We start from the raw sequence: 72089 nt of genomic DNA, 5'->3' as shown, positions 1-72089 counted from the left end.
CTCTCGCACACTAGATCGGTGTGTCATTAGGCATTTCACAGACGGGAGTAGAAAAAGGAATTGTCGAACACCTCTAGTGGAACAACTGAAAGTCTCCTTCTCGATGGGGCTTCAATTGTTCATCGCATTTTGATAAAGAAATTGTTTCCATCCATCCGAACGTTACAGACTGCTTTCACCTAAGTTTCCATGCATATTCATATAAATCGAGGACCCCCCCACCCCCCTCCCGCCAACCGCCGCCGCGCGAGAACTTTTAGTTAACTTTATAAGTGGATATAAATCTTTTGTTAGTTACGATATGAGAAACTTTCAAATCTAGAATCTTAAAAGTTTTATGGAAACTTCGTCGGGGTTTTCATCTCAACTAGTTCTGTGAAATATTCCTCGAACTTCATTATTTCGCCGCCGGTTTGTTTTACCGCCGACTCGCTTAAGTAAATATTGGATCTTGGTCTTGCGAAGAAGCTCAAGAACGATCATTATTTGAAGCAAATTCCGATAACATTCAATTCTCGGCGTACGCCCGAAAGTAATAATAACGATAAAGAAGAAGAGTTTACTGTGACGGAAAAGAGGCGTACTAGTGATATAAGAGTTAGATCACGTAAAGTGGACCCCCCATTTACCACGTGACCATAAAAAATTAATCTATATATATTTTTTATGACTACTTATGATGGAAAATTGATCCCTCAAACGATTTTTTTAAATTTTGATTTAAACAACGTTTTTTTTATAATGCAAATTTTAGGCGCTTTTAATTATAAGATGGATTAAAAATCAACCGTAGGAGATAAATTTATGAAAGTTTCAGAATCCATGGTCAAATGTCTATACTTTAAGAATATATTAACAACTTAAAATTATTTGTTAATTAATTTCAAGTTAACAAATGAAAATTAAACTGATTTCTTGGGAAAAAAAAATGTAGAACTGCATTGAAGGTTTTACCAGTGATAATTTAAAATAATAATACAAAATATTACTATAAAACAAATTTTATTATTTACGTTATTTTATTATAATTATTATTAATGAAATTTCATTTTTTTTAACAATATCAACAATCATAACATACTGAATAGAACAAAGAAACTCTAATAATTAAATTGTAAATAAAAATACTTTTTCATTCTCTGAAATGAGCCTGCATTCTACTGAAAAATTTTCCAATGGTTTGTAATAATGAAATTAGCGGGTATTTTTTATTGTAGTTAAGCGTTCGAACCGTGGTTGATAGTTTTTTTTAAAGTGGGGTTGTTATGTGGTTGTTTTTATCATGTTGGAGACTAGCACGATAAGCTTGTCTTTTTACACGCACGCTCCTTTGCCATGAGATGTAGCGAAAAAGTCCCATCAGCATCAACACCAAAATCATTTTTATGATTAACTAAATTAGCTAAATTATATTTAAATAATAATTTAAACTAATTTTTTAATCACATAATTTCACTCGGCCCATTTTAAATCACGGGAAATATTATTATTACAATTAAAAATTATAATACTAAAATATAAGTTAAAAAAACACAACTCAACAACACTTCAGCATTTATATTTAATAATTATTTCACGCTTTGCCGAGCCACTTCGGACATTTCCGAGATTTTACCGCACGGCTTTGGGAGCAATCCGATGTTTCGGCGATTTTACCGCACGCTTTGAATTTGTTTGTCAATTCTGACGGTCATGTCAGTGAATCTATTGGTGTTGTTTTGCAAAAATGTACCCAAAAACTAATAAACAAAAAAATATTATGCAATATATCAGACAATTTAAATCCTAGATGCTATAAAATCTAGTTAGCATGAACTCTAGCGGTTTTTACAGTTTTCACATCAGGATCTTGCCAAAACCAATTGTACCATTTTCCAATATCCATGTCTCATCAGTACAAACAAAACAAAATTGAAGGTTACGACCTACTTTTTCTTGTTTATACGATCTTAAAAATTTAATCCTCTTAAAAGCCTATCCGTGGATGATTTTTCTTCCAATTACAGTCTTTTTCTTTAAAGAAATCAACAAGATATCGTTTTAAAATTGTGTTTATTCCGTTGTTTATATGACATATCGAATAATACATCGCTCTCTGTCTAACGTACACAGTTAAAAAGAGACATTTTGTTTAATTGTGATTTTTTCGTGACGTTTGTATAAAAAGTATAGTATGCAACACGTTTGATAAACTCTTTATCCTGCTCTGTTTATTAAGCACTCGCTCCGCTGCGCTCCGCTGCGCTCCGCTGCACTCCGCTGCACTCCGCTGCGCTCCTCTGCACTCCGCTGCGCTCCGCTCGCGCCAAATAAATTCGTGAGTCAAATGCCGTTTACCGCGCTTGTTGCATAATACACTGTTGTTATCAGTAAAGATCCTTACTATCTGTTTAGTGCTTATCTATTGTTTTAAAATTTAAACGCATACATCTAAATTTACAATTGAAAATTCAATGACTGTCCCACTTTGAGAAATAAAAATGTGTACGACAGTAATTAAAATAAAAAATAATTACTAAAGCTCCATCTTAATTGTTTTTTACAGCGCTTAGGATAGAAATTTCAAATAAAGATGTTTATTTGTTTTTTAAGGACAAAATTTGCTGAGAAGGCCATATATTTGGACATTTTTGACTTGTTAGCAACTGAATAACCTTTCCCAATAGCGTTTTATTGTTTTTTTTTAAATAAGGATAATTTACTTACCTTTAGAGCATGTCTTATGTTCATAATAAAATTTCAAAAAAAATTTTTTTTTCAAATTTGCTTCAAATTGTTTGTTTTTTTTTTCAAACAGATATAATTTGCCTAACTATACGAACTTTTCTGAACTCTTAAGTTACTAAACACCTTTTTCTAATATTATTTTGTTATTCTTTGTTAAATAAGTTACTTTACCCTTGTCCCTTACTGCTGAATGCCGTTGTAATCATTAAACCAAGTTTTCTTTTTCTATTTCATCTGCAAATGAACTAATTTTCCGAGGTGGAAAACAATGCGTCACGGGTGGAAAGACGTCACGGTTTTCTCACGTCACGCCCGGCCGATTAAAGATACTGGCCCTTTAAATAGCTTTAAAGTGACACGTTACGCGGTTCAGTTGTTCCGAAGGCAATTTACTCTAGCCACATTATATCTTAATTTCGTCTAAAGTCTTGTCCGTTTCAAACGTTGCGAAAATTTATTATTTAGCCCGTAATTTATAAGTGCAACGCGGGGTGCGCGTTGCGGCACAGTGGCGTGCGACACGCTTCCGGTTTTTCCGTAACCAACACGAATTTAAAAGAGAAAGAAGCGCCAATGAGCCTTCAAAATTCGAAGTCCAGTTTTTTAATGCAACACAATCCAAATCGAAAAAGTATATGACTCTTTTATTATAATAATAATATTAATAAAAAATACGTTAAATAGTAACGATAAACTTTCATATACGTTGCCCTTCTCTTTCACCACCTTCCCTAATAAAAAGCCAACACAACATATAGACAAAATCAGTGAAATAAACAATAATTCTTCCAGTATTATCTCTTTTTCCATTTCACCTTCTTAAAATTAAATTTAATTATACTACATTAGGGATCGGAATTTCTAAAAATTAAACGAAACAAAAAAATAAAAAATTATAAACAACGAAGGTCTAAATAATAATAATAATAATAATAATGATAATAATAATAATAATATTAATAATAAAATGAAAGATCCTTAGTTGTTATTAACTCACCAAAGAATATAAAAACACGTGAATCTTCAAAACATTACAGGTTTTGACGGAAAAATTGAGAGGAAACCTTTTATGATAAGTTTTTGTTGTTTTTATTGTAGCTTATTTGTTTATATATTCCATTTCTCATAGCTGATAAGTACCTCAAAAATGTTAGCGAACTAAATGTAAAAATTGAAAATTAAACAGTTCATTTTAAGAAATGGATATATTTAAAAGGTTTAAAACATCTCATTGGTAATTTGAAAAAGAATATTCAAATATATATCAATCGAAAAAAGTCTACCATTTTCTTAGCCTTAAGAATGTTTCAAAATTTACACGACATCAAAGCCAAGCTTGCTCATGATGTAAACGATCAATTAACCGCTCTTAAAACTTTCCTGCATATCAGCATAGGCAATTTATCTAGTGGTTATGTGAAAATCTTGGGAAAATAAATGTTAGTTGATTTTTATAGTTACTTATGGGTTCCGATATATCATTCTTAAAAGCCGAAAATTAAGTCACAAATGTCGGCAAACTGACTGACAGACGTTCTTGCATTTTGACAATAATAAATTCAGTTAATCAAAAAAGTGCCCGAAGAACGCTTAAATATCTTATTGAAAAACAATTGCTTATTTCCCATGGAAAATTCAAATGCTAAATGTTGCATTTACTGATTCGTCTATTTTCTTCTAGACTTACCCACAGAAATAGTTCCATCAGAACACATGTCTCCCTTTTTGCTGATGACGATGTTAACGGTCCAACAATTAACAGGTGTCTTCTATAGAAGCTATTCTTGTATTCTGCTGATGGAAAATACAGATTCTTATTGTATTACCTCAGCTAGACAATCGGAAATAAATAACAACTGATGTCGTACTTTCTATTTTCCTTTTAAACTGATTTGCACGCTTATACATTTGGTAGTTTTAGAATAAAAATGAACAAAATAATACTCGCAAAATTGGCGCGTAACGTATCCCGCTACCGTCTTCACGCCACCACCATAGTTACCCATTTCGTCGTTCTCACTCCTCTTCTACTTCTTAATTTCTGACAGTACACATTAACATAAACACAACTGGGACAAGGTATTGAGCGCCTCACATTATGTGTAATATTCATTACCTCTCTTGGTCAGGCGGTATTGGTCTAATTGGATTTGAAATGACTTATCTTATTTTATGATGTTGGCTTCATAAGTGTTTGTATTTTCAACAGGAACAGGCTCCCCCCTATATGTCCAGATAGCTAAGTACTAAAAATAATGAGAAAAGTATTAGAATTCTTACAACATTTTTTAAAATTAAATAATTTTGATACAAAGTATTAATGAAAATTGGTTTATATCTATGTTCGATTTTATACATAGACAACCTAGAATTATAATAATGATCTTAATAATAAGAGCAGATCCTAATTCAGAGCGCTATAATAATTTCAATCTTGGAAAATGTATGAATGCATGAATATGCATGATATGTTATAATAATAATCAAAAGAAAGTTGATTTAGGTTTGGAGATGTTGCTGTTAGGTTGAGGCATGTTACTTAAATTTTGACATTTTTTTCTAGCACGTTCTAAACGAATCAACATCTATATCAAAATAAGTTCTTGATCAATGTCTCTAATTTCTATAGATTTTTTGTAATTGTGTCAAAGATGAGATTTAAACTTACTACTATATATATATTTTTCACCTTTTCATTCTCTATGATGATTAAAGAAAACATTCTACAAATCGAATATGAGCCTGTAGTCTGACATTCCCGATTCATAAAATTGTTTCTATCGATCACAGTTATGCACACAGAATGTTTAACAAAAATTTCTTGACCGTCGTCGATTGGAATTACTTCATTTACTATACTACATTCCCAATAAAAAAAGACACTAAATGTGCAACTAGCTTTGAATGTTTATTTATAAAATGTTCTAAGTAACTATTCCAAAGCGTATTTATTTTTGTCTCTGTTAATTTATAAAAATTGAACACAGTGCGCCGCCTCAGCGCTGCGGAGTAACACAAAATAAATTTGTTTTCTTTTAATCTTGACTAGATTATTTACGAACACTTTCCAAGACAAATGTAGGTAAAATGCTTCATTGCGTGTCGCTATTAACGAGCTTTCTTTGTTGTTCCCTACGGGGGCTATTTATTTGCTTGTAACATATAGGAAGTGCATTATTAAAATAAATGGCGCAGTCGGTAGGACCTGCCCCGAAACGCTAACGACCTAGAGAATATCGCTTGCACATTCAATTATCCACGAACTTACGTAAACTGTTTGAAACGAAAGTTTTTGTGGCAAGACGCGAAGAACGGATAGTCCGGATCAGTCAATATTCCAATCTTAAATAAGAAGGCCTGCACCATCAATCAATCGCTATCACCCTTTCGTGTAGATGAGGGGAGTCGGTTTGTTCGCCTTATCGTTAGTGACCCACACTTCGACGGTAAAACAGAAACGGCAGATATCACGATTTCGCTTTGGTTAGTACACAAAGCTAGACAGTTTTAGCTTAGATTAGTGTATTACCGTTAACTTTTTTTCATTCCATTCAACAGGCAGATGTTAAAAAGTAAGGCGATTTTAAGTTTTCTCAAGAATTATTTGTATTATTATATTAAAATTGATGTTGTCCCCTTCAAAGTAATCCTCCTCAGACATAATACACGTATGTCAACGTTTCTTACAACCCTAGAAGCACTTCTTTACCTCCTCAATCGTCACTTTCATTGGTTTTTTGAGTTTTGAGAACAGGAAAAAGTCGCAGGGCCCTATCCGCTGAATATGGTGGCTGAGAAGTGGTTTTGTTTTTGGTCAACATTTCTTTTTGCTTAAAGTAGATGCCGTTGTCAGCATTTCAAGTGTTCTGTCTGGCTCTGAAACTATGAACATATGTTAGGGAGATGCGTGCCAACATTACAAAAAACATTGTCGAAGATCGAATAGGCAAAGTCACCTTACTTTTTGAACACACCTCGTAGATGAAGATAGATATTGATGATGTATGGAGTGTTTCTCAGGAAACACAGTTATTTTCACCTAAATATGTTTCCGAAATTTTAGCATCTGTACTTCGAGATACAGAATTTGTAGGCCGTTTTGAATAAAGTGATTCATCAAAGTCGGCATCTCTATTGGCTCCTGCCATGCAGTTTTTCCGAAGTTTTGGGCATGAAACGTGTAGCAGCAAAAGTAGCAAGAGCTGTTAAACGACGTCAGTGATGATCCTGATATACTCAAAAAGTTGCCGATCCGTTTATGAAGATCCAAATATTTATAATTGAAATTTAAATATATTTATCTATACATAATAAGACCAAAGATACGCGATAACGTTGATGAATATTTTATTAACGAACGACCAATAAAAGAATTTATTTATTTACTTATTTCAACGGCTTAGCCAATTTACAAAGAAAAAGTAACAATATAAATATAATGTAAATAGCAATATGACAAAACAACAACTTAGATAACAAGCTTTTTAAATAACCATATAAAGCATATAAAAACACCAAAGCAGTAAGAAACAGTAAACAAATAGTATTACACTAATAATAATATTAACTATTAATAACAAATATTATTAATTATTAATATTAATATTAATATTAATAATTAATATAATAATATTAATTAATTTAATTAATAATTATTAATTAATTAATATTAATAATTTATAATATTAATATCAATTAATTAATTATTATTATTATTAGTTCAAGGAGACAAATAGCCATAGTTGGCGTGATGAAATGGAATACAAAACATTGGGGAGCTCTGACGTCTTTCAAAATTTTATAAAACGTCGAGATATCGGAGCAGGTTTTTCTAATTTCCAGACCATCTATCACAAAAGGCTCACATTCCAGAACATAATTAATGTGAAAGCTGTTGTGGATATTTATACCCGCTCTATATGCTAGGGACTAAAACAGTCGGATGAGAGCAGTGTATTATTACGGGTAATAAAACCCAGACCTCTCATGCCCTCCTGCCGATTCACAAAGATGACTTCAAGGTCCCTAACTTTGGAGACACGCTCTATCGTTATATTGTTAATAATATATCTACTTTGAAGGGTGTTAGTTAAGCCAGAAAAAGTAATACTAAAAGACTTGCAACATGTAGATCCAGACCATTGTCTCTGCACCAGTAATGGGTATTTTCCTGATTAAAGATCTTAGTTGAGGTTATGTGGCAAACATGATAAGCAGGCAAGCGAAATAAATAAATAATTCAATAATATGTCAAAAAATCATAGTGGCAGCACCTTAGCACCTGTTTGTGAAAAATTAAAAATATCAAAAACGATTAGATTTAGATACAAGACATTATGGACAAAATATGTTTAGAATTTTGTATAGAATTCAAATATGAAGTAATATACTAGGTGTTCCATTTAAAATTAGAAAGTTGACGTTCGCCACCGAAAAATGGTACACCCTGTATATACAACATTTACAGTTCCAACTTTAACTCCACTATAGTTTCTGAGCTAAACATTAGAGCCGCTGTATCTATTAAAACTGCACGTTGTTTTCCAAAAAAAAATAATTAAATATCAACTGGCAGACTTTGGGCCTTCCGCTTTTTCGAAAACAAAACGTCGACGAGACGCGAGCTTCAATCCGGCACGAGAGCGAGGCTTAATCAAATCAGGCATTTAGGTGAGACACTTTAGCAAACTAAACGCGTTTGCTGATTAACAAAGTTCCCGGGTAGGAAACTGCGCCATTATGTAAATACTTGCATTTTCATATGAAGTTTTAGCGGGGCATATGTTATTAAGCGGCGCATCTTGGCTATTTTATGTCGCTCCGGCAGCCTGCGAGCTTAAATTTGACAAATTAGGGATGCGCGGGAATTAACCCCGATTAATCCCTGAAGAGTGAGGGCGCACGTGTGCTGAAGAGTCGCCTCTGAATGTGAGATCGCGGCCCGTTTGAACTTGTCGATCGGAGGTAACGCGATTTCAATCGAAGATGAAATTATACAGGGTGTGAGCTTCACGTTGTGGTCGGTTGTCTCTTCGGCGATTGTTTTTCGCATGAGGAAGTGGCATAACCCCACCCCTGCCACCAATGCCGAAAAATGTTGTTTGACGTTGATTTGCTCTTATACATACGCTTAATATTCTTTGGACCATAGTAAGTTTCTAGTGAGTTCGAGATAACTATCTCACACGTACTCATACATACATATCTATCAAGAAATAAACAGATTACTAATAAACTGAAACTAAGTAGTATACCAAACCAAAGAATATTAAACACAGGTATGTATAAAATTATTTTCTATTACGGATCACAATTTTACCTGAACTACCCTGACTACCCTTGGATAATCCCATTCAAAAGCCATTGGTCACTTTATAATATCTACGAACAGACCATATGTCAAAGTGCTTGACTCTGAGTGTATATTTTATTTATAGTATTTTTATGTGTACAGGGTGTTCCGTTGTGCCAGGACCGTAACCAATTTTCTAATTATTCGCTTGATTCTGAATGCTTTCTGTCACTATATGGCGTACGAAATTTTGAATATATTTTGAGAAAAATGAACTTATCCAATTATTTGGCAGAAAAACCGGTCTTCTGATATTGGGAGTTTTTATTATAGATCCATATTTAATGCTTTGACCTATGAATGACGAACATTTATTATACAGGGAGGTCAAAAATGAGCATCAACATTTTTGTTATAATTAAGAAACTAAACTCATTTTTTTAAATGTAACTCAGGTGAAAGTGTTGAATAAGTGAAACAAATGGTGTTGAAAAATCTTTGAATCACCTTTGGAAAAGTGACTGAAGACTTCGGCATCTCTATTGCCTCGTGCCACGTAATTTTTTCTGAAGTTTTGTTTAGATTAATTTTCAACAAAAGGACCGCCGAAAAAGCGTCGCTGAAGAACTGTTAAACGACGTCAATGATGATCCTGATATAACTGGTGACTACGAACTGCGAGCTTAAATATAGTCCTGTGTGGGCCGGGTATGACTGCTGATCGATGGAGTGTTTGTTTTGAGTGCACAGTGCAAGTGTATCGCTAGATATCAGGATCGATTTAATCTTGTGATGGTAGGAGCCGCGTTGGAGCACTCCTAACATATGGCGTGCTGAGTGTTTTTGTCTCTTCCTGCTTGCTGGTTGTTTTCTTTTTAAAAGTGCTATTTCCAGTACCCTTCGTTGATCCGATCTTTCTCGATGCATTTGATTTCTTTCTGATAACCTTGTGTTGTGTCGCATAATCTCCAGACCCTTCCCAGAGGTGATCTAATGTTGTCTATTGTCGCTCTTTCTGTTATACTCTTGATGACAGTTGAGAAACAGGTCACCCGAAAACTAGATAACAAAGACAACGGAAGGAATTTTATGACTTAAACAGAGAGTGAGTTTTCAAAGCGGCTTCGGGGGTGTAGCTCAAAACAAATAACTAAAATTACTTTAAAAATACTCTATTGCATTGCAGTAAGGGCGGTGTAATTAGTTTATCAATGTGTTGAATACAATCTTATCTAGTGTTAATTACTTTATTATTAAAAATAAATATTGTGTAAAATTCATCAATTTCCGTGTGCAATGCAAGTTTTATTGAATTTTGAATTTATTGAAAATCTCTCCCATCTTTATTGTAGCGTTCGTGGTGAGTGTCCCAAAAAACAGTGGAAATCAAACTAACCAAAACTGCCTTTTGTCTCCGTAGAAAACCAAAACAAAAAATCCTGGGCGTCAACCTAATGGTAGAAACTTGTACGAGCACAAGACAACAAGAAAAATAAAGGAATCCGGGGAGAACATTTCTCTTGGAATTTTCGAATGTTTTTATCCCACGGATGCGACAATAACAATTCGGATTCGGGAAAAAGGGGACAAAAGGGCTAAAATAATTATTATTTGGATTCTCTTAATTTCGAGTTTGAGGCGATCGATTCCCGGCTCGTCTGTGCCATTTTCCGCGGGGATGGTTTTCCTTCTGCCGCTGATAAATTATTTAGTAAATCGAATCGAACCGGATTTAGCCAAATTGAAATTTATCGGGAGAGGATCGTTCAATTATCGAAACCGTGAGTGGAGGATTGTCTCCGTTTTTCTTTAAATTTGACGCGGTGAAGGGTATCCAATTCGGCGTGAACGCGATAAAGAACGGCTCTCGCGTCTTGTACAGGTCTTGTACTTGTCAGCGAGTCAATGCTAGTCAAGTTGTATAGGTTGTAGGGATACTTAATTTAAAAGTATTTTAAAGTTTACAGAGTGGCTCAAAAAAGCATACTTTTATTTTTAAATTTTGTTTTGAATTCCTTTTAAGCAACTCAGTAAATTAATGAATTTTTTGAATTTGAATTATGAATTTTCGCTGGGAAAATTTAACAAAAATAAATAGAACATATTAATAAAATTAATATAATTAATAAATTAGACTGAGATAAATGATTTTTTATCAATTTCATGATTATTCATGACCTAAGGATGAGGGTCTTAAAGTGATTTCTAGAACCTCCAAAGTCCAAGATGCATTTTGTTCTTTTTGGTAATAAAAAAAAAGGAAATTGTAAAAAATTTGGAGTCTTTCTTGATAGTAAGCAGTATTATGGTAAACTGAAAATACTTTGCATGTATAAAGAGTTCTTATTTAATGGCACTAAAGTTAAATTGTGTGACTTTCATTCTCTCTCGTTTTTTATATGCAGACGTTATATGGATATACAGCTATGGTTTGAATAAATTTGATTACATAACGCCGGCACTCAAGGATTCTTAGTGGTCGAATCTATCTCAAAGGTATTTTGTATTTGTATCTGTACAATACATAAAATTACTATAAAATTGCTTGGTATCTTTTTGATGATAGACTGGTTAGGATACATAACAAAGAAAACAGTAAACAGTAAAAAAGCTAGACATACAACACATACAAGAGTTAGCTTACTTTTTGAACGCACCTCGTATAACGCTATTAAAACTTACAACTCACTTCAATTTCTACATTCAAAAAGAAATTAAAAGATATGGAACTTTCTTTAAATTCTTTTTTTGTTTTTTTATTAGTCGCGTTTTTTTTGCCTTCTTCCGGTGTCTGCCTTTTTTGTTTTCCTTTTCCTCTTTTTGCAGGAAAATGTTATTTTTATATTCATTTCACTTTGAAGGATTTAAGGGCTGTGATTCAAATTTCTTAGTTTTTTTTTTATTTTCACTTCTATTGTGGACTATTATTTTAGTGTATTTTAATAATAATAATAATAATATCATATCTTTTATTTGTCAAAAAAAGAATATAATTTCATGAATTACTCCACAAATCAAATTTTGACAAAAAGGACCCATACAAAATTCTAAAAATAAATAAAAATAGTTTTTGAATATTTAAATTAATTAGTAGATAACTTTGTTCTCTAAGTAATTTAGATTTTTTTAAGTTTGTGTACGCAGATAGTCCTAATTCCCTCATTCGACTGGAAAGACTATTCCACATCTTTATTTTCACACGGTTTTCGTCGATTAACCATATTTCAAATATGTAAATTATTCAAAAAAGGAGATATATGAATATGGTAACGCATATTATAGGCAAAACGCATACAAGGGTTTTGCAATTTTTGTATTGACCTTTTAGTTTGCTAAGACAGACAATATTCATATGCCGCATCTGCGTAATTAAATAATGAGGGTCCAAGGCGTTGCGGAGAAAATATTTTTGTTACATACTTCATGCTTTGTAAAATATCACCAAAAATGAAACCGGGTGTTACCAGTGGTGCGCTCACGTTTTTTGCATGCGTTTTTCGGAAAACAATCTCCTTTTAGTTGTTTTCTGTCGAATTTGAACTTTCTTTTGTATATTTATGTATAAATTATATGTTACATCTTATTTGCCCCAAAGCATTGTTTAATGTTTTTTCCAAGTGGTTCGTTTACGCACCAGTATTTTTTTGTATGCATCGAGTTTTTTTTTTACGCATGTAATGTATTCTTAAGTGCAACAAAATTTTCCCTAGCTATTGCATGTTTTGTATAATTTTTTTTGTGTAATTTTTTTATAGTCCTCCTCTCTTTTTTCAGTAATCCATGGGTTCAAGGGTTTCTTTTCCATAGGTACATATTTGCTTAATATTTCCATTAGCAAGTTGTTAAAAATTTCTATCTATTTATTATTATAATTGTCATTATTATTATCATCAATAATAATATAATAATAAAAACAACCATTTCAGAAAATCGAAAATGGTTTCCAGTATTTGCCGATTTACCCAATAATGTTTTCCTTTTTTCAATTTTTAGTTTTCCTAATACTGTACCTCGTTGTCCTTTCTGGGACATCCGGTATGCTCTTGGCATAAATCACGTATTACCGGGCTCATATTATACAAAATCCTGTTGTTTAGATTCTTTTTGGACACGCAATACGACTCGATAAATAGAACTCTACGTGATAGACTGCGTGTCGACAAATCCCATTATGGAAATTGCAGAAAACCGACGAATTTTATGCGACACGCGTTCCCACTGCAGGCCCTTGCAATTTCGATCGAAGGAAATCACTTTTCCGAGCAAAACGCCTTTCTTGTAACGTCGCGGACCGAAGTCGGGCTTTCCTAATATCATTGGCCGCCTGCTGGGGGCTGCGAGATATTTCCCCAATTGAACAGTCCCTTGAGGTCTGATACCCAATACAATTTTGAATTGAATACGTTTGATATATGAATGTGTTGCGTTGGGGGACGAGTATTAACGCTTTACAACACTTAACGCGACGTTGGTGTATTTATTAAACCACATATTCGGTTTGCTCGATACCCAAGGACCCGGTTTAAACCTTCTAATACAGGGTGTCGCGAAATTAATAAAAAAACATTCTATTCTCAACTCAACTCATTCTATGGTGGTATGATGTATACGTGAATGATGTCTTTGCTTGCTTTGTTGGAACGGACAGACAATTGAATTCTTTTTTAAACTGCATTAACTCATTACAGAATCGCATAAAATTTACTATCGAGATTGAACAGGATAACTCTATTAGTTTTTTAGACTTAACTATTACGAAAACGCAAAACAAATTAGATTTTTCCATTTTTCATAAACCTTGACACACGGACACAGTCATACATAACAGCTCAAGTCACTCTTCTACACACAAAATGGCCGCATTTCACTCTTTTATGCGCAGAACAGAAAATTACAACAAAGAACTTAATATCGTTAAACAAATTGCACTGAACAACGGCTACAATCCGTCCATTATAGATAAAATTATAAATAAAAAACAAATCCAGACTACAATAAACTCTATTTATCCGAAACATAATACAAAACATGAACAATTTAAAACAATCACATACATAGGAGAACCTAGTGAAAAAGTTTTCAGAACTAACAACACAATAGGAAAGTTTTTAAAAAACAAAAAAATGAAATATTCAAAATCTCAAAAATCAGGTGTCTACAAGTTAAAATGTGGATCTTGTCCTAAAATTTATATTGAACAAACAGGTGACATAAAACATAGAAGAACTATTGGTTCACAAATCAAATTAGCCATGACATCTGTTGTCATGGAAACTGGCGTAGTAAACTATGTTAAAATGGTATTTATTTTTTTTATTATTTATTATTTTGCCGGTGTTTTTAAAATCTAACGAAAATCCGGCTACTCTCGTATTGAGTATAGGAGGGTGATTATAAGTAAAAACATATTTTATAACACTTATGACATGTCGAAAAATAGCGGCTTAGTGAAAAGAAGAACAAGGCAAGTTCCTTGTAATGTTAAGTAGTTGGCAAGTAATTTGTTGTTAACAAATGAAAGTATATTCAACTGCAAATGTCATAATATGCAACAACAAATAAACTATTTTGCTACATTGAATTGAATAGTTGTTCCTTGTATCTAATATTAGATTAAATTTGGCGGGCAAAATTTTTATTTAATATTTTTGATTGCAGAATTAGAAGCTTCAGGAAAAATGCTCCAACTTTGGTAATTTAAATCTCATCGTAGGAACAATATTAATAAAATTATTCATGTACTTATTAATAATGGGACATCCCACGCAGGGGTATAGGGGTATCGCTAGTTTTTTTATAGACTTTTTCATGAAACCAAAGATAGCCCTTTTTAAATATATGCAAGGCATTTTTGCTTGGAAAAATTTCATACACGATGAGTAAAGTGAAAAAAATAATAAAAAAGCATTGTTTTCTTTTGTCACAGTATGTATTTGAAATTAAAATAAGGTGCTATAAGTACATAATATTCTTGCTAACCTATAAAAAACAATGAATAGTTACAATGTTATAATACATGTTATATAATATATAATATATAATATAATTGAGAGGGACGGGTATTTAATAATATAGGGGTGGGTGCGTCAAGGCGGCCCCCCTGGGGTAAGGAGGCCCACCTCAAAAATGAACCATTTTTTTTTCCTTTTTTTCTTTTAATAATTATAAATTCAGGGTATTTGTACATTTTTAGTCCATTGCGTAATATCAGGGTTAAAAGCTATTCCGTATTATTGGGTTGTTCGGAAAGTCATTTCGTTTTTTTTGAGGAACATGAAAGACAGTTTTCGTATAATGAATAAATATTTTATTAAATTATATATTGGCCATTCTGGTCCAACACCTTTTGCCATCTTTCTGGCAGTAACATAATTCCCTTCTCATAAAAGTTTTGGTCCTTGCTGGCAAAAAACTGGTTCAGGTGTTTTTTGACATCTTCATTTGAGGTAAAGGTTTTGCCATCCAAAAAATTTTGCAGGGACCGGAAGAAATAGTAGTCGGAAGGCGCCAGATCTGGAGAATATGGTGGATGTTGCAGTACGTCCCATTCAAGCTGTAAAAGTTTTTGGCGAGTGACCAAACTTGCGTGAGATCTCGCATTATCCTGGTGGAACACTACACCCTTCCTGTTGATTAATTCGGGCCTCTTCTCTTTAAATGAATCATTCAATTTGTCCAGTTGATGACAATAGACTTCTGAATTAATCGTTGTATTGTCCGGCAAAAGCTCAAAAAAAAAAACGATTCCTTTGACATCCCACCAAATGGAGAGCATCAGCTTTTTTTGGTGAATGTTGGCTTTTGACACGCTTTGAGCCGGTTCACTTTTCTGCTCCATGACCTCTTGCGTTTAACATTGTTGTATACAACCCATTTTTCGTCCTCAGTAATAATCCGCTTCAAAAATGGATCATTTTCTGGACGTTTGAGGAGCGAATCACACACGTCAACGCGACGACACAAATTTCGCTCCGTAAGGACATGGGGCACCGACACATCGAGCTTCGAGGTTAAGCCCATGCCTTTCAAACGGCCATAAACAGTCGAATTCGACAAATTTAATCTCTCATCGATCTCTTTTGTGGTTATTCGCCGATTTGCATCAACTAATGCCTTTATCGCATCTTTGTCAGCTTCGACCGGCCTTCCAGACCGTGGTGCATCTTCGACATCAAAATTGCCGGATCGAAATTTTGCAAACCAGTTCTGGCACTGGCGTACTGTTAACACGCCTTCTCCATACACATCCGTCAATTTTTTTCTCGCTTGGACAGCATTTTTAACTTTTCTGAAGTAAAAAAGTAAAATATGACGAAAATGCTGCTCATTGCTCTCCATATTCAAAAGGGCACCAACCAAAAACTACTGCGTAGAATTAATAGAACTTTTTCACACACAAGCCTTGCAATATCAGCTCTCAAGACATATAATGGTTATGCGGCTTAAGTGTGAAGTTGGTTTCGAAAAAACGTAATTAAGTCCTCTGACGGGAAAAAACGAAATGACTTTCCGAACAACCTTATATTATAACCCAAATCGTAATTAATATAATGAAAGTGTTGTATTTTGGATAATTCTATGGATTTAGCCTAAAACTTTCGAAAATCTTATGAATACCAATAACAATTTTTTAATCAGTAACGTTTTTTTTATCAAATTATTTTTAAAAAATAATTGCAATTCTTTGGATAAATTTAGTTCAAGTCAGCCAAAAATAAATCTACTTGACGGTTAAAAGCCACTTTCTTAAATTCATAATTGCCCCGCCCGGCATGAAAAATGTATAGTCCATTCAATGTCAGGACGAGGACATAAGCTCGACAGAACAACAAGTTTCATATTCGGAAACTAGAATAACGGATTACGTTTTCTAACGGAAAATTGAACTGTCTCGGGTAAATTTTCCCTTTGTCGCCCGGTATATCGAGATTATTTATCGAGGAGATGGTCCGCAATTTATAATTTCGCCGCAATAACAATGGCGGGCGACAATTCATTAAATCCGGAGAACAATAGCGGGGGTAGACGCGAGCACTCGAAACCTCCCCTAGACAAAGGACGTCCTCGAACGAGGGGGCGCGATAAAAATCCCCGAGTGTCAATTTAATAACGCTTCCGCCCTTACGCACCCTCCGTCCAGAAATGCGCCCCCCCTCGCCCCGGCAGTCCACTATTATTTTTTTGTCAATTCCTGCCCCAAGTTGCCGCACCATTCAGATCTAATGGAATGAATCGAACTTTGTCGAATTTGATTAATTAGTTTATTTGTCCTAACCTAAAATATGAATAAATGCTGAAGAAAAGTTGGACTTTCAATTTACTGGTTGGTGTTATTTACCACTTATACACATATTTAATACAACGTTAATTTATTATTAAGGATGCCAAATTATATTTAAAATAAACATCAAATGTTATTGGTTACATTTATTACATTTCTCACAATACGTTCATTTTGGCCAAAATGTTTAAAAGACAGTTCACAGTGACAACAAAATGTAAGGGTATTACCAACTACGAAAGTTTAGATAACAAATGCATGCGATGTATGGTGATGGTGATAACCCAGTTTTTTTTGCAATGGAGATTACAAAGTCAGTTAAGGTTATGAAAATTTTTAGGAGAGACTGTGAAATATTTGTTTGTTTTAATTAGTAATAGATATAAACGTGACGCATTGTGTTTTTCATAAAAAAAAAGAGCGATAAGTCTGAGGTTAATGTAACGTACTTTTTTTTGCTATCAAGTGCAAACATCAGAGAAAAAAACAAGACTTTAGAAAGAAAAAATAAATATTATGTACATAAGTTGTACTGCATTGTACACTATTGTTGCACAAGGTTATGCCATCGTTGTACTCTCAAATTGTCGACCATAGCATAGCAGCTAGATGAAGCATTTCTACGAAAAACCAGTCTAGACTGGACACGCTCGCACACAATTCTTCCCTAATGCACATCTTACGAGGAAATAGGGATACGTAAAGACTCGGCCGGCGTCGCAATTATAGGGAAATTCCAGCAAATAGAGCGATCGTTTGAGAGCACTCGTAGCTTGCAGTGTAGCCGATAGACATCGAATGGTTCTCCCAAACGTGGGGGAAGGCGCGAAGAAACTTTCCTAGCAATTACCCCCGTAATTGCCTGCCGGCAGGACCGGACTACCAACAATACTGGATTGAACGAGACATCAGGTATTCTTAAAATGAATGAATTTTTTGATCCAAAAAAAATTCGGAAGAGATGCTGACAAACCTGGGTAAAGTAGGATTACCAGAATATACATCCATGGCATCCAACATGGCAACAGGACAAGGGGACAAACACATAAGAAAACACCAATAGAGGAAGGAAGGAATTCAGGAATCCAGTCTTCCTGCACTCAGAAAAAGCTTTTGAAAAGACTGTGGGACATATAGTCAAGGGAAGTTTGTTTGTTGAGGTAATACTAGCTTTAAACATTTAACGTCGAATTAAAAGTGTCAGAATTGAGCGTGTCGTCTAGCTTTCTGGAGCTTCAAAGTCCAGCTTTATTGGAAAGAAACAAGTTTCAATTAAAACAAAAATAATTATCTAGTCTTTTAGATGTAAAAGCTAACCAAAAAGTAAAATTTACCGAGGGTTCTGGCTATCGCAAGGAGAGACGCTAAAACATGCTAAAAGTGTTGAAACATATGGACAAATATCGTTGGTGCAGGCACGTGGAAAGAATGGATATTGACAGAACAACCCAGAAACCTTGGGAAGTGAGAAGAAGGAAGATCGCATCTACGATGGGACCAAAACATTGAAAATATTAAGAAGAAAGAATGGGAAACGGCAAGAATGGCGTTGGACAAAAATATACGGAGAAAATTTATATATACATATATATATATATATATATATATATATATATATATATATATATATATATATATATATATATATATATATATATATATATATATATATATATATATATATATATATATAAATAAATATCAATTAGATAGGAAACCAACTTTGGAAAAAAAAGTCGTCCGGCCCTGATTAATGGTCAGGCTTGCGTGGAAGGGGGCGGGGGATGCGCTAGCAAGTAAATTTAATTTTGTGTCCGAGCATTAGCCGAACTAATGAAGCTTACATGTGTACCGGGTAAATTGGTAGAGACCGCGGATATATTAATTGGCCGAAGTTACTCTTTGATTAGTTCATTGAGCTGCGATATTTTATAATATATTGTGCACTTCGGGTGGGACGTGCTAGAAATGGCGTCTTGATTCGAGGGATGGAAATCCTAAAGGTCGAATGCTCAAATTAAAGGCTTTGGACGAGTTGTAATAGACAACACACTGAAGCAATCCAAATATTTCAGGTAAATTTGAATAAGGTTTTTGGAATTTTCCCGAGACTCTCTCAAGAAAAATCCAAAAGATTTTAGTGCAACGGCTACTATAATAATGGACGTTTCACCCTTATATTTATAGTCTATTTGATTTTTTCAATTCTGGCTAATCAAATAACAATACCAAGGTGCTCCGAACCACAAAGTAATCATCAAAGACCAGATTATCTGATCTAATCTGCCGTTTTATCAAAGATGATTAGACAGTTAAAATGTATTTCTCTAATTTATTATCCATAGACGCTTTCGCCACCCCATCCGAAAAGTCCAACAAAATTTGTATGATTTGGGTTAAATATAAAGCTGACTTAAGAATCTAGTTGGTCTCTAATCCCAAGAAGGATGTTTCCAAACTTTAAAGATTACCCACCTTTTTTTTTATCTAGGAATGTATAGACCCCAGATACATATTTGTGCAAGTACTTTGCCGTGATGGGTTATTATTTATTATTTCTTAGGGGTGTATTTTTTATTATTACTTATTATTTATGAAAAGATAAGAAATATCAAAGTTTAGTCATCAAAAAATGGAAACTAATTTGCTGTTTTATAGTCTAACAATATTTGATTGATTTTTGTTAAATAAAGGATTGACAGAATATTATATAATCTAGTTCGTATTGTCTAACCCCAAGAAGGATATTTTTAAACTTGAGACCCGGGTAGCTATGATATGAACTAAATATAAAGTTTTACGTATTAAATTTTTTATTACCAGTTTGTTTTTATTTCCTTAACTAGTTTTTTCTATCCCTACTCGTATTACAAAATGTGTTTATGATGACATTTTGGCTTTGGGTATTTTGAGTTCTTTTTGCATAGCATCTTAGTATTTTTGATAATAAATTAAGTCTTTTCTGTTCTGTTCTGTTTCTGAATGAATAATATTTTTTTACTTAAAATGACAGTTACTTTTGTATTGTAAACATTTTATTTTGTCTTATGGTATTTGTACTACTTGTATATGAAGTAATTTATTTACCTTTTTTACCAAAACTAACTGTATTTATATAAGTAGATTATGAATTTTTCAAGTTTGTTGAAAGGTAGAATGTGACGTTGGTGCTTGTTGGTACATTCATCTTTTGGTGTTATATTTGTTATAAGGTGATGAAAAATAAGGAAATTTTTAAATTAAGGAGTTTAAAATACTCGGTAGAAAAAGCAGTTGAACTTCAACGCATCTCACGCATTTTATCCGAACCTTTCGTCTGACGTTTTGTTTTCATGGCGGCGAAAACAACAGAAAAATACGTAAAAGCTGATTAACTTCCAAAATACTGAGATCAGCTATTGTATGTAAAGTTGGTTGCCTATGTTCGACGTTTATTAATTCCCTTGCTCATAGTGACAAGCGTGCCAATTTGTGGTATTGAGTTTTTCCCCTAATTTGAAACGTCAGGGATTGGAAAAGATCGCCTTTTCGACAATCGGTAAATTCTTCAGTGGATTTTATTGGCGATGCGAAACCCTATTTTTTTATTTTATATTTTAGAAACCGTCGCAAAGAACAATAAGTTATATCTAAGAATTGACGGTTCCGTTCCGGGAAAGTGTCGCCGGCAACAAGTGAAATGCGATTTCGTCGTCATTACCGACGAAAAACGAAATAGACAATTTTCTCAATTTTTCGCTTGTTACGCCATAATTGCGAAAGCATCGGAACGTAGCGACGGAACACAAACGGACGACGTCTGCTAAAGGAGCGGAAATGACCTAAAACTCCTGCGCTGGCCAAGAATTCAAACAAAATTATAAAAGGGAGAGGACACTTTACGATACGGGATCGACTTTTATGGGTCAATAGTCGATCGGCGCGCATTGAGAGCACATCCGCCGCCTTTTATTGCCGTTGTTGAATATTATTGCGGCAGATGTTTGTGCACGTACGGGGGTATATTTTGATACCCAGCTACACGGTTAATTTTGAAATTTAGGAAAAAATGTGTAAATACAAAAGTTTCAATATTTTTTTTTATTTTTATTTATTAATTTTATTTTTTATTTATTTTCATTTTTAATGTACCCCACAGTTAAAAATCTCATAGAGTGAAATTAAAAAGTCGAAACCAATGCCACTGTTAAGGACTTGGTCTTAGATATCGATATCTGCATATTGTATGTTTCCACCACTGTTTTAAAGATCAGACTCTATAGGTCGTCTTCATTATCTGAGATCAAGATTGCATTGCATTTCGTTTGTTTTCTTCTCCATTATGTTGAACTGGTCTTCTGCTCTGGGTAGTTTTAATACGTTCTTCAATCTGACACAGTGAAAGGCTTTGGGTGAATTCCATAAAGCCAGATTCTTTTATTCAGTTGCTTTCTCGGCGATTCTTCTGACTATGAAAATAGCATCTCTTCTGTCGGTAGTCTTGTTGCTCTTCGCTAACTGTATTCGTCTTCGGATATATTATTGAAGGATACGTTAAGTAAAATGCTGATACGGTAATTGCTAATTTATTGTGATGCTTGTTTTCTAGTTCTAGCTTCTAGTTCTGCTTTCCTTATTCGTATGTTTCGTTCATTGTCGCTCTATTCTTCCTCTTCCTCTCTTCTTCTTCCTTCTCCGTTGCGCTCCATAAAGGTCATATTCCATCTCTTTGGTAAACCGTGTCCAATATTCTCATGTGAGACTGCTTATATTAGAATTGATATGGCTTCTTGTGTCTTTGTGTTGCTTATAGTTGTTAGAAGTCTTATTGTAGATACTCTTTTCCTTTTTCTTATGCTAGGTCTCTGATTTCGTTGTTAGGTCGTTTAAGTTCTTTTTTCTATATGGTATATTTTCTTTCGCGTCTTATATTGGATTCAGAGATTGGCCCAGAGTTCACTCACTTTTTCTGGATTTGTCTTGAAACTCTTTCCTAAGTTGATGCAAATGGTGTGCACTGCAGACGAATCGCCATATCTCAAACTTAATGTTGGAGATGAAAATGGGTTTGTTGTTGGTGCAAAGGCTTTATTTTTGTCCCGAAGTCAACGCAACGCCCTATCTTAATTACCCTCCCATCGAATACAAAAGCGAATCAAGATAGATACACCAAATGGCAAACTTTTACTGTCACGGAGAACAATAATCGTCTGGTGTTCGTATCATGGTTCGATTGTCCGCAGTCGCATTCGGCGAGGGCCGTGACATCGGTCCGGTATTCTGCTTGTCTCGACAAAACACCGGGCTTTAAACAGACTGTCCCAGAGGTCCTTCCGTGTCAGTCGATCACTTTCGCACACAAATGCACCCGGATTCCGTTTAATTCATGGGCGTGCGATAAGGACGTTTCAACGTTCGGACGGGTAATCTGTATTAATATCGGGTCATTTCCTTTAAGGAACATAAAGGGACGCGGTGGGGATCGGCAACAAGTTCGGAAAAGGGCCGACGTACACTGAGAAAAATAACGCATTTTACCATGCTCATCACCTTGTAACTCTTCTACAGTCTAACTAATCAAACATTTTATATACGTCTGAAAGATATGTTGATATTGTAGAGAACCACATCCAGTAGAGCACATGTGTGTTTAGTAAAGAGAAATTACATAATTTTGTAAAGGGTTTTTTAAGAGATCTACATTCATATTCATTAATTTCGCAGTTACTTTTACATTGGTTTCAGTGTTTTAACCTTAAATCGAAATCATAATCTCAATTCATGAATTGTTCATGAATATGAGAAACTGGTCAAGCGGTCAAAATTAGGAAACTTCTTGGGTGTCATACAGTTCATCTCATCCATCTGCTTTTCAGTTTCGTTATAAGAAATGATATAATGAGACGATGATACGATTATACAGTTTTGGACATAACATGTCGATGTAATTGGAAAAAAACGTCAATTGAACATAAAAACAGGATTAAATTCGTGGTGCTCACAGGAGAAGCAAATACATTCAGAGATTCTAGCTCCACCAGAAGTACCCACTCCCGTAACTAATCGTCGAAAGCAAGAGAAAAGGCCGAAGATGTCATGTCATTATAAAAAAAAGCCATTCCATATTATTATAAGCGAATCATAATTAATTTATTGAAAGTGTTATTTTTTGGATAGTTCTATGGAGTTAGCCTAAAGCCAGAGCTTTCGAAAATCTTATAAATACCAACAACAATTTTTTTAATATATAGAAAAATAGTTACCAATCAGTAACGTTTTTTTTTTTGTATTAAAAACTATTTAATAAATAATTATAATTATTTTATATAACATTATAAATAAGGGAGGGTGGAGCACGGCGGGCCCCTAATAATATATTTATAAATTCTGGTTATTTGGGCATTTTTAGCAGAGGTGAAATGGACTATTATTACAACCGAATCATAATTATTTTATTGAAACTGTAATTTTTTTGGAAAATTCTATGGATTAAGCCTAAAGACAGAGAATTTCAAAGTCTCATAAATACCAATAAGAAAAATTTTAATCTATAGACAAATAGTTACTAATCAGGAACGTTTTTTTTATTAAATACTTTTTAATAAATAATTACAATTATTATATATAACATTATACACAGTGGAACGACATTACGAGAACAGGGCGATATGATGTTTTTTACTTGAAACTTTTAATCTGTATAACCTAGAAATGACTTTTATACACAATTATATTGTACAAAGAGCAATGTCTTAAATTAAAAAAAAAATGGCTGCGTTTTACAAAAACCTGTTTTTTTATATGCATATAATTTTGTTTAAATATCATCTAAATTTTTCGTCTTGAATTTTTGGGAAAGAAGTAGCTTAAACACATTTTTTCAATAAAACAGTAAAAAACTAGACAGGGTGTTTAACAAATCTGAGTCTGTGACAATTGCCCTTTACTCAAATATTTTATTTTATTAAATATGTTTTCATCATTTTTGAGAAAGCCAGTATGTATTTCAACATTAAAAAATTTTCACTTCTTGCATTTCATAAACAATAAAGATAAGATATATTGATATTTTGTTAATTTTGTGGTGATTAGAATATTTCATGCTTCTTTTATACTAATACACGGTTGTTTGGGCTTCGCTAAGCTTTCAAAATATCATTTTATACTTTTTTTCCTATAAAGTCTACGACAAACTGATCTTCAGATTTTTGTTTTCCTGCAGCAAAACGTATATGTTCTTGTGGAAAATTCCGGAAATATTTCTTTTTCTTTGTATTTCTCCATTTCTGGAGTTCACTTGAAAAATATTTTTTTTTACTTGGAGTAAGGGACTCAACACCTAATAATATATCTTTTATTTAGAATTGTAGGGGATTTTTTTTTGGCTGAAACCAATTAACCCTCCCCACTCCCGATTTTTTTTATTTAAAGGCACTTACTTCAAAATCATATCAGTTGCACAGAAATACCCGTATGAAAAACAAAATTGCGAAAAGACACCCAACCCAATGAAACCTAACCAAACTAATGCAAATTAGTAAAAAGCCTTTCCACAGAAAAACTTCATTATTTTCATTATCATCATTATTTAATCAAGGCTTCAAAATTCTACTATAAAATAATAATAACGTATATATACATATTTTTTCAGTAAATGATGTCAGCTAAACGTAAGTTGAGCCTAATTATACAGGGTGTCAAAACTGTCATGGACCACTATGACTATCTTGGTAACTATAAGAACTACAAAGTTGGTCAAATTAAAAAATTTAAAAATACCAAATTGAAGAACATTAGAAATACAAAAAAAAATCTTCCTTACAAATTATTTATAAAAATTATGTTTACTGAGATTTTCAAAAACCCCCGTAGATCGGTACAAAATATTTTGAATATACCCCGAAAACTGTACATTTTATCTCATTTGACCAACCTTTCGAAAACAACGCCGTGTCGAGTGTGCGCGGTCTTTTTTGGAACTCTGTGGGTCGGAACCAAACCCTGTGATAGAAACTATTGTGACGGGAGATGAAACTATGGTTCTCTATAATGACCCTCTATCGAAAAAAAAAATCAATGGAGTGGCAGCGTAAGGGTGAAGCATCTCCAAGTCTGCCAGTCAACAAAAAAGGTGATGGCCATGATCTTTTGGGATTGTGAAGGAATTCTTTTGATAGATTTAAAAGAAACTAATGCCACTGTCAATGGTAAATATTACGCAACATTATTACATAAATTGTGTAAAACGTCGAGGAAAACTGACCAGAGGTGAGCGTCTTTTGCACAGGCTGCCATTTTAGAGTGTGGGTTCCAACAGATAGATCATCCTCCCTATAGTCCAGATATGGTCCCCAGCGACTATTATTTGTTTGGATATTTGAAAACGGACTTACGCGGACGGTGGTTTAACGACGAAGTTGAGTTAAAAGAGGCTGTTTTAGGTCATTTTGCAGAAAAAGCAAAACATTTTTTTTTTAATAAAGAGATGTAATAAGTGTATTGAAGTTGAGGGGGATTATATTGAAAAATAATAAAAAATTGTTACTATACTTTGTTTCTTTCATATTCGGGCCGGGAAATTTTGGCGCTGCCCTCGTAAATATTTTTTTCACAACTGATCTGAGCTAAACGAAAGTTGGGCCTAATTATACAAATTTTTAAAAATTCTAAAAATTATCTGAATGATCTGAACTATACCATCGTGATCCAGAAAACGGACGAATCAATTCGCAAAATGAAACTCTCCGAGGGAGAAACCCCGCGTGACCGCTAAAAGTCTCGCCTTCAGAAGTGGGATTCGCCGGGAAGCGAGCCGAATCGCTATTAGCTTCGGAGCGCCGTAAATTTCGACGGTGAAAAACCGGAGTCCAAGTTTCAATTTATAGTATTGCACCGAATCAATACGCCGGGCGTAATATATGCAAATGCTCCTACCAGGTAATCTCGCCGTGCCTTTTTATTATGCCCGGAACCTTTGTTAAGTATTCCGGAATACTCCGGGCGGTTAACGATTCACCTATTTTACGACGAAAATAATGGTAGACAAATGGAAAATGCAAATCGCGAGATTCGTTCGATCTTCTTTTTTTTTTTTTGTTTCGCTCCGGTGACTCGGTTTCCGGGATTCCAAACAATCGGAACACGGTTAGATTGTCCTTTCGGATCACTCGGAGGGTTGATTTTTAGGTCGCTTAGGTTATTAGTCCCATTTCGGGGGACTGAAGCGACTTTTATTAGTAAACCATTCCAATCTATTCTTGGCTAGCACCGATGAAAACCTACGTTTCACCATTAAATGGCGACAAACGACGACCTCCCAAAATTCAAAAGCAACTTCACCGTTGCCACTGTGGTCATTCAAAACACTGACCACAGTTCTTAAGAAACAAAATGTTACTACCATGACAAACACTAAAATCTAAAATCTTCTAGTGTTGTAAACACGAAAAAAATTTAATCGTTTTAAGTCACATGATCAAGGAGGGCATGCAATAAATCCACATCTACCGGTCCCATTTCTATGTATAATGATTATTTAACATGTCTCGAACCTCTCGATGATAATGCGGAGGAGCTCCATTTCCAAATTCGTTGGATCTCAATGTCATCAACATCACTTGGTTACTGCGAACAGAAGAGTCATCGGAAAACATTATTTTAGACAAAGAAGAAGCCAGCAAGAGGAATCCAGAAGTTTTTTAAATGTTGTAACTAGTATTTTTTTTTAGAAAGCATGAGCACTGTATAACTTTTGCTCTCTTTCCAGAACTCTGGAAATGTACAGCCGTGAAGGGAAACGTTGAAAATACGATACGATAACCTATCAATTTCATCGGTATTTTCCATGATGACAAAAATTAACACCGCTCTGACGCTGAAATGAAGCCAAGCCAGTCCTGGTAACTTCTAACTATTGGTATGCTTAGCCTTTAATGAGGCCAAGTTCTTGCAAGTCGCTTAAAAAACTGGGCCCCTTCGCTGAAGGTGTAAAGAAAACGAATCCAAATTAAATCTCCGTCCCCTTTAAAGTAACGAAATTTAATTTGCGCCAATGAAATGTTCCCTTTCTTGGTGACAGTGGCGTGGAGACGGGCGAGCACTGATTATATTTTTTTTTTGAAAATTAAAATGGTAATAATAAAGCAGAAAACCAGCCCGAAGTATATTAGCTGGCTTATAAAACCAAATGCCGTCTACTATTTGAAATCAAAAAACTGCACGTCACCAATTAAGTTAGAAAAATTTAAACATTGCTAGATTCCTTATTTGAAGAATAGAAGAAAAATTTAAATTTATTCCTAGGTTCTTGATATAGTCAACAGAAAGTATTTGGGCATTTTATTGTGTTGTGAATGAATTATTTGTATTCTGTGAGTAAGGGAAATGATTGGGATCCGTTATTGATTTATAAAATTTTATTTGATTTGATTTATTTAACATCGTAAAACTCATACTCAAGGGAAAGATAGAAGGCAATAGAGACTACAGGAGAGCTCATAAATACCACAACCGCCAGCTATTTCGTTATTCCAGTATTTAATTACAAAGGACGGGGCAACAAAAACCGTAGTCATTCTACACCACTGAGCCCTCATCGATCTGGAGGAATCCGGGATTATTTAACAGTAAAATTTTGTCTTTTGCATTCCGGGAGGCGAGTCGTCATTGTTTGTCGTTATCCGGTTTTATGTTTTCGTCGGGGGAGCTAGGTGCCGTCGCCGGGTTCAAAAAAAATAAATAATTTAATTAAAATTTTTGTTCCGAGGCTCGGTTAATTTTGTGCCCGTAGAAAATTATGATCGGCTGACCAAACAATAGGCAGAAACGGGGCCCACGAACGGACGGAATCAAAAAAAGATTTTCCCCCATTAAAACCGCGCCATTTGCGTAAGCTCGAGCACGGAATTATTTAAATTATAGTGCCTTAATTTTAATCGGATCGTTTACTAGCTCGCCTACCCACGAAAACGCCTAAAATTGCACCGAATTGCCATCAGGGACCGGAATAATAGCCGAAATTTGATGGCGTTCAAAAAATAAATGCAAAACCAGATTTTAATATTTCAGCTCAGATATTTATCTAAAAATTGCCCGCTTATATATAATCGTTCGAAGTGATAGTTAATTTGACTCTCTAATGGGATTAATTTCCTAGAAGGGAACGATTAGTTATAATGGCCCGTTGTTTAGAATCACGACTGACTCGCTGAGAAATTAGATTGGCCTGCCTTTATTCAGACGTACTCGGGTAATGACATAAATTTTATTATTTAACGTTTCTTTTATCGTTTTATGTAAGCAAAATGAAAACTTTACCATTATATTCAAAATTATATATCCAAAAAAACTAACGAAAATATACGCGTCCTAACAACTGTTACTTTGCAAATTCATTTTATTTTTTTTATTTTTACGAGTTTATTTATTTTATTTATTTATTACAAAGGTGCCCTAACATGAAGAACTAACTTCACAATTTACAAGGACACACTAACAATTATACCATTATTTAATTAACAAAGTAAAACTTATAAGTAAGTACCTACCTATATCTACGATAAGCAGAAGATAAAAAAAAATAACAATCAAACTTACCAAACTAAACCAAAACTAACACTGTATATTAAGTGCGTGAATTACAAAATAAACAAATGTGGAAAAATAAGGAAAACAAATCAAAAATTAAAATAAATTTATAGAAAAACCCTAATTGCCTGATTTCGAAACGAATTAAGTGATAACGCAAAGATGTCGATGTGCGAAAAATAATTATTGTAATGTCTATGTAAAAGAGATATTGGGGAATTGTTACCTAAGTTTGTATTAAATCTAGGCACGTAAAATAATGAAGGAGTTCTTGTTATAACGACTCTGGCATTGAAGGATAGTTTTTCCAACAGTAAAGGACAGTCAGTCCTACTATTAATAATATTATGCAAAAATATAGCACTGGAGATAATTCTTCTAACAGTTAACTTCAGTAGATGGTAGAAATTAAGACTAGCTTCATACGAATGAGTTAGTAAGTTACGGTTAAATCTAAAATTTAAATGGAAAACAAACTTTTTTTGTATTCTCTCGATTCTGTCTATATATTTATGATACTGAGGACTCCATATCACACCGCCATAGTCAAGGTGAGATCGAACGTAGGAATTGTATAGAATAATAAGCGATTTGTGATCCTGAAATTCCTTGCTAACTCTTAATATAAAACCTAAATTTTTATAAGCTTTTTTTACTATATTCTCAATGTGGATATCAAAACTTAATTTTACATCTATAGTTATTCCAAGATCCCTAATCTGCTCTACTTTTTTTATTTTTACACCATTGAATGTGTAGTCAAAGTTTATATCATTTATCCGCCTGCTGAACTTAAGACAGTAACATTTATCAATATTTAAAAATAGACGATTTTTCACACAGCATTCATAAAAACGATCAAGATCTTCTTGAAACTTATGACAGTCGTTAAGGCGTATGATTTCTGATCTTCTGCGTATGATGCTGATTTAGCAAAAAGAAAACATTTACTGACATCCGCGATAAACAGTGAAAATAACAATGGTCCCAAATGGGACCCTTGAGGAATTCCAGATGTGATGCGGGTCGTTTGGGATTTTGCAGAATTCAATTCTACAAACTGAGTCCGAGGACTGATGTAGATTGAAGAATTTTATAAAAACAACCGTGTACACCGAAATTTTTTAATTTGATCAACATTGTTGGGTGGTGAACCTTATCAAAAGCTTTTGAGAAGTCGGTGTACACGGCATCTATCTGCACCCTATTATCTAACGCCTCAGAAACATCCTGGACATATAGTGAGAGATTGGTAGCAACCGACCTACCCCTAAAAAACCATGTTGTGTATCTCCAAGAGCATGTTTTAATTTGAAAAATAACTCATTGGTAATTATAGCTTCCAGCATTTTCCCTGGAACGGAAAGAATAGATATAGGTCGGTAGTTTGTGACGTCAACCTTGCTGCCACTTTTGTGCACAGGTATTATTTTGGCACACTTCCAAATAGTTGGAAACTGCCCTTCAGATAAACTTTCATTTTAAATAATAAAAAGTGGCCGCACTAAAGATTCAGCACATGATTTGAATAATATCGGGGGTAGGTTATCAGGTCCAGGGCCTTTATTTATATCAAGCTTACTTAGCTGGATCCTGATTTGGTCCTCGGATATGAAATTTAAAACAACAGTGTCACATGGCGGTTCTAACAACGGAATTCTCGAAGGAGTTGTATCAGGTTCATAGACACTCGAAAAAAAATCAGAGAATGCTGCACAGATATCTACATTAGTATAAAAATTACGATTTTGATACGTTACTGATTTTGGTATGTTTTTTGATTTTTTTTTATTATTTACAAAGCTCCAGAATGATTTCACATTATCTTTCAGATTCAGTGTTTTTAACATAGTTTTTGTAGTCTGTGCTTATTGCAGCTCCGACCTTCCTTCTCAAATTAGAGAATATGCCATAATCAACAGGATTGTTGTACTTTTTCCGTCTTTGGTGTAGTTTAAATTTTTCTTTAATAAGCGCTCTCGTACTTGGAATGTACCAAGTAGGAAATTTATTATTTACTTTTTTCTTCGGAACACTATCCGTGACCACCCCGTAAACCCTTTCATAGAAAATATGTACACAGTCCTCAACTTTCAAGTCTTTAAAAAGATCCAACCACGGAATACGTGACAGCTCTACGTTTATTACGCCATAGTTTGCATACCTGTATTTCAATTTCTCAAAACTAGACTTTCCTTTAAGTGATTCCTGTATGTTTGTATCAATCAAAATATCAATACATTTATGTTGAGTAACTCTTTCCACTACAAAAGGGTCTACAGACCTCGTCACGAGTTGTACATTACACATTGAAACAATACTATATTGAAATGCTGTCGCGCCTAGGTTCTATAAAAATAATGATAACTATTCAAACTTCAAACCATTTCTTGCCATATTTCTCGATTGCAGGTTGTAGGTTAGGTTAGAGGACGCCCTCATTTGGTGCCATGAGAGTGGTTAGTAGTTCTAGACCTGGTACCTGCCCTGCATCTCTGTTCTATAAATGACCGAGCTATCTAAGGGCTCACACTTGTACTGTTTTTGATAACCTTTGGCTATTTGCAGGACACTTCTCCAGTGTGCACCTTTTACAGATAGATGAACTGCTTAACGATTTGACATTTGCAGCATTTTCAAAGACCGTCTTCCCTCCACCTTAGTCTTTGGTATTCCTCTGGATCTACTGCTTGCTGATATAACATTAAGATTCCTACTAATCTTATTGTCACTGTTTCCTGATGTTCTGTGTAAGTTGCAGAGCTTAGGTCTCTCTCAGAGAGCCTGGTGAATCTTTCTCAGTATATTTTTCTCGAGGATCCATATTAACGTCTTACCTGCTTTTGCTTTTCGGTTTCCGAGCCATAGATTAAAATTGGAGCAATGTACCAATCACAAGAACCCACCACATATACCTTAAAAAAACTCTCCATTCATAGCAGTTTTTCTATCGCATTTTGAATCTCAATATTCTCAAAAAAATAATACAATCAATTCAACAATAGAATGTAATTCGTAAATTTAGAAATTATTCTTTGCGGTTATAAATATAATTGATAGCTAAATGTTTTTCAAAGTTAGCCAAAAGAAAATTGTGTCTTTTATTTCTAAACATATGTTTCAAAACGGAAAAACTCAACATCTACAGAACTTACAGGCCAGTATTTTAGTTTTGCAATTAAGCGTGTTTCTAATTTTGTGCAAATCTATTTCCTTTTTGAATTTAGTGAAATTGACTGTAAAAACTTTTGAAATATTTTTTAGGTTACTTTTTACAAAACTTATGGATTCCTCCTGCGTCGGTTTTTGTTGAGTCGAATTTGGTTGGTTGGTTTCTTCGGGGCAGACGTATTATACCTGCTTATATATTGTTTGAGGAGGGCGGAGCGGATTCCCATATCGATGACAGGTAGAGACCTGAGTAGGTTGTTGTGTTGTTTGAGATGTGACGTATCCCTACTAAAACTCCGTACAACTTTTGAAACGAAATCCAATAGAGCATAATGCAAACAAACTAGTTAGGAAGATATACATCAATTTGCGAGCGTCACCCGGAGAGTTGGGCAACGGCCGGCCATCAATTCATTAAGGTTGACGTGTCATTCCGCGTCTCTTCAAAGTAATCCCCCGGATGAATCAGACATCTGGCTTGGGGTACGTGCGATATCCCGCTGTTTTATCCGTAAAATAAAAATCGGTCCCGTAGTTGTCCCGACCCATGTAATACGCTCGCCGCTTTTGATTGTTTGAATTGTGCCGATCGTTTCATAAAACTCACCCCAATTTTTTTTTTCGCATTTTTTTTTAACTGCTTCCCGAAACGTCTAGCAATCGAACATGGAAAAGAGACTTTAGCAATAATATACATAGGATATTAAAAGTGAGACGCACACTGCCTGAATATGAAAGAAACAAAGTATAGTAACAATTTTTTCTTATTTTTCAATATAATCCCTTCAATACACTTATTACATCTCTTTATTAACAACTCAATGCCTTTAAAAAAATATTCTTTTGGTTTGTCTGCAAAATGGGCTAAAACAGTCTCTTTTAACTCAATTTCGTCGTTAAACCGCCGTCCGCGTAAGTCCTTTCTCAAATATCCATACAAATAATAGTCGCTGGGGGCCATATCTGGGCTATAGGGATTATGATCTATCTGTTGGAACCCACACTCTAAAATGGCAGCTTGTGCTTGTGAGATAGTTTTGCGGCGTCTGTAAACAAGAGAATTGATAACTTATGATTTTTGGGCCGGATAGTGATGTGACCATGCCTTTAGGTATCGGTCTGTGTGCGTAGGTTTTCTGTAAACACAACGACCTAATGTTATATCTGATTTTCTATTGATAAGAATATCTATAAAGTGTGCAGTAATGGGGATTCACCCAAAAAATTTGCCTTGCTCTGTTTATAGATAAATTAAAACTCTACGACCTGGTGTCTGCACTAAGAATCTGTTACAAAAGCTTCAGAACGCTCGTAGGTTTATTTTTAGGCTTAGACAGAAATAAACTCCATTGATTGGCTCCGAAGCGAAAACTTTTACCAGTATCAATTGGCGGTGTTTACCCATAAATTATTTCTTACTTTGTCACTTCTACAGAACTTTAAAAATTTTGCTATTCCTCGTTATCGATTGAAGTTTTAATTCAGAATTAACGAAATTCTAACGCTAATTCCAGTTATTTTCTGCAATGTGTATATATATTATCATATCATATATTGTTAAGTGTGAGTAGTGGCAAGACTGGACTTTGTAAGCTCACAATAAAGAATTTAAATAAAAAAAATAAATAACTGAACAATAAAGAAGTGTCTCAAAATGCCTCGTGTTATGTTATTATGTTTTGTGACGAAAGACTTGCAAATTATGTAAACAACAATTATCGAAAAATATGCGATACTATTTTAATACAATTTTATATCAAAACTATACTTGGAATAACCATGTCAGCCGGAAATAAAAGTAAAATTGCCTGTTGCAGCTGCAGTTAATTCACAAATTGACTCGTAATATTATCGAATTCTGATTACAGAACGTAAAATGCGGAATTTGATCAGATTTCATTAATTTTGGACTCATGCATTTTAAAAAAATGATTTAAATCCGTATCGCAAATGTACGCAAAATTTTGTTAAATATATTTGCTGTCAGACGCCTTCAATTAATAAAACTGAGCTCGAGAATATCGCTTCCATACGTTCTGTTTTTGGGCCAAAATTATATTTTAAAAATATATTTGCGAAACCAATATTTTCAAAATTTGTTTTATTGTCAATTTTTTAATACCAATTACTCAGCCAACTCACCAGTCGCTCAAATGCAAAATAATTGCAATCACCACTAGTTTAGTCTACTGGAAAAATAATTATCAATGTTTTTCTATGATTACATATTGATTTAATATGATACTTTAATTTCCTGTTCTTTTGTTGTTCTTTTTTCATTTGATATTTAGTTTATTAATTCTTTATATACACCTTCTTCTATATATTATATACTAATATTAATAAAACAGAATGTTGACTAAATGAATTAAATTAAGAATAATTACAATCGCAAAGGAAATTATATTTATAAAATATTAAAAATATGAATATTATCAGCAGATAGACATATTATTAAATTTTTTTGGATTTTTTGAATGTCATCAAGGAAATTTGGTTGATAATAAAAATATTTCTCAAGTATATGAAAGCACTTTTAGTTTTGTCGAAGTTGATGCTCATCGTTCCCTGTTAAAGAATGGAAATTGATATAAAAGGTCAATGGAAAAGCCTTAACTTCAGGAAGGCACATAACATATATAACATAATATATGCTTTTTGGTGAGTCGTTTAACGTCTCTTTGAAAACAAACACAGTTCCTTTAGCACAGAAAGAAGAAAAAATCTGCCCACTTTTAGAAAAAGAAAGAGCTGCTGACCTATATTACTGATTTCTTTTGTGCAGCACAAAATATACACAAGGAAACATCGATTTTGAAATGAAAAATCTGCTTCTACATCTTTGTGAAATTACTATCGCTGAAGGATCGAACAAGGAAAGTCAAATTGATGTTATTTAAACAGATTTTGATGGGACGTTTGAAAACGGATGACATTAATATAAAATTAATTAAAATATAAAACATTAATATAAAAAAATTATATGCCAATCGTCTAAAACTTTATGCTATAATTAAAGATTACAATGACTATCTAAAATTGCAGCAAGCAACAGAGATAATATGATAGGATTATAAAAAATAAATTGCATTTTAATACTGATGAATGTTTTGTGCTTCCCTTTAGTAGAACAAAGAAACAAGTAAAATTTGTCAAAATTACGCTGAATAGTGTTCTCTTATATGGAGTCCTTGCTATAAAATCCATCAATAGACACACATTATGGAATCATAGATCCTTCATTCTTTATTCTTCACAAAATTATAGTAACAAATCTTTTATATATATAACATAATAGTAAAAATTTAAACTTGAGTGAATTGAACTAAACCTGACACCATTTTCTAGAGGAGATAACCGTCATAAAAACTGAGATTGATACAAATCTTTTCTTCTTTTTACACTTAGATAATTTAAATTTTGTAATTTCAATGTTGAAATTGTCAACACAACAAACAAATTTCAATTAATATTCCTTCTTTTCTTTGGGAAACTGTGTTTATTTTACGCTGCCATTTGCAACCTTGTCGAGGTGTCGTCGCTTGTTTTCCGTACAAATGTAGAAATGGCCAATGAATTTAATATCCAGCGGACAAATTAATTTCTTCTTTTTATACTTGGCGCTCCGGTTCGGAACTCGCAACAGCTTTCTTTCGACGCAACGCGAAGTCGGCGTTTATATTAAAAGTTAATTTAGCGAAAACTGTTTTCGATATTCGGATCCAAGTCGGCGTTGAAAATGGAACGACGCGGAAAACGTTTGAAATTCGGAACAACTGAAATATTGTGGAGCCGAGAACGCATCACGCAGATGTACTATCGTATTTTTCTAATATTTCTACAAGTGTATATAAACGTCGTAAATATGACACAACTGCTTCCTGTGTTGGAAAATAATATGGTGCCTGCGAAAAAGTGGTGCTACCATTTCTATTCTATATTGAATTAAACATAAACAATATTTCTCATATTTTCAATATTAATGAAATTAATGAATTAAGTTACAAACTTCTGAATAGGAGATACCTCTTTATATATATATATATATATATATATATATATATATATATATATATATATATATATATATATATATATATATATATATATATATATATATATATATATATATATATATATATATATATATATATATATATATATATATATAGGGCTTTTCACTTAAAACTCCGCACGCCAATAAGTCCAAAACGAAAAAAAATATTTAATTTATGTAAAAAGTAGTCAAAGTGTGGGGTCAAGTAGATATTTCCTAAAGTTTAAAAAATTCGACGCCTGCAAAGAGCTGGGCGTCGCGACGCGTCGAAAAATTATTCGATTGCAGAGACTTTGGAAATACGCCCATACAAAAGTACATATTATTTAAAAACTTTTTTGTTATTTACTCAAACTTATTTACTTTACCCGTTTCTAAGTTATACCGATTTAAAGTAAACATTTCTTGATTAATAAAAAATGTGATTAACGCTTATTTTTACAAGTATGCCATGAATGTTAGTTACTATGGCAACCATTGTTATCGCAGTTGTCTTAAGTGCAATTACAAACAATAGATGTCAACTATTTTAATATGATTTTATTTATTATTTTTTATCGATTTAGTTCTGATAACATGATAAATAAATGAAAAAACAGTAAAATACCTACAAGTTAATAACCAAAATTATTATTGCAATTAAATACATAATAAGACATTTCAAAAATTTTGTTCAAAATTATGTCCATCTGCTCGAACACAACTATCAAAAACTTTTAACAGATGAGCTTGGGTCACTTGTAGGAGAGTCCTTCTTGTGATAGCGGCACACGCTGCACTAATTTTGTTAATGAGATCAGCCATATCTTCGATAGGTTCTTCATAGATAACGTTTTTTAGGTAGCCCCAAAGAAAATAATCTGGTGGTGTAATGTCCGGGGACCTCGCCGGCCACCTTACCGGTCCATTAGTACCAAACCATCTATTGGGATATTCTCGGTTCAAATACCTCGTTACTATTTGGGCATTATGTGCAGGCGCTCCATCCTGCTGTCGCCACATATTCATTCTAGTGTCAAGAGGCACTTCTTCTAATAGTTCCGGAAGTGTAATTTGAAGAAATCTTAAATAGCGATCTGCATTTAAAGTTCCTTCGTAAAAGTAAGGTCCAATAAGGAATCCATTTAATATGCCGCACCAAACATTGATACTAAAAATTCGTTGGTTACCTCTTTCTGTAATCCAACGAGGATGGTTTTCGGACCAAAAACGACAGTTGTGTCTATTAACGATTCCATTATTTTGAAATCGACTTTCGTCGCTCCATAAAATTTTCGAGAGAAAATTTGCATCTTGGCTATACAAATCGGACAATGTCGCTAAGAAATACATTCTTCTAGCATAATCGCCTGGTTCTAGTTTATGAACTAGTTTACTTTTGTACGGGTGAAAAGAGTTTCTACTTTTCACATAAATTAAATATTTCTTTTCGTTTTGGACTTATTGGGGTGCGGAGTTTTAAGTGAAAAACCCTGTATATATATATATATATATATATATATATATATATATATATATATATATATATATATATATATATATATATATATATATATATATATATATATAGAGAGAGAGAGCTATTGTAGATTGTCTGTCATCTTGGGCAACGTGATAACCTTACGGCGAAATAGTCTACATAGTGGTGCCGCAATAAAGAGATAAACATCGACGTGTTAAGAGAATTTAATGATTTCTTTGTCTCTTTGGAATTTTTCTGTTACTGAAATAAGGTAGAACGGGTAATTAAAGTGCCCTCTGGTCTCAGAGAGCTTATCATTCCATAGACAAAGACTCTTTGAAGTTATGCCGATTTCTTTTTATTAAAATTAATGGTAAATAATGGTTTTTTTTATATTAAATGAATATTCTGAGTGTTTCTTAAAGGCGTGTAGAAAATTATCCATAAATATCTCATTGTATGGTAAAATGTAGTCTTACCATGCGGCTTCAAAGTTTAATTAAAATTATCCTTTTTTTAATCCGAAGATAGTATACGTCTGTCATATTAATGTTGCTAATGTTATTTGGAGTGTACAATTAAAAAGACAAATAAAAATAAAAAAAATCCATACTTAGTTTTTTTTTAATTTAACTATTATTACAAAACTAGTATTAAACGGAATGTATGTGTATGGAGAGAGCGTTGTTTGTGTTTTTTGGATAAATAAAAGAAAATTGTGACTCTTAAAAATGGAACTTAATGGGGAGCATTAGACGTGGACTAACTCAACATTCAACCTTTGGAGTTAAAGCACCATCTAGGACTACTGTTTATCGCTGATTTTCGAACTTCAGTCGTCTTCGTAGTTTTCTTAAGGATGAATTTCGTGAACCCCGTACAAAATCGATGGCTGTCCAAGAAAACATTGATGCAGTGCGGGAACTGATTTTGCAGGATCGTTATGTGACCGACCATGAGATTGAAGTGTCTTTGGGCATTAGTGGGACTAGCAAACCGTCAAAGACGAATTGCAGACAAAGAACTTTTTGAGCATTAAAAATGTTGATTTTATGAGCCATCCACCATATAGTCCTAATTTAGCACCTAATGGGTGCTTTTTATTCCTATACATTAAGAATAAATTAAGCGGGTAACGATTTTTGACACCAGAAGAAGCGATTGATGCGTTTGAAAAGAATGTTTTAGAGGTGCCCGACTCGATGTGGGATAAGTGCTTTGATGATTGGTTTTATCGAATGCGAAAGTGTATCGATCATATTTGGAGAAAGAATAAAGCCATGGTAGCTTATAGTTTTTTATTACAAATCCCGAAATATAAAAGATAAAAGTTTTCTGTCGAAAATAGATATCGAGATCGTCTCTCAGGGAAAGAGAAACATATTCGAAAATGATGATGTTTCTAGTTGCGTTAGTCGCCAATTCTCTATAACACCGCAGGATCCTGCGCCGAAAGTCAAGAACCTGCGCCTTAAAATACCTTTCGTTTTTTAAATCCGGCGGTTAAGTCGAACTTAAGAGGGAGACGCCGCGATCTTCGTCGGGACACGGGACAATTGCAAATGCGACCGTCGAGTGCCATTAAGGGACTTCTCTCAATCGGGCCGCGTTGCTGCAATGGCGCCGTCCTGCGACCGAATTGATTTACGAGTAGGTATTTGGGCTCGCACGAATTGTTCGCCGGTCACAAAGGCCACGTTTGTTGTTAACGTAACGTGTCCGATCCGGCTAAAGCTCGCTTTTTAATGCTCCCGGGAAATTAACGCGAAGTCGATGAAAGTGGTATATTACGCAACAAGTTCGATAAACTCCGCATTAGTCGCTAGTATTAGTAAGCTCGTGAATAGAGCAGTTTGTCGACACCACTGGGGCGAAGAGGACCACTGCCATAGGTCTCCGAACCACCGAAATCTAAAAATTTGTCAACAATTTGCATCAAGCACATTTGTAATGAGTGTAACATGTTTTATACGAAATTAAAGATAGAAGAAGTATAATATTGTCAGTATTGATTTGAACGTTTTTAAACTCTACTTACCAGCGTACAATTTTGTAGGGTTAATGATAATATAGCTTGTAAAATAATATAGAAAATTTTATAACAAATTTTGATTAATTAATTAATTAAATATTTGAACATTTTGCACAATTCACACAGTATCTCGGAAGACAAATGCAACTTCTTTTTTTTTAAATCGTACTGACTAAAAAGAGTTTATCGTTTCGTAAATTGAAATAATGAAGTGACCTCACATAGAACAGAACCTTTAAGGTCATCTTAAAATAATATATTGATAGATTTTAATGCCAGTATGGCTGAAACATTGCCTTTTGAAATGCTTTATTTTTTTTTCAATCTTAATAAATTAAAATGAAAAAACTAAAAATGTATTTTTTTATTTTATATATTTTTATATTTTTATATTTTTACAACAAAAATATATATGTATTAACTTGATATATTCAATGCTTTTAAAATGTATATAAAAATGTTATAAAATATAAAATTATATCGAATTAAATTGAATTAAAAAAAGTAATTGTATAGTACCAAAAAGTTCAGATATTGATTGGTCTGCCAAGAAAATAGTTATCATTGGGATATCATACTTTCAAAAAAGTTTTAAATAATTCAATTGAAATCTCAAAACCTGCACAAAAAACCATGTACAGTAGATGTAGCCTTTTCAACGTTTTCCAAGAAAACATTCTTTCTATATTTTAAAATGTCGCCCAATAATTCAAAACGTTAATATTGATTTTATAGCAAGTATCAACATATCAACATATAAAAGGATTACTGATTGCATAACCCAGTTGAAAGATAAATTTGATATATTAAAAAATAATTACACATTTTTAAAATGTTTAATTTTTTGATTATTGATGTTCTTTTTCCATTTGAGCGTTTGATTTGAGATACACAAGATAGTTTACACAAACTCTCTTACCTGTAGTTGAAAGGAAAAACTCATAAAAGAGGTCTAGAATCAATAATAACACTGGAGACAACCCAGAGATCGAACTCTTTGTCATTTAATGCATGTTGTGACAATTTTCGACTTTATTTTCCTTTCTTTATCATTAGTTGTCGCCTTTTTACTTTTTATTTATTTCTTTTCCATGTTCCCTTTTTTTATATCAATTTCTGTCTTGGGAGGATGTATGTGGGATTTACCGAAAAAATTAATAATCTTTTATAAGTTGACTTATAAGTTGTGTAACATAAAAAAAATCAAATAAATATCGGAAAAAGTGCTATCGGTATATTTGGGAGAAAAGTCTGCGAAAGCAAGGTATTAAAACAATTAGAATTTAGATGGAAAATGTTAAAAAAAACGTGGATACTAAAAAAATTACCAAACTGGTTTCATATTGAAGGAACAATTCTTCAGTTGGAAATAATGCTAGGAAATCCAACTGGGGAGAAAATTAATCAGTTTATAGTTATAATGACGGTTAATCATTTGATCATTGTTTTTGTGTGTTTTGAAAATTACCAAATATAATATATATTCATTAGATATAGATTAAACTTTGATTGTCAAAGGAATAGGGACAAAAACGAATATAGGTACAATAATTTTTTTATCAAAAATATGCGGATCTTCGTCCAAACTACGCTGCCAGTTCTTTAAGTATAAAATTATAACAGTTGTCAAAATAAATTTTATTGTTTTCTTTGAATGGTAAAGGGCTTCCTAAATTGTAACCAAAAGTAGCAGTAATTAAACAAAGGCTGCTCAAACGTTGTCAACACTAACGGTTCAAAAGTTAAATCCAGATTTAAATATATGTGTCGGATGATTATTTTAACTATATTAAGGTTGTCATCAACGTTTCAATTGGCTGTATTTATATGATTTCTTGTCGGCACAACACAGCTACCAACGGAGCGAAAATTGTCCAAGTCGTGATTATTAATCACTCGTATAAAGATATTGTGATATCGTAGCTAGCGACCCAGTTATTAATATTGGAGCAAAAACCCCGCAACCAGGCCAATTAGAGTCTCCAATTCATCGCACTCAGCAGGAAATAGTAGTAGATAAATGCCTTTAGGAATGATTAATACTGGCCGCGATGTTAACACGTAAACTTTCAATAAATCAAGACACATTAGCGCACGCACACCGCTTCTATTGTAATTAATTAATGACGAATATGGCTCCGCTTGTAATTGAGATATTCATCTAACAGTTTCACGCAAAAAATGCGTTATTCACCCTGTGTTAGAGGTGTAGGGTTAGTTTTAGATTCTTTGAGGTTATGCTTTTCTGAATATTTTTATTAGATGTAACAGTCTTATCTGTTTGTAGTCTAAATTTGAAAATAAATAAGTAAATGTATCCGATTATTTTTTGAAAACATCTAAAGATTAAAGCGGTCGTGTGTTGTACCTCGCAGTTAATTAACTTTAACGTGTTGCGACGACAGCTGCGGCCGACATTAATTTTCTTTCAATTTTCACCTACTAACCCACATTGTTCCGGTTCTTTTGTACCGCCGTCGTGCCGACACCCTTTATAAAAAATTAACACCTCCGGGGCCCTTAATATTCCGTCTCGACTACGTCAACGTCAAGCAGATAATCCACCAAATAAATTGCATGTAAAACTTATACGCGTCCCAGATGACTTGGACTTTCTTTCGGGTCCTTCATTATCGGAGAATTATTCACACAATTAAATGGTTCATTATAAAATCGTTTTGCTCGTTTTGCAGCTTCGTCGATGGGGAATGTGGGTCCAGCAGCTAATACGTGCGAGATAAATTGCTGAACGAGTGAGCCAAGCAAGCAAAGTGAGTAAAGCTAATGACTCTTTAGCGAAAAATAGCTTAACACTCGACGAAGCAAATAGACGAAGTAACTGACAGATAAAGTGCCAAATTCTTGGGGATACATTTAGCACCTCAGCTAAAATGATGTCTCCATACAGATAAAATAGAAAAGAAGGGCACTGTGAAGTAACTGAGCGATTCACTTTAAAGAAATGCATATTTAATAAATAAAATAAATAATAACTAAAAGTTCACATTTTCATGAAATTATATATTTATCTTTATCGAATGTAATATTTACAAACTAAATGCTACTACATATACCGAAAAATAACCATAAAATCTTAATTAATGTTGTTGTGAGAAGGAGAGGTATTTAAATATAATTGATCGTTAAGCAATACATTTGAATGTCTCATTTTGTTAATCTTCATGGCTTCCAATAAATTTAATTTTCTACTTTTTGTGACTGTTTGTAAAATATCAAAATTGTCGCCAAAAATGTGTTTTTCTGTGTTTAAGTATGTAGGAACGTTTGCCAAAACACAAATCACAAGCGACGTTCGCTTATAGGCAACGTGTGCTAAAATACAAAATAGAAGGGACGTTCGCTTATATGCAAAACGTATGCTTTGAAACGGGTCTTAAGCTCTAACTACATTATAATGCGTAGTAATCAGAATAAAGTCCGTTATTATTTAGCATTTGGCATCACCAAGGCGATAACAGAAACTATCCAAAACCAACGAAATTTGAAAAAAAAATCCGCCTCCTTCACAGGTATACAAACGAAAAATGCCACAAGCATCCTCTTTAAACGAGAACACCACAATAACCCTACACAATAACATCAGGTATTTACACACGGGCGTCACCATGGCAACAAAGCAACCAATCAGGAAAGCATTTCGTTTAGTACGCAATACAAAATAGTTCCAACTTAAAACACTTATAAAAACATAAGTTTTTCATTTTTCGCAGCCGCCTTCACTTTAGATGATTAGAATCATGTTTCTTAACTGTCCAGTGTAGTTACTTCTATAAAAAATGTATTTGTTACAATTGCGCTAATGTGTTGTTGATTAATCGAAATTGCTTTGCAGAGACAAGAAGTAGTTTCCTTTCTCTTCATTGAACAACTAAAATGATTAAAACCTCTTTAATGAAGTACATACCGGAATGAAAAGTTCTCACCATAACTGAAAAATGCTTGAACTGAGGTGGCTTTTACTTTATGAAAATCCATTTATCAAAATAAATAAGAACTGAAAGAAATTATATATTTTTACGTGACAATTGTTTCGACAACACCGTGTCTTTATCAAATGTAACCTACTACTATCAAATGTAAAACTACCTGCTACTATATATACCGAAAAATGACCATAAAACCTTAATTAATATTGTTGTGAGAATCTAAGTTCAACAAAGGAGAGGTATTTAAATCCAATTGATCGTGAAGCAATACATTTGAATGTCTCATTTTCTTAATCTCCATGGCTTCCAATAAATTTAATTTTCTACTTTTTGTGGCTGTATGTAAAATATCAAAATTGTCGTCAAAAATGTGTTTTTCTGTGTTTAAGTGTGTAGCATAATTAGAATCTAGGCTATTGTTTTTAAACGCTCTTTTATGTTCGTTAATGCGTTTCTACCTGTTTGTCCAATATAAATTTTAGGACCAGATCCGCATTTCAACCTGTAGACACCTGATTTTTGAAATTTCGGACATTTGCAGCCGTTGTTCAGTGCAATTTGTTTAATGATATTAAGTTCTTTGTTGTAATTTTCCGTTGAGAGTGGCGTATTTAGAAGTCTGTATGTAAAAGAGTGAAATGCAGCCATTTTGTGGTGATTTGAGCTAATTTGTTTTGCGTTTTCGTAATAGTTAAGTCTAAAAAATTAATAGAGTCATCCTGTTCAATCTCGATAGTGAATTTTATATGATTATATAATGAGTTAATGTAATTTAAAAAAGAATTCAATTGTCTGTAAAACCAAGCAAGCAAAGACTTGATCCACGTGTCTATACCACCATAGAAAACTTTTGCTTAAAAGTTTTGGTAGTTTTTAAGTAAAAGTTTTCTGTGGTGGTATAGATACGTGGATGATTGAAACACTTGACCTATTTTTTGCGCTCCGGCTACGTTAAAACCCATTCGATTCCCTTAATTATACTTTATTGTAAACACTGTTTCCGTTTTTGCCCCCGAAAGCAGTCCACGTTTTTTGTTTACCCGCTCCGAGTGCTCTGTTTGCTTTGCCACAATGAAAAATATTTACACCGCCGTCAACACCTATTCAAATATGTTTCTAGCCGCATTAAGTTGTCTCCTCGTGGTGGTTAAAAGGCACCACAAAAGAGCGCGTGGGTCGAAAAACAAAGACAAGGCGCGGAAGGTGTTACCGTTCACATAATGGACTTTGACTAACGAACATATTGTCTCTCGATGTGTATATCTGCCTTTTTACATATTATAATATTTCCATTCATCTGTCAACGCTTTTTAACCGCTTCATTTGGCCGGACGCAGCTAAATGTCACTGAATACATTTTTTTTTTGCTCTTTATTTTTTACAACTTTTTTCATTAATTCATTAGACGATTCACGTATCAATCTGAAACAATTGTGTATTACCGGTACTCATCATCATCCGTTGTAGAAAATTACTGACAACGAAAAATTCCACGGCTCAAACAGTATAGAAGCGAACTAATAAACTCTTATTTAAATCCCGTGCTGAAAAGGCGATCATCTTAATTTTGCTTTCATTGAATATCAATTTTTTCATTTGCTCGACGGTGTTCTTGGTCAAAAGAAGGGTAGAAACTATATATATATATATATATATATATATATATATATATATATATATATATATATATATATATATATATATATATATATATATATATATATATATATATATATATATATATATATATATATATATATATATATGGGGTTTGTTACAGCTCGCGCCGTTTTCCCTCTCTCAACCAGACTCTCCATTCATCTTTGTCATTCCAATCTCCGTCTTCCAACCCCCTTTCCTCCATGGCTTCTGGGTCTTCCTCTCTTTCTACGTCCCATAGGGCTCCACTCTGTGATTTTCTTTATCCACCGTCTATCGTCACTTCGTCTGACATGACCATACCATTTAAGCTGTTTTTCTGCTATTGTAGTTAATAAGTCTTTTTCTACATTCATTTGCCTCTTGATTTCTGCGTTACGTATTCTATCCATGCGTGTTCGTTGGCAACACCTTCTCCAATATTCCATTTCGACGGCGGTTACTTTAGATTTGTTCTTTTTGTTCAATAGCCAGGTTTCTGCTCCGTATGTAATTATACTTTCTACTATTGTCTTAAATATTGTTGTTTTTGTTTTCTTTGTTAATTTCTTGTTCCATATAATGGAGTTCAGTTGTTTTATACATGTTCTACCCTGACCTAGTCTAGATTTGATTTCTTCTTCTGTTGATCCATCTTTTGTTATTATACACCCTAAGTATTTAAATTTGTCTGTTGCTTTTACGGTTGTGTTTTCATCTATTTCTAAATCTTCGATTTCCCCTTCTTTTGTTGTTAGATATTCTGTCTTTTCGAAGTTTATTTCCAAACCTACCTTCTCATATTCCTCTTTCAGCTTTCTGAGCATGTAACTCAAGTCGTCTTCATCCTGGGCTATGACCACCTGGTCGTCGGCAAAGCTTAGGGTGTATAAGTGGTCGTCGCGTACTGGGACTCCCATACCTTGACATTTTCTTTTCCATTGTGTTAGCGTCCTCTCAAGATAGATTTTAAACAACGTTGTTGATGTAGGGCATCCTTGTAGTAGGCCCTTTGATGTTGTGAATCGATTTGTGTACCTATTACCTATTTTAACCGACAACTCGTTGTTCTTGTACATTGTATCTACGGCTTTTATTAGTTCTCTTTCTATCCCAATATCTTCCATTGCTTTCCAAAGTTGTTGTCTGGGTATAGAGTCATAAGCTTTTCTTATATCTATGAATGCTAAATGGATGTCTCTGTTTTTAGCTTTTTTCTTTTCGATAGTCTGCCTTACCGTATATATCTGATCAACGCATGACTTCCCTGCCGTGAAACCGGCTTGATCTTTACCTATTTTCTCTATTATCTGGTCTTCTATTTTGTTTTTGATTATCTTTCCATATAGTCTTCCCATGCTTGATATAATGCTAATTCCTCTGTAGTTGGTACACTTCCTACGATCCCCCTTCTTGAAAATAGAGCTTATATATGCCGTATTCCACTCCCTTGGTAACGTTTCTCCATTTATTGCTCTTTCAAACATGTTTTTCAATATTCTGAATAATTTGTCCGACCCATACTTAATAAGTTCATTCACTATCCCCCCTGGCCCTGGTGATTTTTTGTTTTTTAATTCTTTAATGGCTTTTATTATTTCTTTTTCTTCTATTGTTACATGTACTATTGTAGGTTGTATTTGGTATGTTAGTTGTTGCCAGAATTGTGGTCGTGTCTCCGTTAGTAGTTGTTGATAGTAATTTTCCCCTTCGGTTTCTTTGATAAACTGTATATTGACTTTCTCTTTGGTATTTGATCTGACAGATCTTATTGTTCTCCATGATTCCGATCATCTTGTACTTCCTGTATACTGTTGTATGTTTTGGCAGAGTCTATCCCATTTTTCATTTTTTTCTTTACTAATTAGTTTTTTTGTTTCTCTGTTTTTGTCCTTATATTTCTGTAGGTCTTCTCCCGAATTTGTACAGAGCCATTTTTGGTGTAAGCGCTTTTTTTCCTGAATAGCTGCAATAGCTTCCTCACTAAGTTCTTCTGTATATTTTTTGTTTTTTCCGTCTTCCTCTCCTAATGCTTCATAAGCTGCCTCTTTAATGCTCTTCTTCACGTGTTCGTAAGTGTCTGTTAAATTATTAAAATTGAACTCTATTAGTTTTTCATCAAGTCTACGTCTGTACAAATCTCTTATTGTTTCTTCCTCTAGGAGGTGAATTTTAAATCTTTTCTCTTTTATTTCCTGGTTGTTTTGGTTGTCTTTTTGTTGTTCTTGTTTTCCTATCTCTTCTTTGTTTTTCTTTGCTACTCCATACCAAGGAAAGTGCATGTACGCAACTACTAGTCGATGATCGGTTCCACATTCAGCGCTTCTTTTAACTCTTACATCCTGTATCTTAATTGTTGTAGTTATCCTAACAACTATGTAATCTATTATGGATCTTAGATTCCTAGTTTCTTGTATCCAGGTGTATTTGTGGATGTCTTTTTGTTTATAGAAGCCGTTGGTAATTTTTAAGTCGTTTAATTCGCAAATTTCAATTAATCTTTCACCATTGTCATTAATTGTGTCCTCCCCGAATTGGCCTACTGTTTTGTTATGTGCTTTATTTCCCGTCCTTCCGTTAAAGTCCCCAGCTATTATTATTTCTTGTTTAGTTTTCACTTTTTCAATTTCTTCCTTTAGAGTTTCAAAGAATGTAATTTTTTCTGTAGCGGCGCTGTCGTTTGTTGGTCCATATACTCCTAATAAAACTATTGATCTGCCGCACATTTTCAGGTGTACTGTGATTATATGTTCATTAATGGGTTCCCATGATGTAATGGTTTTCTTCCATTTCTTGTTGATAAGTACCGAAACCCCAGCTTTAGCTCTGTTTTCTTTATTAATACCGCTCCACATGTGTAGGTGCCCATCTATGTCTTCTGTGCCATGTCCTTTCTTTTTTGTTTCGCTCATTACCAGTATGTCTATTTGTCCTTGTTAAATTCCTCTCTGACTTCTGTTTCTTTTGTTCGCCAACCCTGTATGTTCCAGGTGGCACATACTAGTTTCCTGTTTTTACTGTTTTTTGTTTTGGTTTGGTTGAGATGTAAGCTTGGGTTTGCTGTTTGACCAAAAGCAGAATTACCCCCCCCCCCGTATCCTATGGGGCTCCCTTCATCGAAGGTGTGGATTTCCACCCGGGGACCATTTTTCCGTTTCTGTATTTTCATTCTGCCTTTTGTCCTAGCTTTTCCCATTTGGGGTTTTACGTGTGATAGGGTGCTAAGTCCTAACGCCACAACCCTCCTCCTTTATCCGGGCTTGGGACCGGCAATGGCAGTGATGGGCTACTCGATCCACCCATCACTACCACAGGCGGAGTTAGGGTAGAAACTACTTCATCTTTTATAAACGCTATGACCAATAAAGGACCTAGTAAACTTCCCTGAGGTACACCGCAATTCACTGACCTGGAGTCGGAGACGTAGTTCATTAATTCACTCAATTTTGTTCATTTTGATGATAGTAGAAATTCCAAGGTGAACATTATGTCGACTGAAGACGTTTCATTGTTACATGACCGTCTGACATGCAAGACTCAAAACTACACCTTTGCAATGGGAAAAATCTGTGCTACGTCGAACATAATTTGAGGGTTCTTAATGAACTGCGACAGCGTCTTTTTCTCGTATAGTGGACAGTAAAAAAGTTGCCCAATTTAGTCGGTAGGTGCATCAATGGTGTCGAATTCGTTATGTAGGGAGGGACCCTGGAATTTGTTGGCGAAGGATGTGGAAAAGACTCCCCCTATCAATTTGGTGCCCAACTCTTTTGGGTAGGTTTGCTCAACGTATACAAAAATTAAACGTAATAATACCGGAACAATTTAATAAAAACGCACGCATTCACACATACACACACTCACACAGGGGAGGCTCCGTTTACCTTTTCATCAAATAACGGGGTTTCATTTGGGAAACCTACCGGGCAATATATCAAAAGGGTCATAAAAACCCGCTTCCGTATTCGGGTTTTATTAATTTCGGAGGGCGAAGGGACGGTATTTGCTTTGCGCTCACTCGATTACCCTTGAAAATTCAACGCGATCCGTTCAACGTCAACCGGAATTACACACCCGCGATGTGCAGTCCGGGTGGGACTTTTTTTGATAGGAACGTCTTTAAAAATATGCAGAAATTCACAGCAGGGAAAGCGATAACCAAGCTAAAGGAATAGTCTTGGCCAATATTTATGCAGCCATGTATTTTTTGATGGTTTGTCAATCAATAAGTCTCACTGTAAATTTTTGACTTTAGTATTTTTATCGATACTATTCATCTGACCCAAAAAATGAATATGCTGTTGGGAAGACGATTTAATATGCTTAAGTATGAGGTTAAATTTGTCAAGAGTGTTGATCTTTTATACGCGTAGCTATGGTTAAACAAATGAAACGTGTTGGTGTAGTAGTTATAGGGACCGTTGTTTACAAATCGAAGAACTATGTAGAAGACACAAAAACGCAAGAAGAAGAATGTTGTTAATCGACAGGCGCACAAGACAAAAATGATTATTTACAAACTGACCTGTAAGATAAATTAATTTTTCAACTTCCACAGGCTATTGTAATACTTTTTACAAATCTTCTGGATTCCTCCTGCGTCGGTTTTTGCTGATTCGAACTTGCTGACGTTTCGGCAAATATCTTGTTGGCTTCTTCAGAGCTTGACTAAAACTGGCTTGTACCTGCTTATATATTGTTTGAGGAGGGCGGGGCTAAATGAGAGGCATAAACACCGTCTCGGATGACTGATTCCCGATCGTCTATAGACTCTCGGATTTTTTGTTGGTAGAACTGATTACATGCAAGAATTTTAGTTTGATCAAATAAAATTTTATGTCCGGTTTTATGAGTGTGTTCGGCAACAGCTGATGAGTTTATTTGTCTTACTCGTAAGGCTCTTTCGTGTTCTTTGAGTCTAGTAGATATTTTTCGTCCGGTCTCTCCAATGTATTCTTTGTCGCATATGCATGGCATGACGGACCGAAGATGTTGATAGATTTTTGGACAATCTGGTTTTGAGGTTATAATTATTTAGAACTTTTGATATGTGGTCAGTGATGTTTTGAATGTAAGGAAGGGCTACAGTGTCAAGTGTACAATTGCTTTCGGTTTCATTGCTATTGGAAGGTGTCCAACGGCAGGGCGATACAACAACAGTTTTCCAAGTGTTTTCAGAGCGTGAGCACTGAAGATGCCAAGTGAGATCTTGGCGAAATGTCTGCAGGATGATGTCTCGGAATAAATTGTCATTATCGTACGTTTCCAGGATATTACCGCACGGGTTTGGGAGAAATCGGATATTTTCGGGGGTTTTACCGCACGCCTTGAATTTTGACGCTGGTCAAGTGTGACGCTCATGTCAGTGAATGTATTCGTGTCGTTTTGCAACATTCTACCCAGAAACAAGTTTGGAAATATTTTTAAGACATTCGTCGATGACTGGTGATAACGGAGAACGCATACGAGGTTTGTTAATTAGATTCCGGAAAAGTGGCAACACTGCGACTCTCGTTACGCTACGGCGTTCGAAAGAGGATTCATTTCTGCGTCAGTCTGTGCAAGTTTCGTCTCGATCGGTTGTTCAGTTCGTGTGTTACAGTACTTTGATCATCGGCGTGTTTGGACCCCTTGTCGCGAAAATGTGTGCTAAAAAAACTGAACAAAGAGTAGTGATCAAATTTTTGGTCAAACGTGGTGTAAGTTCCGCGGAAATTATGAAACAGTTAACCGACGTGTACAAGGATGATAGCCTGAAAAAAACAGCTGTCTACGAGTGGGCTAAGCGGTTCAGGGAAGGCAGGGAGTCGGTGGAGGACGATTCACGTGAGGGAGCTCCCTCCACCTCTCGAACGGCACAAAACGTCGATCGCCTGCGCGTGCGTGTGCTCGAAGACCGTCGGGTAAGCCTCAGAATGTTGGAAGACGAGTTGGGTATCAACAAGGAAACCATTCGACAGATGCTACACGAGGATTTAGGGATGCGCAAGTTGTGCGCGAAAATGGTTCCCAAAGTGCTCACAGTTGAGCAGAAAGAGCTTCGTGTATCCATCTGTGAAGACATGATTTCTCGAATTGAGGAGGAAGGAGAAGACTGGATGTCAAATGTTATTACCGCAGACGAGTCTTGGGTGTTCCAGTAGGACCCTGAGACCAAACGACAGAGCATGCAGTGGGTGGAAAAGGGGGGGAAGCGCCCCACAAAAGCCAGAATGTCGAAATCAAAAGTGAAATCTTTGCTCATCGCATTCTTCGATATTAATGGAGTTGTACAAAACGAATACGTTCCAGCAGGTCAGACAGTCAATGGGAAGTTCTACATTGAAGTTTTGAAACGTCTGAAGGCCCGTGTGTTTCGTGCACGGCCGGAATTGGCCGAACGTGGATGGGTGCTGCATCACGACAACGCTCCAGCCAACTCCTCATTCGCAGTTCGCGATTTTTTGACCAAAAACGGCATTCCAACGCTTCCGCACCCCCCCTACAGCCCGGACCTGGCCCCCTGCGACTTTCATCTCTTTCCACAATTGAAGTCCTACCTCAAGGGCAACCGATACGACGGCGTCGAGGAGGTGCAACGTGTCACGACACGGGTGCTGAGGGACCTATCTTCAGGGGGCTTCAGGGGGTGCTTCCAATGGTGGATCCAACGGTGGCGCCGGTGCATCGAGCTAGAGGGAGACTACTGCGAAGGATTATAACTTAATTTTAAGAATTTATGTATATTCCGGACCGTCCGGGCACTTTTCCGGGAATATAATTGACAGACCTCGTAGCTGTTCCCGATATTTGTTCGTTCATATATTTGACTGTTAAAAGATGAATATGTTAGAGATAAGCATTTTTTAATTGTGATGAGTGAGAAGATTGATCCCAGAGGTTTTAATTGAACAATGAAGTGAAAGAAAACTACTATTTGTAACTGTAAATCATTTTGGATTCATCGACAATTTGTAAATCGTATCCAGGTTATTTTCAAATAGTCCTCAAACGGAATTTATGTCCCCACATAGTACGGTGCAAACCATCAACACGACGTACATATTTTATTCCATATCCGAGCGGGTAAACAGTCCAAACGAGGAAATTCTTGGCTATTTGTACACGGCGACGTGGCACCTTCTCGAAATCTCCGTCGACATTTTTATTTATTAATTTACCGCCGCAGCATTTTCCGCCACGGTTTTTATTTATTAAAGCCCTCTCCATGCACCTTTTGCATACGAATATCCGCACGAAATACGGGTCAGTTTCCGTTATCGGCACCAAACATTGCTTCTCGCATATGAATCAATCATATTATCGATCTCAACTCTCGCACTCACACACCCACACACGCCGAAGGAAATTGAATTTCAGCGTGGCCCCCGGGCAATATTTCTTCGACTTTTTCGACTTTTATTTTATTTCATTCGCGACTCAATCTATCCTAGACCGTATAACGGCTTCGGTAAATAAAATGGGGTGGCGGGGGGAGCGGCGGCCCCGTTTTTTGTTTGTCAAATCTTGGCACAATTTCTTATCGCGGGCAAGCAAGAAACTTTGTATGCGGCGGACCACTTTGTCAACTGTGCGAAGCCGTGGGGCAGATTTGCTACGCGACCACCGTATTACGTAATTGAATGTCTGAGAAGTGTCTCGGGTGCGGTTTTTTGCGCTCCCTCGACGTAGCTTACCGTTTGTTAGAAGATTGCTCTAATAATTTGTAAGGATAATCAAACGAAACAACGTAATCAAGCAGATTCGAATTTAATCCTTTCGGTTCGGCAACTACGTCTTAACTAAACTTATCTTAAACTCAAAAAACATCGCATAATAAGACCCTAATTATATCTCCTCACCCCAACTTGCCCTCTCTGTCTTTTATTGCCTGAGACGCCGATACATTTTACAATTGATGAAAGAACAAAGCGGGGCCTCTTTGTAAAGGGGTCTTGTCGAATATGACGTAATACTATAAATATTCTAACTCCTGGCCATCCTGACTATTGGTCTGTCCTCAGATCTGATGGTAAAATTTAAACGTAACTTCAATCTTGCAAAACTACAATAATTTGACCATCCCAGCTTGGCTTATAGTCTCAATCATTACGTAATAAAAAAAAATATAATCAATAGTAGGTACTAGAGTATCTTAGACATAAGGGACATTCTCTTATACACAATAAAATAAGCAACGTTTGCTTATAGGCAACATTTGCCAAAACACAAACCACAAGCGACCTTCGCTTATGGGCAACGTTTGGCAAAACACACAACACACACGACGTTCGCTTATGGGCAACGTGTGCTAAAATAGAAAATAGAAGGGACGTTCGCTTATATGCAAACGTATGCTTTGAAACGTGTCTTACGCTACAACTACATTAATTAAGGTAGTAATCAAAATAAAGTCCGTTATTATTTAGCATTTGGCATCACCAAGGCGATAACAGAAACTAACCAAAACCAACGAAATTTGAACAAAAAATCCGCCTCCTTCACAGTATACAAACGAAAAATGCCACAAACATCCTCTTTAAACGAGAACACCACAATAACGCTACACAATAACATCACGGGCGTCACCATGGTAACAAAGCAACCAATCAGGAAAGCATTTCGATTACTACGCAATACAAAATAGTTCCAACTTAAAACACTGATAAAAACATAAGTTTTGCATTTTTCGCAGCCGCCTTCACTTTGGATGATTAGAATCGTGCTTCTTAACGGTCCAGTGTAGTTACTTTTATAAAAAATTTATTTGTTACAATTGCGCTAATGTGTTGTTGATTAATCGAAATTGCTTTGCAGAGAAAAAGTAGTTTCCTTTCTCTTCACTGAACAACTAAAATGATTAAAACCATTTAATGAAGTACATACCGGAATGAAAAATTCTCACCATAATTGAAAAATGCTTGAACTGAGGTGGCTTTTACTTGATGAAAATCCATTTATCAAAATAAATAACAACTAAAAGAAATTATATATTTTTACATGACAATTGTTTCCACAACACCGTGTCTTTATCAAATGTAATATTTACAAACTACCTGCTACTATATATACCGAAAAATGACCATAAAACCTTAATACATACATATATACAGGGTGCTCCGTTTAAAATAACAAAGTTGATGTGGAGGGGATCGCACGCATTTGTCATTTATATGGACCTTTAAAACACCGTTATGATTAGTGAGTTTTGGTCTGGAAACCGTCTTCTCCGAAACCCTACAAACTGTCACGAGCATTCTCCGCCCTAAACTCGAGATATAAATGTCGCAGTTCCGGATCAAGGAAGATTATAACGGAGGGCGCTGCTAGTTCGTTCTGCAACAGAGCGATGTCCCGCGGGACTCATAGCGGGACTCGTGACGATGAGCCATATCAAGTTTGGAAATAGAATGCCAGCGACAGCAGGACAAGACTTGTGTAATTCCGCAGAGGGTCGTGTCGTTCTCGTCCGCACACTTTGTTTTCAACCGGACGGATTAAATTACGCTTTCGGACTTGAAATAGTGATTACGTAGTTCGTTACTCGACCCGCGACGCTAACGGAATAAAATATTTTTATAAAACTGGCCGTCGTAACTGTACAATTGTCCGATTTAATTAAAAGATGTTGAATCTGCTGGTTTTGGCGACGAAGAATATGTTTAAAGTTTAATTAACCGGGCCATTAAGTGTCTTCGAGGTCAAGTATGGGGAAGCTGACCCAATAAACAAACCAATAACTGAAAGGGTCAACAATTTAGACAATTATGTATTCTAGGACCTTTGCAGGAATCACCATCCGAGCTTAAACAATAAATAAACAAATAACAGAAAGTCTAAAAAAAATATGTTTTTACATGATTTTAAAAGACGTGCTAACATAAAGAAACTTGTCTTTGGTGGATTGTTGCTACAAAAAAACTCAAAATCAATTACCTAATGCTTTTGGAGGAATGTTTCTACCATATAACTCAAAGTCAAGTACCTATCTGCGTCAACTTCTGAACACGCACAAACCAACACATTACACACATAAACAAACTTATAAATAATAAAATGATAAATATCGAAAGATCGATGTATGTATTGTACATAATTAAAAAAAACTTAAATGATATAAATTTGTTAAATGTTATTCTGTGGATATCTTTTTCAATTTTTCAATTTCAATTTTTCATCCATCTGGGGGACCAACATTAGCATATTTTCTTTTCTGTTCGTAAATAGTATTGTATTAATAGTAGTGTGGAATTAGTAGCATTCTACGTGGTATTCCCATCAGAAGCAAATGGGTTCTTGCAATAAAATGCCTCCAAAACCTAAAAAGGACCATTTTTTGTAAACTTTAAGTTTAAATACTATTTTTTATTTTCAATAAATTCTACTTCTTCAATATTCTCTCCCCTTAATTGGACTTAGCTCTTGAAGTGATACAATATAAAGCGACCTGTGGAACTGAATTTTCTTGTGGTATCGTATCGTATTAATTCATAGGATTCTCTAAGTCGCTACAACTTACGACTTAGATGGGTTGCATCTGCGTAATTTTCAAATGGTTTATTGATTTTGATGGAATCTTGCATTGGTAACTCTTTGTTGAATTTGTTATGCTTAAAATACAGTCCGTATCTCTTACTTCTTCTTTTTCCGATGGTTGGCAATCATTAAAGCTATGCGTATTTTCGACCTTGCTGTTCTGAACGTCTTTATGTCGTTTTGTCAATTACCTAAATATATTTAAAAAATCGCACTCAATCTACTAATAAAACCGTTCGTTGTTTTAACCCTGGCAGCCTTCAGCTTCACGCGGCGTAATGCACTTCCGCTGCATACGCTAATTGAAGCTGTCATCGAAATGCACATAAGCTCTCCTATAAATTATCTGCAATTGATGCGTGATGTGGGCGCGTATCAGGAAGGGGCTGGAGACGCGTCAAAGGGCTCGTCGTCGTAAATATAATTCGATCATAACCGGAGAAGCGAGCAGGGCCTTCGGACGAATATTTATTTTGTTAAGGAAACGGCCAGCGGTGACGTATTAATTAGAGAAAACGTTAGCTTCGTTAAGCCGCCGCCCGGGGGCGCTGCCCGTGGTCCATTTGGGGCGTGACGTGTAGGGGCGGTTCGAGCAGCTCATTTTTCTATTTCCTACACTGGAAACCCAATTATTCACTGCTCGTGTGTGCGCAAAGTGCCACCTTACGATGCAAGCTTCGTTATACACCGCCGCTAGCTACTTCAGGCTCTTTCGGTACTTTACTCACGGGTTTGCTAGGTATAGGATGAGTAACGTTTTTATTTGCTCGTGGGTATCTTTGGACCAATAAATCAAACATGTCCATGGTAGTAGTAAGGAAATTGAAACCCAAAATAAATAATAATATGTGCTATCACCATCGTCCAGCGTTATCGCATTTTTTTTAAACAACTGTTTTCCACAGTGTGTTGTTCTGTTACTCAAATTAAATACGCAAACCGGCATGCTGTATTAAGTTCGGTAGTTTTTGACAGAAAGTTTTTTAGTGTTTTGCCATGTGCATTACCCGGTCGAAATTATAAAAAAATATATTCTAAGAAAAGGGGTCAAATAAAGAATTCTAAGAAAAGTAAGTTTTGGTTTACTCTGCAATATTTTTTGTGTTTTATTTTTGTAAAGAAAAATTAAAATATGTAGAAGATAATGAGGCCCATTAAATTCAAGTGGTGGGTAATAAGGCACCACCGATAACTGTCTCGTCCTTATTACCCACCACTTGAAATTAATGGGCCTTACTACCTTATACATTTTTTAATTTTCCTTTACAAAAATATGGCTTGAAGGCCAATTGACCGCAGGACATAGGACATGATGGAAGAAGCACTGTTGCTTCTACGTCGAGGAAAATCCAAGCGTTATGTGGAAACTAGAATTCTGGGGGCAATGCCTACGTTGAATGAAGCACAGAAAATTGATCTATTTCGGAAAATCATAAAATTTTCTGACATGGCTTCAAACATCAACCGGCAAAGGTATATAATATGGCTGAAAAGGGATGCAGACTATCCCTACATCATCAGAAAGTCATTGCCAAAAAAGGGACCAAGCGAGTCTACCTGGTTGCTCCAGAACACTTTAAAAATTGTACGATTGTTACCTGGAAATGGTATCCCACCCATGATATTGTTTTTTAGCGACGGATATCTCCAAAAGGTAGGATGAGCACCTGATATATTGGATGGCAATTGTTGGCTCACTGAAGATGATCCTGAAGAGCTGTTACATGTCTGGAGTGCAAAACTGTTCCATATTTTTCTGTGTGTTCTTACAAGGGGACTGATTTAAATACAAATACTAGTTTGATGTTTTAATACCCCCCGGTCACTTCACTTGCGAAAATCGAACTCTAAATTCGTTTTTGTTGGTTAAACAATGTTGGTAATTAGTAGTCGCGAACATAAACAGAATAACATCCTCAAAGAGGACGTCCGTTCGGCCATCCTCGGTTGTTTTCTCATTAAAAAGCTTATCCGTCCGATTCATGAATATTTAGTAGAATTAAACGACCTTAAAGTTTAAGTAATTGGACGTGCGCGTCTTATTTTGTTATAAACCAATAAGCTTCCGAAATTTCGACGGAAGTTCCGGACAGAGTTGAGCGCGCAAAAACTTTATCGAATCAGGGATTTGGTTAAATCGCGAGCCCTATGTTTATATAACTTCGCTAAATGGAATAGAGAGTCGGGTGGATTAAACCGGAGACTGCCTAATTTTACTAAACAAACGAACCCGACTGATTTCTGCCAAAGAGTGAATACCATATGATGAACACCGCGAGCCAAATATTGGGTTGTTCGGAAAGTCATTTCGTTTTTTTTTGGGGAACATGAAAAACAGTTTTCGTATAATGATTAAATATTTTATTAAATTATATATTGGCCATTCTGGTTCGACACCTTTTGCCATCTTTCTGGCAGTAACATAATTCCCCTCTCATAAAAGTTTTGGTCCTTGCTGGCAAAAAACTGGTTCAGGTGGTTTTTGACATCTCCATTTGAGGTAAAGGTTTTGCCATCCAAAAAATTTTGCAGGGACCGGAACAAATAGTAGTCGGAAGGCGCCAGATCTGGAGAATATGGTGGATGTTGCGGTACGTCCCATTCAAGCTGTAAAAGTTTTTGGCGAGTGACCAAACTTGTGTGAGGTCTCGCATTATCCTGGTGGAACACTACACCCTTCCTGTTGATTAATTCGGGCCTCTTCTCTTTAAGTGAATCATTCAATTTGTCCAGTTGATGACAATAGACTTCTGAATTAATCGTTGTATTGTCCGGCAAAAGCTCAAAAAAAACGATTCCTTTGACATCCCACCAAACGGAGAGCATCACCTTTTTTTGGTGAATGTTGGCTTTTGACACGCTTTGAGCCGGTTCATCTTTTCTGCTCCATGACCTCTTGCGAAATTACCATTTCATCCATATCTAAAATGCTAGAACTCTGTACTATCCTCACGTGATCTCTAAATTAGAATATGAGACATTGGTGTGTCATATTGATAGCTCTGAGTTGATTAAATACTCGGTTTTTAAGGAAGATAATGTATATCACGTTTTTTGTGAATTGTTTGGAACTGAAAAACCATTTTTTTTCAAAAAAGTATGCAACGACTCCTAGGCACTTTATCAGCGTCGTAGATTATACGCTTAATTAGATCCTCACGTTGTTCTTTAAAAACTCGCATCTTCTCCCACTTTTTTTGACTATCCCATTTGCAACAATTTTTCTGCCCCTACTGTCCCTTCTGAATTTCTTATAAAATTGTAAACATTCAAAGCAAAAACCTTACCCTTTGAAAAGTTTTTTCCAAGTAACGTATAAAACAAAACGCTATCAATTGTCTGACATATAAGCCTACATCATATATTTTTTAACGGAACACCCTTCATATTATATATGTGTTTAATAGAATATCTAATTCCGATTACAATGACGTAACACATTTTATATGTTAGTCCAATCGTTTTTGACGAATCTGCAACAATAGCAAACATTTATCATTTCAAAGAATGCCCTGATTGTCAAATAGAAATATGTTTATGTTTGACATAATACTAAACAACGTTGATAGTTCAAAAGTACAACCGCATCTCGACGTCAGACTTTATCCAGAGCGCCGGGCTCCTTCAAAACGTATGCTAAAAAGGTACGAAGAATGATTATGTTTTAAATGAAGAAATGAAGGTATATAAAAATAATGTATTTAGATTTCGTAAAACTCAAAAACTAAGTGCAGAACAATGTCAAAGGAGGAAGCATGATAAAAAATGTAATTAATAACATACCAAAAAAATTCAGTGCAGCACAATATAAAAATTAGGTACTCTTACAATTCAGAAACAGAATTAGATTTACACATTTAGAACAGAAATGTACTTATGCATAGATATTCCCATTGTTAACTGTTTAAATGTTCTGTCGTTCTAACAATTAGGTAAAAGAAGAGGGGGCAGGGTGGCCCACTTATTTTTGACTAATTTTAACGAAATTTACCCAAATTTTAGCGAAGCTTCTGGCCGTCGTGCCCCACTCCCTATTTATAATGTTGTAAATAATAATTATAATTATTTATTGAGAAGCATTTAATAAAAAAACATTATTGGTTAGTAACTATTTTTCTATTGAATAAAATTTTTTCGAAAACTCTGGCTTTACGCTAGAGCAATAGAATTGTCCAAAAAACAACACTTTCAATAAATTAATTCTAATAATAATTATTAGAGGAAAAAACGATAAGAAAATTTTGGTTAAGGGCGTCACATTGTCCCACCCTCCCCCACTCATGAAAATGAGATGGTTTTAAGTATGGTATTATTGGGTTGTTCGGAAAGTCATTTCGTTTTTTTTTGGGGAACATGAAAGACAGTTTTCGTATAATGAATAAATATTTTATTAAATTATATATTGACCATTCTGGTCCCACACCTTTTGCCATCTCTCTGGCAGTAACGTAATTCCCCTCTCATAAAAGTTTTGGTCCTTGCTGGCAAAAAACTGGTTCAGGTGGTTTTTGACATCTTCATTTGAGGTAAAGGTTTTGCCATCCAAAAAATTTTGCAGGGACCGGAACAAATAGTAGTCGGAAGGCGCCAGATCTGGAGAATATGGCGGATGTTGCGGTACGTCCCATTCAAGCTGTAAAAGTTTTTGGCGAGTGACCAAACTTGTGTGAGGTCTCGCATTATCCTGGTGGAACACTACACCCTTCCTGTTGATTAATTCGGGCCTCTTCTCTTTAAGTGAATCATTCAGTTTGTCCAGTTGATGACAATAGACTTCTGAATTAATCGTTGTATTGTCCGGCAAAAGCTCAAAAAAAACGATTCCTTTGACATCCCACCAAACGGAGAGCATCACCTTTTTTTGGTGAATGTTGGCTTTTGACACGCTTTGAGCCGGTTCATCTTTTCTGCTCCATGACCTCTTGCGTTTAGCATTGTTGTATACAACCCATTTTTCGTCCCCAGTAATAATCCGCTTCAAAAATGGATCATTTTCTTGACGTTTGAGGAGCGAATCACACACGTCAACGCGACGACACAAATTTCGCTGCGTAAGGACATGGGGCACCCACGCATCGAGCTTCGAGGTTAAGCCCATGCCTTTCAAATGGCCATAAACAGTCGAATTCGACAAATTTAATCTCTCACCGATCTCTCGTGTGGTTATTCGCCGATTTGCATCAACTAATGCCTTTATCGCATCTTTGTCAGCTTCGACCGGCCTTCCAGACCGTGGTGCATCTTCGACATCAAAATTGCCGGATCGAAATTTTGCAAACCAGTTCTGGCACTGGCGTACTGTTAACACGCCTTCTGCATACACATCCGTCAATTTTTTTTTCGCTTGGACAGCATTTTTACCTTTTCTGAAGTAAAAAAGTAAAATATGACGAAAATGCTGCTTATTGCTCTCCATATTTAAAAGGGCACCAACCAAAAACCACTGCGTAGAATTAATAGAACTTTTTCACACACAAGCCTTGCAATATCAGCTCTCGAGACATATAATGGTTATGCGGCTTAAGTGTGAAGTTGGTTTCGAAAAAACGTAATTAAGTCCTCTGACGGGAAAAAACGAAATGACTTTCCGAACAACCTTATAAAAACGTATAGGAGATACGAAAAAAAGTTTAGTGCAATCGTTTCTTGGACTCTCCTGAAGGTTTAAAATATTATAATACAAAAGTGTCCCGCCCGACATCAACTTTGTTATTTTAAACGGAACACCCTTTATATGTCACATTTGGTTAAAACAAAGGAATTCTTATTCGAATTTTGCAGAGTTTAGGCAGAAATTGAGGTGATGTGTTTTTTTTTTCATATTTTTTATCTGTCAAAAAGATTGAATGGTGCATCATCTTTTCAGTCTGTGGTAAAATTTTCGTTGCAATACCTGAATCAGTAGCGTCACAACACCATTTTATATGGGGCAATCAAAATATGAAAAAAAAAATCGAATAGGAATTTCTTTACTTTAACCAAGGATTCCAAAAATGTCGATATATCAAGGTAAACAAAAAAAACAATGTGTAGGGTTAGTAGCGAAGTTTTCTACCAAGTGGCGTATAAAACCTAACACTATCGATATTCTGACATATTTTTTAAATGGATCATCCCGTATATCACAATGATGTGACACATGTAAATTCTAGTGCACTCCTTTTTGAAATATAGGCAAAAATAAGAAAAGCTCCGTCAAAACAGAAATTTCCATCGCTGGCAAACAAATTTGCAGAAGACGGTAACGTATGAAATGCTAAAAAGGTAATATTTTAAATGAAGCAAATAAGGCAAATATATTAGGATTTTATTAAGCACATCCAGTTTCCTTCATTGCTAGAGGATATGAAGCTACAGGATCAATCAACTCAGTTATATATATAGAATACAAAATATACATTTAAATTTCGTAAAACTCAAAAACGAAGTGCAAAAACATTTTATGGTCTGATGAAAGTTCCTTCACTACAAGAAAGGGTTGTAAAAGACAAAATACGCAATATTGGTCTTTAAATAACCTTAGACAAATACACGAAATAAAAACTCAGGGGTACCAACTGATGCATGTATGTATTAATGTCATGGCTGGGCATATTTTGGGTCCCATATTTATAGATCAATACTCCCGACGTAACTTTAATGGACTTTTTTTTTGGGATAAAAAATCACGTGCACTTCTTGTAATAATGTCGTGGAACATCGGCAAAGGATTTCAGCGGCAATCAGTTATGAGAAATGTGTTCAGGAAAATGGCGGTCACATGCAGCAGTATTTATAACAGTTAAAGGAATTTTTAACTTTGGTGTGTCTTGTTATTTTTAGTGTTGTTGGTCTACTTTAATTTGTAAATAATTATTGTTGTTGCAGTCAGTCACGGCACTCTTCGAAATGATATAAAAGTGTCTTATTTTCGCCGATTTGTCAAAAACGAGTTGACTAAAATGTAAAGTGGGTTACTTCGTTGTAATCGGATTAACACTCTATTAAACGCGTGTTTAATATACTGAGGGTTCCATTTAAAAAATATGATGTAGGTTTATATGTCAGAATATTGATCGTGTTTTGTTTTATACGTCACTTGTGAAAAAACTTGGCTTCTAGCCGTACGTTCTTTTGTTGTTAATATTTTGTTGTCAATATTTGTATTATTATTATGATTATTCTATTATACTTATTAAGCATAACATTTCAGCTTTCCGGGTTCGAAAGCCGTGGCGATTGCGAATACAATTTCGCCTCTCCAAAAATAAATTGCACGCCATAAATCACGCGTTTTACTCCGCCTAATATGTAATCCGTAAATAAGTAGCGATTTCGAGCCCCTACTTAGGCTCCCGGGGGATATGTGGCCGGCCACTAATTGGAGAATAACTGCCCCGGTCCGAAACGAGGGTTGAGGCTCGCACATGCGGCCCCGGCTTTCTCGCTGGCTAATTTTTGCCGTAAATTTAAATTTGCAAATTAATTCGACGTTAATTGAGAAACGAAACCGGTTTCGGCCCCTTTTTTTTCATCGCCGCTACGAAATTTTATTCGAAATTCAACTCGGTCAAAATCTCGCTCATTGATGTTTGAACCGATTGGGTGGCGGCAAGACAAAAACGTGGCTGCACAGCAATTGATCCTTTAAATTATAATTACATTCGTATTATATGCGTTCTCCCCGTTTTGTCGAAGATATTCCGAAAAAATCATTTTCTACCCCCGTCTGTAAAATACCCAAGTACACACCGATCTAGCGTGCGGGAAGCGTCACGTTACAACGTCAGTTTCGTTTCCCACGGAACCACGAGCCATTTCGGACACTTCCGGGAGCAATCGGATGTTTTCGGGGATTTCGCAGCACAGTTTCAATTTTGACGTGTGTCAATTCTGACGGTCATGTCGGTAAATGTATTCGTGTTGTTTTAATACACAGAAAATTAAGCTACTATTAAAATCTAGTTGACTAATCGGTAAGTAAAGTGACATATCCAATAAGTAATCTCTCTCTGTCTAACGTACACAGTTAAAAAGAGACAATAATAGCAGAACCGATCGGAACGACCAACAGGTAGGTTTAATGGCAACTAGCAAATATTTTATTTGCATAGTACGAAGTTTAGTACTCTATCATTATTATTACTTGTACTTGTACGTACTTGTGCAATAATATAAAATGGTTCGAAACGAATGAGCGAAGAATCCTACATTCCTGGTGATGTTTGTGTAATGTAATAAATAATCCTGATTCCCCAGTTTCGGTAAAAAATTGCTTAATATTTCATCCACAATATTAATATTAGAAATAACGACAATTGCCACTACAATTTTTCAACGCTCATTTTTATACAACGCCGTAAAGTATTTCAACTTAATTTCCAACCAGTTTCTTGTCATGTCACTACATAATTTGAAAACATAAACAATATCTTCTAACTCACTATTAACTGGCTTAAACTAAAATAAGTAAAATAGTACCTACGTATCACTGACTTCCAAAAATGTTATAAAACCAATTAACTCTCCTGCAAAAAACTAACCAAAAGTCACTATAATGTATATATTTGTTTTATCTATAACTCATTTCCAGGTATAATTATAGTCATTTCTCTATGTAACATTTTTATAGGAATAACATAGTATTGTTAACTATATTTGCCTCTGTTTGGTTCCGTTGGTTCATCATCATCATCATTATTATTATTATAACATAATTATAAGTAAAATAGATTGTTCATCTTGTTTCCACTTATATTTCAACAGATATTGTCCGGCCGTCACTGCCAGCCTTGATTATATTACTTGGGAATAAGTGACACAGAAAGTTATAGTTGGCATTTATTAATTTAACGCCCATTCTCATTCTCAATATTTAAATGGGTAAAAAAATGAAAATATTATGATAACTTGTTAAATAAACTGTGGTTCGAAAACTCGTAAAATTAAATCAATATCAAAAAAATCATATAATTGAAAAAAATATATATTACCGTATGAAATATATTTTTATTTACGATTAAACATCTTCATCATGGAGGCCAAAATTTGAGCTGCTAATAGCAGAAGATGATCCTTCTTCTACACAAATAACAAATGGTAATACCGTTATATCAAGTGTATTCTTTTCTCCCAATCTTTTTTTATTATATTTTCTGTATGTAAGTTTAGAATGATATCGAGTATTATCCAGCGTTTTTGTGTTTCGGCAGCAGTTTTTCAAAAATATTTCGGGTACTAGCATCTTCCACAAGGTGATAATAATTTCATCCGGTATAAATCGAAAATTAACTTATCGCTATCAGCTAAAACTCTGACATTGTCAAATGACCAACCTACAATGAAAACAAAAATCATTCGAATCGGATCGTAAATTTAAAAATAAAAAGCATCAAAAGTGTGACAAATTTATGATATTGCTTCAATTTAATTCAGGAGTTTATTATATTGAAAAGGAATGTTTAAAAAAAAAACAGATATATGACAAATTTAATTAAAAACCGTAGTACTAAAATATAAAGTCAAGATAACGAAAAACCACAAAATTTCCTCTTTCTAGCTTTCAAAAAATGGTATCTGTCAAACAATAGTTAAACGTGACCTGCATCGACCATACTGTTTGCTTAAGACAACAAATTTGGTAATTGTCTTCTTCTAATATATTAAAAATTATGAATCTACTGGCTTTGCTAGAAAATGATATACTGTTTTCTTTCGCGATTCACAGTATACGAGGGATGGGCGAAAAGTTTCCACCCTCACCAAGAAAAACGCTCTTCGTGCTGTTGTATATAAAAATGTATATAAAATTGTTTTAGCTGGTTCGCATTTTGCAACCCATTGTTTGGACTGTTCTTTATTTTCAGGAGGGTAGTGATCTGCCCAAGCCTCATCAACATTTATGAATCGACGCAATTGCCGGTAGAAATGTTTTTTAGGAGCAGTTTTTGGTATAGCGTTAGCAAACGCGGCACACATCTTGCACACTGCTTTTCCATACTCAAATGGTTGTGTAAAATATTTCGCACAAGTTCAGCTGACGCCTTACACGTCTCAGCTATCCCATGCACTTTCTCAATTATTTTTGGAGTTGTGACGTCCTGAGCGCGGTTCGCCAGAGGTAGACACCTACTAGCGCCACCTCTCGGTCAGTCCGGAAACTTATCGCCCCACCCTCGTATACCCCGTTGTATCACTCTATCCCTAGAGACGAAACGAAACGCTTTGTCAGCGAATCCAAATATTTTACGTTTTGGCTCAACACCCAAACGCAGCAACAATATATCGTTAAAGCTAATACCGAGATTAACGATGTATTTTTCGGTTCGTCTTTTGTGCAGCTCGGAATAGAAATGTCTAACAAGATGCGATTCACACAATGGATTCATTGAATATAATAGAGATTTCATACCTGGTTTTGTGTTCGAGTGTGTGTGTGTGTGGCCGCCATTAAAGGTGGTCTGCACCAGATGCATTGTGTACGCTAGACGTTAACTCGGTCATAGATCTAGCTCGTTGTGTATAGGAAATTTTATCGGGACAGCCATATTACAGACTCTATTTGGTTATCGAAACGGACGGTAGCGTCAAATGACTTGGCCGAGAAACGCCCATTATTCGTGTTGTCTTGCCAGGGGAAATATGTTCCGCCATTTAAATTTTCAATGCCCCCAAAGGGGTAACGATATTTTGTTGTCACAAACATCCCCGAAGTTTCCAAACTCTTGCCGCACACGATCCCCGAAGATATGAGTTATTAATGGCTTCGTTATCCGGGGATACACATCTGTTATTATTGCGATTAGTTGAGACGTTTTATGCTAATGCTTTGTTTAATTGAGACAAACAAGGGACGTGACTTATTAATGGGGTTGTGTCTGTAAGGATATCTAGTGCGATGTCGTTCCGATGCGATTGTTTGATGTCTTCCACGAGAGATGATATTAATATATATATATATATATATATATATATATATATATATATATATATATATATATATATATATATATATATATATATATATATATATATATATATATATATATATATATATATACATATATGTATTGGTAGTAATCCGGGTGTTCATCCGTTCGTTGTTTGACCCTGGAGTAGGATCATTCGCCTGACGTTTCGCCAAAATATCACTTGGCATCTTCAGAGGCCGCGCGTCCATGTCACTCGTACGTGTCCGCACTTAAAGTTTAAGTTTAAAGTCATATTTTTTCAATTCAAACCGATGATAATATGATAAATATTTATTCCAAACAGAAAAGTCCATAAATTGTGATTTTTTTGTTAACATGAGTTATAAACCATGGAAGTAACAAAAAAAAACTTTTATAAATATTTAAATATTTAATTATATTTTTAAAAATCTTATCTTATCTTAAATAAACACGGTATAAAGAGGAAAATAATACTTTTCTGTTCTGTTGCTGTTATTCTGGATTTTTTGTTTTAAAATAATTCTAAGGAAAAACGTTTCTAATAATAAGATAAGAGCCCTTGTGCTCTAGAATTAGGTTTACAGCTTTTTAAGCAAAACTAAATTATTCTAAAAAATTATAATAATTAAATATTAAGACAAAAACTTCTTCCAAAATGGAAGCTATTGATAGAAAAAATTACGGTGTTCTCATAAAACACAGTTTCAACCCAAAATTTCCAAACAAGCCTAATACAGAATACAGAATACAGAACACGAACAATTTAAAACAATTACATACATAGGAGAATCCAGTGAAAAAGTTTTAAAACATTTGTCAAAATGTGGTTTCTTTCAGAAATCACAACACAATAGGAAAATGTTTAAAAAACAATAAAACGAAATGTCCAAAATCTCAAAAATCAGGTATTTACAGGTTGAAATGCGGATCATGTCCTAACATTCATATTGGACAAACAGGTAGATCCTTCAAGAAACGCATTAACGAACATAAAAGAGCTTTTAAAAACAATAGTGTAGATTCTAATTATGCTACACACTTAAACACAGAAAAACACATTTTTGACGACAACTTTGATATTTTATATACAGCCGCAAAAAGTAGAAAATTGAATTTATTGGAAGCCATGAAAATTAACAAAATGAGACATTCAAATTTATTGCGATTGTATTACGATCAATTAGATTTAAATAACTCTCCAATGTTAAGTTTAAATTCTCACATTTTTTCTGTATATATAGTAGCAGGTTGTTTGTAAATATTACATTTGATACAGACACGGTGTTGTCAAAACAATTGCCATGTGAATATATATAATTTCATGAAAATCTGAATTTTTAGTTCTTATCCATTTTCTAAAATACTCCATTATACGGACATCAAGCATGCACAAAGTGCCTCTTTTCGTTCGTCCAAAAAATGTTTTCTTTCCAAAAATAATTGGTCTACAATTGATCTTGGAACTTGTTGAATCGTCGATGCTACAAAAAAATGCGAATTATTCATTCATTTGACATCTAAGAATTGCTCCTAATCACAAACCTATTCAATTTCTTACTAAATAACTGCACGCTTACACAGGCTCTTCATGGACGGTAATTGTAAATTGTTTTTTGTTCGGACATCAAAACAGACAATAGGCACCGTCTCGAACGGACGGGCTTGATAGCGTAACACGGTATTTTTGACGGCAATAACTCAAAACGTTGGAAGACGTATAATTACATTGTACAACGTACAATTAAAAATAATTGTATTCAAATGGGGTCTCGAGTACTGCGAGACGGGCAAGCTATTACCTATATGGTACCGCGTTGTTACGGTACACGTTCTTCTATGAAATTATTGTCTCCAGCGCGTCCTTTGTTATGGAAATTCCCATGGGGAGTGATTTATAAGGTTCGGTTTACCAAAACAGTTCTACAGATGAACCCAACCCAATATTCTTCTTCTTCTAGGGCCTATCCCTAATGGATGCTGGCTATAACATTTATCCAGATAACCTTGTTTACTGTTTACGGTACAAGAAGAAGAAGAAAAATTGCTATTCCAGTGGATACGGCAATAACAGTATTAAAAGCAGACCCCATCGCGTTAGAACACTACAAGAGAAGTGTAGATGAAAGGGATACACGCAATCTAGCAAATATATGTCATCTGCGAAACTTCTACGAACAGGTGGACGGAGTGGCAATGGGAAGTCCATTAAGCCCGGTCATAGCTAACTTATTTATGGAACACTTTGAGGAAAAAGCAATCGAGACCTCAGAGTACAAGCCAGCAACGTGGTTCCGGTACGTGGATGACACCTTCGTGATTTGGAAACATGGTATGGACAAGCTCAACAACTTTCTGCAGCATCTCAACAGTCAGCATCCCAGCATCCAGTTTACTATAGAGACTGAAAAGGACCAACAACTTGCATTCTTAGACGTACTAGTGAGGAAGCGAGGTAACAAGCTGGGCCACACAGTGTACAGAAAACCCTCCAACCCTCCAACCATCACCCAAGCCAAAAGTATGGGGTTATTAGAACCCTGACAGAACGAGCCCGAAGGATTTGCGAACCGGAGAACCTCCAGATGGAACTTGAACACCTGAAAACTGCGTTCGAGGCAAATGGCTACAGCAAGAGGGAGATCGAGAGATTAATGAACTCAAGATCATCAAGATCACGGGATACCGAACAACGACCCTCCACCTCCCACGCATATCTGCCATATATTCCGAGTGTCACCGACAGGATTGGCAGAGTATTGAAAAGACACGACATCAAAACAATCTTTAAGCCTACAAAGAAAATCCAGCAGACCATCAGGTCAGCGAAGGACACGAGGGACTCACTTTCAGCTGCAGGAGTCTACCGCATTCCGTGTTCATGCGGAAAGGTCTACATCGGAACTACCAAGAGATCAATGGGAACGAGACTTAAGGAGCATAAAGCAAGCTGCAGGCTAGGACAGACAGAGAAGTCTGCAGTAGCTGAACACGCACTGGGCAGTGGGGAACACAGGCTACACTTTGAGAGCTGTAAGTTACTAGCATGGGTCAACGGCTATCACAGCAGACTAGTCAGGGAAGCCATTGAGATACAAAAACACCCACACAATTTCAACAGAAAGGAGGAGACCCTTAGACTCAACTAAATCTGGAACCCGATCCTTAGGAACGCCCGGGCAGTACCGATCGATATCCCGAGACCAACCGAAGCGGAACAAGCCCCGCCCACCACCAATCGGCATAAATACAACCTGCGCAGGAGAAATCATCAGTCTACGTCCAACATCGGAGATGAAGGACCTCTGAAGAAGCTCGCCACTCGTGCTAGCGAAACGTTAGGAAGTAATTCCAACCGACGACGGCCTTTAAACCCGAATCAAGATAATGGCTCATTAAATTTTTATTTTAAAACCCGTTTATTTCATTGAACAATTAAAAACCATTAAATTAGATCCAAACGATGTTCTGGTGAGTTTCGATGTAGAAGGCCTCTACTAAACTTTCAAAATTCGAGAATCTGGAACATATTTTTCTTATGATGATGGTGCAATTTTTGAACAAACGTCATTATCATTACTATCATCACTATCATCAGAAGTCCATCTGTCAAATATACAGCAGACCAGTTCAACCTCCCGAAGTAAGGTCGTATGTATAATGAAGGCCCATGGAAGGTGCGTTTTCATCTGGTCAAAAGTCAGCTACACCAGGTTATAGGGGTTAGTCAGTGAGAAGAACTTTGACAAAGTACTATAGCTATGAAGACAGTAACAATGGATCTTTTAAGTTGCCAGTAATGGACAGGCCAACAGCTGACTTCCCCAATTTTAATCTTCTGAATCTAGGGCACGAATGATACCCTATCCACTTTTTGATGCTGAAAACGGGCATAATTTGTTTCTTGATACCTTGACGTTGGGTAATTTCGCCATAGAAATAATAACACGATCGATAAATGCACCGCGATTAGATTCATTAACTGGATCGGAGTTCCACTTGTCCGATCAACCCATAAATAACAATAACGTTTAACGAACCAGAGTGACCAAACAAAGCGCCCGCCGCACTGAACAATTATACAAGGTCGTTCTGGCCGTTCGTCGCCGTATATCAATATATAGGGCCAGAAAATAACGGTCACACAGATTTTCCTAGAACAATGGATCGGTAATTGCGTATAAGTGACATTAATGCCTTAAATTGTCGCGCCCGCATCAAGAGCGGTGGTTATTCACCGGGCCCTTGTGATGTTAATTCCGCGAGGATACAAACAGATCGGACCGAAAACATAAATTAAGTCTGATAATTGATTTAATGGTCAGGCGGTTGGTAGCACCATCAGTTCGGTGACTCTTTGGGGCGTAGAGCGAAATAGATCGTTCTTTGCAAATTATTTTTCGGAAGCATAGCATCGGTAAGGCAGGGATGTATTCTATCCCCTATCTTACTTAACGTGTACTCAGAATACATCTGTAGAGACAGTATTCAAGAAGTAATTACCATAAATGGCGCCAAACTAAATAACACACACTCTAATATTTGCAGATAGTCTTCAAGAACTACAAAAAGTAATGGATAGGGTGACAAAAGACAATTTATAGATCAACCAGAGTTGAATACAAAGCGTAGGGCAATATATATACTTGGGGACAACCATAGACGAGAACTGGGGCAATTTTCAAGAAATACGATGTCTCAAGACCATTGCGTCCGTCTTTTTCTTCTCGATTTTCGTTTGTTTTGAAACCCCGCCTAGCATCAGAAATTTGAAGCTGTAGCACAAGTATAGAACTTGACTCCCTAATGAAACCTATTGAAATTGGGGGCCTTAGGAGATCGGGAAGTATTTTAAAAAAATTGAAAAACGTCTTTTTTATTCGTCACGATTGTTTGAGGCAGAACTTTTGTATTTACCATTTTCTCACAACTTTTTAAACCAAACCTGCATCGAAACATCGTAGAAATTAGTGTATTGGGGTCCTGTGTACTCCTCCTTTCTTGTTAATTAGTAGCAGTGGGCCATGACGTTTAACCAATAACCAATATAAGGTTTTAGTGCATTTTTGCGAGATATATCCAACATAGAAAAATATGTCAATATCGAACCATTAGGAAAGATTTTATAAGAGTGTACTAAAGTGGCGATGACGTTGAAGCAATAATCAAAACAGAGCTTTAGTGGATTTTACTGAGACCTATCCAATAGAACAAAATGATCAAAATCGAACTATAAACAAAGATTTTACAAGGGTGTACAGTCCTTAAGTGAGACACACTGTATATTGCTTCATTGAAAACCAATGCAAACAGTCCTGCTCGTAAAATTGGATCGATGTTTACGGAGACCGTTGCAGCACCTACCAAAAAAGTTGGTCTTTTCGCAAAATGTCTTTTCCCGTCTATGTAGTGGCAGCGGAAACAATGGCAAACGCGACAGTGATTTACCGAGCGTGACAGGGTCGGTGTCACAG

The 72089-nt window shown here is 35.2% G+C and overlaps 1 protein-coding gene across 1 annotated transcript; it reads right to left on the bottom strand.

Moving 5' to 3' along the window:
- Positions 1–13156: 13156 nt before the first annotated feature.
- Positions 13157–48084, bottom strand: LOC132697184 (craniofacial development protein 2-like). The gene is made up of 2 exons (XM_060662480.1): positions 47157–48084; positions 13157–13353 (listed from the first exon to the last, which is right to left on the bottom strand). The coding sequence occupies exons 1-2, from the start codon at positions 48082–48084 to the stop codon at positions 13157–13159; spliced, it is 1125 nt and encodes a 374-aa protein (XP_060518463.1).
- Between the last annotated feature and the right edge of the window lie 24005 nt (positions 48085–72089).

This window comes from Cylas formicarius, unplaced genomic scaffold (assembly GCF_029955315.1).
Source record: "Cylas formicarius isolate icCylForm1 unplaced genomic scaffold, icCylForm1.1 PGA_scaffold_1__22_contigs__length_36826433, whole genome shotgun sequence".
NCBI classification, from domain to species: Eukaryota; Metazoa; Arthropoda; class Insecta; order Coleoptera; family Brentidae; genus Cylas; species Cylas formicarius.
Note: the sequence above shows the minus strand (reverse complement) of the source record. Positions and strands in the feature narration are given on the sequence as shown.

Bases quoted from the DNA above. Each gene is read 5' to 3' on its own strand.
- LOC132697184 (XM_060662480.1), bottom strand. From the start codon at position 48,084: ATGAGCGAAACAAAAAAGAAAGGACATGGCACAGAAGACATAGATGGG. The intron at 13,354-47,156 runs GTGAGGAAGCTA...AATATCTCGCAG, and splicing joins AAAATATACAGAAGAACTTA to CCCCCAGCAGGCGGCCAATG.